The following is a 72,089-nucleotide window of genomic DNA, read 5'->3' as shown; positions in this document are numbered from 1 at the left end:
TGTAGCCAATGTGGTTAGTCAGTTGTGGAAGCCTCTTGTATAGTTTTCTGCAGAAAAGTCAGCAACACACAAACATACTTTATCTTTGACGAGGAAGCCTTTTGAGCATTTAGGGAGTCTCTTTTACTTCTTTTTCCCCTTATTTCACTTACTCAATTTACCACTTGAACAATGTGCTTGGATGTATTTTGATATTATTTTGAGATGTTTGTGATAAAATTCAATGTTCTTATAATGCAATGTCCAGCATAATAATGCAATAAATATGAACAAAATTTAGATAAAATGCTATAAATATTGTTAATTATTTTTAATTAAAATAAATTTTTATTTTCATAATATGCATAATAAATATTATTATTAAAAATAAATATGTTAATATATTATTAAAAATAAAATTTTAATTTCAATTGAAGACATTGCCAACAATACTTATAATCTTACACTATAAGTTTGATAAAATAAAAAATTAAACTTGATATAAAACAATTTATATATTTTTAAGTGTGATTTAATATTTTAGTTTTTTTCTTAAAGAATAATTTATGTCATTTTTATTTAATCTACTTTGAAAGTTAAATTACTTTATTTTGGTTTAATTATGAAAATATTTATTATCACCTAGAACTTTTTTTTTTACACTAATGTTTTTAGATTTTACCAGAATTAATGAATTATAATCATATTATAATTTAAGTTTCATAATTTTTTCTTCGTCTCATTTTGTTTTAGTTTGAAATTTTTTTTAAGAATAATAATAAAAATAATAATTATTAATTTACAAGAAATTCTAAAATGCATATAATTTATTGTTTTAATAAATAATTGTTACAAGATAATATAAAAATAATAAATAATTTTAAGAAATTTCTTTATTACTTATCATTATTAAACTAAATTCATATTATAAAGAGAAGATTTACAAACTTAATTTTAGTTAGCCAACCAATTACATATGTCAAACCGTAATGCCCCTCTTCAAAACTGTATATTTAAGTTTATACCTCACTTGGAGAAGATTTTGTTTACTCGAAAAGAGATTCAAGAAAACGAAGATATGGGTGAAAAAGGAAGCTCACTTAGGTTTTTTCTTTACTTTCTTCTTTGAGTTAGACTTCTTGGCTGAAACGTTTTTCTTTCAACTAAATATATTGATTTTCAAATAAGTTCTTGATTTATTTCAAAATTGCAACATTTTGACACATTATGATTGGCAAAAACCTTTTCTAAATTTAACTTTTACTACTCCAATATATTGATTTTTACCTTGTTCGATTCATAATCAGAAAATTTTTTATATTGGAAGAATTACTTCGTCTTTCATGATAACTAAATCCTAACATGCCTCGAGATATGAGCACAAGGATGCTTTTGTGCAGAAAAATCAGAAGACAGACATAAACACACTTTATCTTTGACTCACACATCAGTTGTGGAAGCCTCTTGAGCATTCAGGGAGTGTCTTTTGCTTCTGCACCTTCAAATTTGGTTAATGTCTTTCTAGGGCAGAGAGGTAAAAATAATAAGTTATTTTCTTCTTGGTTTCAGTCTTGTTGAACTGAAGTTCTATTGTCATATTGTGTTTCCCTCTTAATCTTGATAATAGCTTTATCCTGACAGGTAATTTTCATGTATGATAGATGCACTGACTGATACATGTAGGACTTAGATGATTCCTTGGTGTTCTACAATGGAGTCTTTGTTCACCAATCTCTAAGGTTTGTCTACCACCAGATTTGGTAGGTATGCACAATTTTGATACCACCTTCAATGTGTGCTTTTGATTATAGATCTATTGTTTTTAGTGGACTTATGATGTATTTTACTATTTATCATAAATCTGAATATTTTTTCCATTGTTTTGAAGCATTTGAGATTTTGTACTCATTTTCCCTTCTTGAGTACTTATTTGTATATATTTACTATTATAGATCTTTCTATAAGTAAATTATGATCCCAGGGAGAAAAAGATTTTAAAGAACCCCTGTAAATACTAGGAGTGATTGGCATCATTTATAGTCTTGTGGTTTCCAAGAAAAAATTGATGTGATTAGATACTAATGTTAATGATATGTTTGGATTATTAACTGCACAATTCTTGTTCTTGAAACTCTTTTAATCAGTTTGGGCTTAGGGTTTAGACTTATATGGCTATAATGTGGTAGGTCTATGTAAGTTATAATATCTACCTTCCACGAATGCTTATGATTATAGATCTATTGTATTTAGAGCACTTATGATGTGACGTGTTTTACTGTTTAGAATATACCTGAACATTTATGCCATTCTTTTGTCGTCATTTTGAAGCATTTAAGATTGTTGTACTAATTTTTCCTTCTTCAATACGTATTTGTATATATTTATGGTTATGGAACTTTGTATAAATAAATTATGATTGTGTATAATGATATAGAAATTTAAAATTGCATCAACTCTGAACAAGATTCCAATGATTTGTGTGAAGATTTGTGGTGTAAGCATGTGACTTTCAAGGGAAAATGTTTAGGCTATATTTGAGTATACAACCGTCTGTGAAAATAATGAAAATATGCAGAAATTTTTGGATTTTGTCATGTAGCTTTTAAAATTTTACGCATCAAATTTGGAGAAGGTTTAACTTTTCTTTAAGTACCTTTGTAATGCATAACATATAACATTCTTTTACTTAATCTAATTTGTTAAATTGGTTTGATTTAGGAGTTACTTCTATAATATATATATATATATATATATATATATATATATATATTACAATGGTCAATTTAAGAGCTCTTGACTATCAAAACCAAAACTACTGTTGCTCTGTCTTTCCTTTCTAAAATTTTGGATACAGACTTTTATTCTTCATTTGTACTTATTTATTCCTAAAATATAACGAAAGAATAAGACGTGCTTCCATGACATTTACCATACTAATGGATAAACATCATAGCTCCAGGGAACATCATGTCAACTTGCTGGTTTTTTTTTTTTTTACATACCTAATGATTGACAAAAAACATTTCTTAAATTTAACTTTTTTTTATTCTAATATATTGAGTTCACAATCACGTAAACTTTTTTATATTGAAAGAATTATTTTTTGTCTTTTTCTGATAATTAAATTCTAAATGTGGTTTTTTTTTTTAATTTTATTTAGTGTTGAATATTTTGTCTTTTACACATTATCATTTAATACAACCTTTCCTAAATTTAACTTCTGTTGCTCTAATATATTGATTTTACTATGTTCAATCAAAATCGCATAAAGTTGTTCCTATTGAAAAAATTACTGTTTTGTCTTTTCTTGATAATTAAATACTAAACATGGTGTTTTTACCCATTTAATAGAAAATAACACAATGCTGTTTCTTTTTATCCTGTAGGGAAATGAGAAAACACCATCAAATGCTGAAATATTTCAATAATCCAGAACATATCAGATTTGCATAAGATTATCAAAGAAATTAAGCAATGACTTTCTTTTCTTAAGACATCACAGGTCTTTGTTGATTTTCTTCTTTTATATGTTTCAATTTTACTATGTTATGCAAAAACAGCTATCAGTACCTTGATTCTGCACATGTTGTGATTTATTTCCCTTTTTATTATTGATGGAATGTTAAACATTGTCAAACTGTGGGTCAGATAGATAACTTCCTTTTATTTGATTCAATAAGTTGCAAAAATTTATCATGTGGAGGGAGGTTTAAAATAAAGTTAAATTTTTATGAATAATTAAGGATAAAATCAAATATTAATTAATGAAAAAATAAGGTAAAGAATGTCAGTCTGAGCTGAACAATTTTATTAAAAGTATATGATAAGTTAATGACAAATGTCTACCCAGGTGCAGTAAATTTGGGAAAACAATCCATCTCCTTCCCTGAAAAATTAGTATGAAATCAGTACAAATAGAAATGTTAAAAAGATAATTTGACACCTTTATAACAATAACATAATTTAAAGATATAACTAGTTGGTTCAAATTGCAATGTTATATTTTCTCTGTGGCTAGTAAGGAGAGCCAAATTGAATCACTCCTTAAGCAATTACTGTGCAATTGAAAATACATATTTCATTTTAATTTTATTACTTATTTGTTCTTTTCCTTTTGTTAACAGGTTCTTCAATTTGTAATAAAATTTTTATACACACTGCATTAGCCTTTCCAAATTAATAAGATTATATCATGAAATAATATAGGAGTTGCTTATGCAATGAAATTTCATGTTTCCAAATTTTTTCTGCAAAAGACCAGCTAGTACTGGATCCACAAAGTTTGTGTCACACAAATCACACATTGACAGTGATTTCTTGAATCCAAGTTGAATCATTAACAAAAATGCAATGTGCAGTAGCTTCAAATGGAGAAACATAAACTCAAATCACATTCCTTTCCAGAATTAGTGTTTCACTCTCACTCTTGAGTGTTTAAGGACAGTGTTTGCTCTCAATTGCCAGCTCATGTTAAGATCCACTACCATATGCTTGATAATATTCTAAGATCTTCACCGCCTATACACATGCAAACACATGTCATGAGGACTTTTGTTAGGGTTATAATGTAATGGGATTAGGATCAAGGTGGATAATGTGGATGAATGTAGCTAAATCAAAGGAGATCAACGGATGTAGGATGATGAGTTAAGTTCATCAAGATAAAAGTCTAAGTACATTCAACCTTTCACACAGTCTGCATCATCTTTACTGCTGCTATTGTTTTTTCTTTGTACTGCACCCTTTGTTGGACTTTTTTTTTTTCTGTCTTTTTCTTTTTGTTGCCCCTTGCTTCATCATTTTTTCTTCATTTTTTGATTTTTTTTCCCTTTTTTTCTTTTTCCTTTCAATCTTTTTTTTTAATTTTTGAGGCAAGTAATCCTTATATCCCACAAGTATTGTTTGTTCCCCAACCCCAACCTGAAGAGATTTGCTTGTTCTCAAGCTGTGAATTTACAACCACAAACTTAATTCAAAAGCTCATAACCTATATCCATCAATCCTCAATGATAAGGAACACATGGGTTTTTCACTTGAGGCTTGTATTGATTTCAAGAAGAAAGGAATGGTAAGAGGCTCAAAAGGGCTAGCAAATGATTATCATGTAAGGTTGGTCATTATGGTCAAGTAGTTTAAAAGAAAAAAAAAGCCTCAGTCATACATGTGCCAACATGTTAATTGCAGTCTCAATTAAGAAACATGTCAAGTTCTAGAGTGAATCCTTAAGTGAGGGCTATGCACACAAGAAATGAAAATTGTAGTGTTTGGGTCCAAATCCTCACGGCTTTGACTTGGGATAAGAATTTATGCAAATCCAAAATTCACAATCAGCATAGTCATCATTGAATAATGAACAAATCTTTTTCAATCAACCAAAGTTCTCAGCAATGCCAAGATGCATGCTTGTGTTAACTGAGATTATAGAATTTCAGAGAATCCAATACTATGCTAGACGGTGCATTGCAACAACACATGAACATGGAAATTCATTGAAAGCATCTCAGAATATACGAAGCCCATTATTCAAAAATAATTTCATAGAAAAAGCAATCAATACCATATCCTTTAAGTTTTATAGAATAAGGTACCAGCAAATCTGAATTAGGAAATTGGAAGAGAATCGTGATAGAAAAAATGACACAAAATATCCATATTTACGGGGAGGACGCTCAGTAGTGTACTTGGTGGAATCTTGTCTACCTCCTTGTAATCAGTTCAAAACGAGAGGATGTATCAAGATTCTGCAACTGGTTAATTTCTTTTGCAAATAACAGACACTGTGCACCGTTGAAGAACTCCTCCGTAGCCTCCCCTTCTCGCCTTCCTTCCCCTGCACACGGTTACAAATCAAACAAGGTCAAATAAAAAGAAAAAGACTATCTTTTGGTTACACTGTGCGCAACAAATTAATTTAACAAATAAAAAGAAAAAGTAAATGTAAGTTACATTCTGGCACCCATCACAAGGCAAGGCACGTTGTGTCGAGGAACGTAACGATGCTACGAATTTTTGAATTCAAAACGTGAAAACGAAACATTAAAGACTCCGCGTCAGCTTCTTGCATGCGTTGAAGCCTTGTGATGGGTGCCAAACAAGAGGAAAAGATGCTTCCAGCTTTAAGTTCTGTTGAAGCCTTGTGATGGATGCCAAACGAGAGGAAAAATGCTTCCAACGGGCTTGTGATGGAAGCCAAACCAGAGGGAAAATGCTTCCAACCGCTTTAAGTTTGCAAGAACTTTGGGAGGTGAGACAAATGAGAGAGAAAGATGCTTTCAAAGGTTAGCTTTAAATAACAAATCAAATACACCGTACTTAATTTTATTATTGTAGACCTTAACACAAAAAACTTTTTAAAAATAAAAGATAGAAATACATGCATATCTTTACATTCATCATGTGCATCTTGTAAAATTAAAATGTATTTACAATGTCTTGATATTTTAAATTTATTTCATATTTTTTTAAATTATATTATAAAATTATTCACATAAATTTATTTTTATAGGTCTCATTATAAATTATTTATTTTAATTTTATAATTTTTATTAATAAAATGAAAAATTTATTTGAATAATACATATATATATATATATATTAGTAATTAGTAATTACTTTGACTTTATGAAAAAAATATTTAGTTTTATAACAATCAGTAAATTAAAGAAAATTCAGTATGAATAAATATTTTTTAATTAAAATTTTAATATCTATGAGTAGGATAGAATAGAATGAAAAAAGCTTACTTTTAAATGATATTTAAATTTTCATTAATTAAATTATTTAAATAATATATATATAATTTAAAAAAATAAAAAAAATATTTAGTAATTAGTACTTACATGACAATCAAATACTTTTTTTATTTTTTATATAAGATTAAAATTATAAAATAAATAAAATTTAACTTAAATACACTTGTGAAAATTTACATGTCAACACTAATCATTAATTTTTATAACAAGTATTATTTAATTCATATTCACAATTTAATTCAATCAATTGATAATATAAAATTTTTACATTAACTATGCATTAAAATTAAATTTGAATAATTATTAGAATTGATATATTTTTTATTTAGACATCAAAAATGATTTATCAACATAGAGCAAGTATTAAATATTATCAAGTAAAAGTAGATAACTGTAAATGTAAAAATCTTTATAACAATGTACATAAAAATTAAACATAAGTAGATTTTAATATTTTAAATATTTTTATATTATTTCAAAGTATATAATAAAAAAATTTATTTCTTAAATACTCTAGTTAAAAGAATATTATAAATTTATTCTTAAATATGCATTCAAATAGTACTTATTTAGTAATATTTTTACTTTGATATAAATTTAGCCTTATATTCTCATTAAAAAATTATTAATTTTATATATTTTTATTAATAAAATAATAATTTCATTGAATTAAATATATATATATATATATATATATATATATATGAGTTTAAAAATTTAAATACTTCAACTTTCTAACAAAAAAACCTTATTTTGATAGTAATTAGTAAATCAATAAAAAAAATATTATAAATAAATGAGTTTCTCGGGACGCAAGCAAGGAACATGAATAATCCAAGTATACAAACAGTTCCTACATCCTTCTGACAAGTTTTAAGGCCAGATTGAGGCAAATACTCATCCAAAAAGCAGTTTGAGAAATTTTATGAGCATTGGCAAGGTGAATAAATGCTCTTTGACATAATAATACATTTCCACATTTATCAACCATGATTTAGGGCTGTATCCGGGCGGTCATGGTCCAATAAGAGCATAATGTAGAAAATTTTTAATTTCAAACAATCGTACAAGCATAACTCAACTCCTTAAAAATATTACAACATTATGCATTCACATCACTCGTACATAGAGCTAGCAAAATGGGCTAGCCCGATGGATTGGACCAAAAAAAACTCGTTAAATAAGCGAGTTTGAGCTCTAGAAAATAAGGCCCGAAATTATCTTAGACCATTTTGGCCCAGTCCGAATAAGCCTGGTACCCAATAAAATTTTAACCGGGTTGGCCCATGCGGGTTCGGGCAGCCCATATATATATATATATATATTGAGATTAAACCCTGAGTTTTAAGGAGTTTGGAAAGAAATATATTTTAGTTTCAAAACTCTAAAATTACAAGTCTAAATTATATACTTTTGCACTGCTACAAAAACAATAAAAAAAAAAAGAAACCAGTGACTTTTTACAATTTAAAAAATAAATAAATAAATAGTATAATACAAAAATTGGACATAAAAAATGAGTGATCTATTAAGTTCTTGCAAAAATAGCTTAACATGGTATGTTTCAAACACTAAAAATAGTAATAAAAACAATGATTTGTTGTTATAAAAACAGTAAAAAAAAATGTCATGGTACAAAAATAAGAAAAAAAATTAGTTAAGTTGTCGGGCCAACCCGCAGAAGCCCGTAGCCCGCATAGCGTAAAACTTGGGAAGCCCATTTTTACCTTAGGCTAATTAAGCCCGACCTGTTTGAACCCGCTACCCGTATCAGGTCAAGCCAGGCTGGGTCGGGTCGGGCTGCCCGTTTTGACAGCTCTACTCGTACATATCTAAATATGTATAGTAGCACATTTATTTTTAAAAACAATTTATATGGTCTTCACATTAGCCAACCACTCAATGGTGTCTCATGTTGCCCTTTTTACATACACTCTCATTTTTATTGAATTTGTTGTGGTACTCCTATATTGCATCTAGTTAGTACATTATTAATCTCACTTAGCTTAGAGATTTTAGGTTACTTGTTGAGGGTATTTCCTGCAAGCTTAGTTATAGTGATAATCCTTTTTTGAGTAAGCTAATGAAAATTCTGTGGATTGAATATCAACAGACCCTTGACTAGGAGGAATCTTATTAGTTCCATCAATATAAGGTTAGATGGCTTAATCTAGGGGGATAAGAATTCTAAATTCTTTCATTCTACAACTGTAATTAGAAGATAAAAGAATATAATTTAAGCCTTGAAGGATGATTTAGGGAATTGGAAATATGATCCCTATAAGCTCAAGCTTTTGGCTCTGAATTATTCCCAAAAGATCTATTCTAACCCAAGCTGCACTGCATCTAATTTGATAACCCTAAATTCATTTCCTCCTGTTAGGGATTCTGATAGGGAAAGGCTCTCTACCAATATTTTTTTAGAGAAGGTCAACACTTTCCTGTTTAGCATTGTGAACTTCAAGTCCCCTATGCATGCTTTATTTTTTAAAAGTTAGTGAGATTTTCTAGCTCCTTTTATCCTTAATTTTGTTTTAGAAGTGATCCCACTAAAATCTCAACGGTTAATGAAACAACAATTACCCTCATTCCTAAAACTAACATCCATGAATCTACTAAGTATTTTAGACCTATTTCTCTTTGTAATATTAGTTATAAAATCATTACTAAATTATTGCTAACAGACTACCTAATCTTATATCTACTAATCAATCTAGTTTTATCTGTAGTAGACAAGGCATTGACAATGCCCTAATGCTATTGAATTAGTTCATTTGTTACATAATACTAAGGAGAGGACTAGCTTTATGATTATTAAGTTAGATTTGAAAAAAAATCCTATAATAGGCTAAAATGAAATTTTTTCAATGATACTCTTTAGGTTATTAGTTTAGATACGTCCCTAGTTGATTTCATTTCTCATTACATTTTCTCTTCTTCTATGTATATCAACTAGAATAATAGTTATACAAATTCTTTTAGCCTTTTAGAGGCATTAGGCAAAGGGACCCTTTATCCTATTATATCTTTGTTATCTGTATTGAAAGATTAGCTCACATGATCTAGGATAAAATTATGTGTGAAAATTGGGTCCCTTTTAGGTTTGGTACCCAGGGTCCCAAGGTTTCTCACTTATTTTATGTTCATGACATTATCCTTATTGCTAAGGCTTATTTTAATTAGGCTATCATTATTAGGAATGTTCTAGATGAGTTTTATCTTGCTTTAGGATTAACAATTAACACTAATAGATCTTATTTATTCTTTTCTAAAAATTCTAACCCCTCCCTTGTGACTGACTACTTGATCAAATGTGGAGGAAAGTGGGATAAATGGCTGATACTACTAGAAGGATTCTTCTTTGGATAATAGGTACTGTAACTGATATTCCTGTGATTGGTTTAATTGGTATTTTCTTTTATGGTTCATATTCTGGATTGGGCTCATACCTGTAGTAATTGTATTATTTGAGTCTTTGAAATGAAAGAATAAGAACTCAATAGGACCCCTCCAATTTTGTCAAAGGAAAAGTGGATCCTTGTTGAGTTTTTAATAATTATAATATTTGTCAATTAGTGAGTACTTAAATGTTGACACTACTAACCAAATTGGTAGTTATTAGGGTGTTCCCATTCTTCATACCAAACTCTCTTAAAGCAACTTTCTCTTTGAAAAATGAACTTTCTCTAGTTGGCAGGGTAACCTTGGCTTAATCCAGCCTTATGAGTATCCCTTCATATATTATGTAATCTACTTTAATTCCTATATCCGTCTGTAATGAAATTAATAGTGTCTGTAGGAAGTTTATATGGAGTTCTTTGAGTGGAAAAAAAATGTAATTTGATTAGTTGGCAAAAAATATGTAAACCAAAAGTTGAAGAGGGTTTGGCCTTCAAAGATCTTGCAACCCTTCATAAGGCCTTTTGATGAAATTATGTTGGAAATTAGCCACTTCTCCATATCCCAAATTCTCTATCATAAATACTGATTCACCCTAGGCCAATCCCCTAGTTTTAGGACAAGACAATCCACTTCCCACCTTTGGAAAAGTCTACCTCTGTTTGAACTAATTTCCCTCAAGGACTGGGATGGCTTGTTAAAGATGGCATGTCCATTAAATTCTAGACAGATAATCGCTTGCCTAATTTTAAGAACTTAGCTAATTACTCTAATCACCCTATATCTGAGATAGATCTAAATACCCTTATGGCTTCCTCTTCTTTTTTTTTTTTTTTTTTTTTTTTTCTGTTAATGCAAATTGAGATTGGGCTAAGATTCAAGATGTCCTCCCTGATAGTATTTGTAACTCTATTGCTCTAGTTAATCCTCCTTATATGACCAATGGCTTAGATAACGTGTTCCAATTTCTCACAAGTAATGGTTTATTTTCCATTAAGTTAATATATCATTTACTTACTGCATCCTTGAGTAATCTTGCTCCTTGTAATAACATTTTTAACTTAATTTGGAAGCTCTTCCTCCTAAAATTGTACTTTTGCTCTGGTAAAATTGCTCATGGGAGGCTACTTACTAACGAGAAAAGGTTTAAGAGGAATATGTCTCCTTCTTCAACCTATCCTAGGTGTGGTGATTATGATGAAACTATCATGCATGTGTTGAGGAATTGTGTTTTTGCCATGGATGTGTGGGATCACTTAATTTTCCCGAATCAATGGTTTTTTTTTTCATCCTGGGTCTTTCTGATTGGCTAATGTTGAACCTTTCTTATTCATCTTTAAGCATTTTTCAAGACTAGAAAAGTTTATTTGGTTATGTTATTTGGTTCTTATGGAAAAATAAAAATGATTTCATATTCTCAAATTATTATGTCTAGACTAAGGATATTGTCCATAAAGCACTATCTGAGACTAATCATTTTCTATATGGTTGCAAGCATACTTCTAAAACTCTCCCGGTAATGGCCTCTGATCCCAGATGTTTTGGATGGTTTCCTCCTTCTTCGGGTCAATTCAAGCTAAATATAGATAGGATTGTCTGTAACTCTAGATATGTTGTCTCTACCTGTGGGGGTCTCATCCATGATGATCAAGGAAAGTTGGTTGTTGAATTCTATAGCAAAATAGAGCCTTGCTCACCTCTTGCTAAACTTTGAAGGCTTTTCTTAGGCGTTCAATTGGTGGTCAATCATCATATCAACAATGTTTGGATTGAAAGCGACTCCAGGGAGGTTGTTGGTCTTATACTCAGTGGGCATGAGTCTTCTCATCCTCTGTGGTTCCTTATTGGTAGAATTAGGCATCTGCTAAAATATGTTAGGTTCATTAGAATTTTGCAGGTTTATAGAGAGACTGATAAGTGTGTCGATCTATTAACTAAGATTGGCCTTGAGTAGCTATATCCCTATACAATTTTATGGTTTCCTCTTCTACAATTATGTCTTGAGTTGTTTTGTTAGTCTTTTGCAGGGTGGGTGCTTAGATACCCATACCCATTAAAATTTTCTAGTATTTTTCCATACTCATACCCGTGTAGTGGGTAAATACTTTATCTATTGTGGGTAAATTTTGCGGGTGCTCATCGAGTACATTATCCATTGTCATTCCTATCTGTGAGGATAAATGGGCTAAATGAAAGGGTTAAAAAAAAGAAAAGAAAAGAAAAGGAAGAGGGAGGGAAAATTTGAGTTAATAATATAAAAGAAAAATTAGAAACGTGAAATTTTGAAGGATTAAAAGCTCATATTCTTCGTCTAAAAATTGTTAAACAAAAGTTGTCATTAAGTCTTATTCTTCTCTTTTTCTTAAAAAAAAAAACTAATTTCCAAATAAAATTTAAATAAAATCTATCACTTAAAATTTAATATCCAGATAAAGTTTAAATACAGTCCATTACTTTTACAAGAAACTATAAAAAAATTGGAAAGAAAAATAAAATTGTAAGTCATTTCACCTCTTCTGATAATAAGCACAAAATTCATGTACATTAATTAATTTTGTTCACTCTTATGTTAAAATAACTTCAAATAACTGCATTATTCTTTAGTTAAGTTGCATCTGGTTTGTTATAAGCATAGTCTTAGAGATAGAGATGGATATATGTTATATTGGGTTAGAGGTATGTTATATTTTGGAGTTTTTTATTAGGCATTCAGTTGGTGGTCAATCATCATATCAACAATGTTTGGATTGAAAGTGACTTCAAGGAGGTTGTTGGTCTTATACTCAGTGGCCATGAGTCTTCTCATCCTCAGCAGTTCCTTATTGGTAGAATTAAGAGTTCGCTAAAATATGTTAGGTTCATTAGAATTTTGCATGTTCATAAAGAGGCTAATAAGTATGTTGATCTATTGACTAAGAATGGCCTTAAGAAGCTATCTCCTTATATTGATTTTAAGGTTCTCCTTCTACAATTGTGTTTTGATTTGTTGTTTTGTTGGTCTTTTGACCTCGTTTAATATATATACACACACATATATATATATATATATATATATATATATATATATAAAGAAATGTTATACATGGAAGAGTTAATACTAATATATTAGTTAAAACAAAATGTATTTATTATATTAAAATATAAATATTGTATGAATTCTTTTAAAATAATTGAAATAGTTAGTGAGATAAAATAAATTATCATTTAATTATTTTTGTTTCAATAAAAGTAGCATTTTTTATAATTAATTCTTAAAATAATTATTAAGTTTTAGTCGCTGACTTCTTTAAAATAATAACAATTAGTCTTTAAATATGGTGTAATTTGTACTAAAATGTTTTATATTACTTAATTATCTTGTCTAGAGTAAATCATGATTAATCTTTATATGGAATGTTTTAAAAATTCAAATAAAAGATTAGATTAGCAAGATATATGGATCATGGCTCGATTCTATCAGTTGAACCAAACTCAGCACATAGTTTACAGACTAAGCAGATGAATCAGTACGTATTGTTTAGTTTTGAAAACATCAGAGTTGGAGAATATTCATTTTCTCAAATATTTTTTGTTTTTCAATGGAACTCAAAGTTTAGAAGAAATACTAGATTTTGACTAACGTAGTAAATGCGATTAAGGTTTAAATTCTTCATTTACAAAATTTAAATTTTTTATTTTATTTGTAACACAATTTGAATATAAAATTTTAATTAGTACCTATTTAGTTCAAATTGAGTAAAATTTAATTTGATGAATTTGGTTTTAAATTGTTAAATATTTTTTAAAATAAATGCATTAATTAATATCAAGCACGCGATTTTATCATGTATCTTATGTTGTGAATTGCGAGAAATTGATTTTTCAAGCATACAATAAAAAACAAGCGAATTTAAACTTTGTATCTCTTAATAGATGTCGGTAGTTATCTCCAACGTTATAGCTTTTCCTTACCATTCGGGATATGAATAACTAAGGTTTCTATGAGTACGAATGGCAATGGGTAGGTATGGGTAAGGTACTATAGTACCTATCCCTATACCTATGTTTTAAAAAATATCCGTACCTAGCCCTATACCCATGTGGGTAATAACATTAATTCTCATAACTCGTGCTTATTTGAGAAAAAAAATACTTATAAAGAAAAATATGTTTATATAACTTCACATAAATAGTATAATAATACAAAAATTCAATACGTAGTTGTCAAATAAGGTACAAGCATATATAGAAAAAAAATATTCAAAGATCAAGGGTTAAATGTATCGTAATACAATAGCTTCGTAAAGTAAAATTCTTAAAAACGTTAAGCAAAATTGAAAACACAAGTTATTTGTCGGTTGATGACCCTGTCTTGTGTAAGATCCGATCGAACAACAATGCTAAATTGGGTGACGACGAGATGGATCTGCACAATAAATGGCCTCTCATGTGGGATCACTTGGTGACCTCCTAAGTTGTATTTGGATACGACTCTCTTTGTAATCTTGCAGGCTTCTTTCTTGTACCAATGGTCCTCCAGTTCTATCATCTACTAGTTTCCCTTTTAAACTATCTTCCAAAATTATACACTTGCTCATCAATGTCGATAGGTCTGTTAGTTGAAAAATGCTAACTACAGTGCAAAGATCGCTCCTCAGTCCATTCCAAAATCGGGTACACCAGTCTCTGTCATCATCCTCTTCCTAAAAATAAGTCCAGTATTCTTTTACCGACATCTCCCCCTGGTTTATTCTAAGGATTGTTCTATGCCTACAATCCACTTCCAAGCTTCTTTGGGTCAAACTCTTCTTCAAACTTTGGAGGATGATGTTCTATGAATGACGGTAACCCATTACTTCTAGCTATTTTTGCATCCTGATCATACACTAAGGGCTCTAACACTTGGTCCATACTTGTTGGAATCTTAGCAGTTGCTTTAACTGATTTATCTCTGCTGGTCATTCCTAATCTAGATAAGCACATCATAGGTATGTTAGCTATAACACCTTAAAATTTTAAATTCGTACTATGTATATCTTATTCTTAATAACTTGAAATAAAACATCAATTCCTGTATGTGATGAACTTATTATAGCAAATTAGTGAAGTTTTCTTTAAAATAGATTTGTTTATACAAAAATTTCATATTTTGCAACACTAATAGAAGAACAATAATAAAATAAGAGAAAAATAAATAAATATCACATCCCAAAATTTTGTATTCTCAATTGGAAACCTGAATATGCATTACATATATCAAATATAAAAATTTACAAACTATTTGTTAAAATATATAGGACTTAAAATAATATTTACATAACTAAAATAATAACATCATACATGCAAATTTAAGTTCCAGAGTAGTCTCTCACATAACTAAACACTGAAGACCGATCTTATTCATCAACTTCATATCAACTCTCTATCTCGACCCAATCTTCAGAATCTAGATCATCGTCTGATCCAAGGTAATGATCGCCTGAATCAGCTATGACCTCTGTGCCAGTCACTTGCTCAAAGGTCTATCTAGACGGTCTTCCAAGATAATCGTGATCATGATAGGTAAATAGAGAGGTGAAGGCTACTTGAGTACCACTATATATATAAATACATAAGGTCTGGTGTATTCTACTTCTAGGAAAATCAAAAGGGATAATATAAAAGAAATCAATCTCTAACATAACAAAGGTCCTAGATTCATTTTCAACAAGAACAACAAATTTAAAATAACATACTCTTTGATATTTATTAAATACATAATTAAGCTTATTATGTACTGAACTATCAATTAGCCTAACTCTTTCCTAAGGCTCCATCATCCTGTTTTCCTGAATATATTAGTAAGGATAAACGTCTATTCTATCATTTACAATTCATTCATCACAAAATCATGGTATATAATACAAAGAAAATATATTCATATTCTTAATTATTCATGTTACAAACATATTCACACATACACAATTCAAAAATTTTATTATGCATTATCCATTCTCTCATTCCAATATGCACTCCCAGTGCACTGTGATCACAGATATTGATGCCTCCAGCATTTCTTTGAGGTCTTATTCAACTAGGTAAATAGTTGTAGGTTATTCCATGCACACGGATACAACGTATACAATAATCGGGCCCCCTTAACAAAGGTATAGTCAGGAGTCTAGTCAAGAAATGAGTGTGAGGCCATGTGACGCATTCGCTCTAAAAAAAAGTGTGTACACATACGCGAATATCGCTCACCACCCTACATTTCTCCTAAATTTTCCATCGTCTCCAGACTCTATACCCCAGCGTATCTCTGTAACTATTCACACTAGGTCCAATCTATATTCAACACTTAAGGTCATTCTCAGAGTTATCCTTTTTCCCATTCATAAGATCGTGCTTAGTAAAGAACTTCTAGACTAAAGTCATTCCAATTCATTCCACTCATATCCTTGTTAATGTAATTACAATTATTAAATCCTTCAAATCAGTATCACATTTTACCATATCATTTCATTCAAACATATTCTATAAAATCACATCATAATCACTTAGCAAGTTTAATAATATTTCACATTAAGTACTCATCTATAATGCATATAAGCATGTACCAACCATTTGGTCCAAACAACTAATTAGTCCAAACAATCAAACAAGTATCTTTTCATCCATTATTCACACAATAGATATTTCAACCACATATTCTTATAAAATGTTCATGTAACAGTGCTCTAATGAGCACAAAATAAATAATGTAATATAACAATAAAATAGAGTCATCCTTACTTTAAAGATGAGTTTACAAAGAGATATTGAAAAAGATCAGAGATCAACTGTGAATGTTCTACTGAATACCAAGAGATATCAATAAGGAACGAAAAATACAATAAATGATTAGAGAAGAAAAAATTTAATCCTGAGAAACTTACTTGGAATTGTTTAGATGCAACGTCCAAGCTTAAATTTGAAGAGTAATTAGAGTTTCTGAGGCTTATCTCTGGAGAGGAGAGAAGAGAGTTTAGAGAAAACAATAGAGGGACGTGAGTTTTGAATGAAATAAAATTTTCATGCTTAAAATCTCTTAAATACCCCTCAGCCTCATGCGCTATTACTTGAGCGAGGAACAGCTCGTTTAAGTGACGGGTATCTCGCTTGAGCGACGGGTATCTCGCCTAAGCAAGATATGCAGACAGTGGTCTCACCCAACATTTTTTGATGTTCTCGCTTGAGCAAGCTCCATCTCCCCTGAGCGAGATGGTGTCCAGAGAGCAAGACGTTTTTCTTGTGAGTACTCGCTTGGGCGAGATTTACCTTACTTGAGCGAGACCTCTTGCACCATAATCCTTTCAAAAATCCTCTATACTCTCTTCTAAATGCACTCTAATGTTACTTAATATTAAACAAAACATAATTTATCAAATAATGAAAAAAAGGGTGTTACATTAGCAAGCCTATTGTTCACATACATATACATACACATTAAATCAAACAAATCCTTATTTGGGGTACCAAACAGGTCATACTTAATAAACAATAATCTTATGATCTTATCCTACAAAAATACTAACACACACACAACACTTGGTACAACGAACTAGTCCCATACCCCAGGCTTGTTAGGACGAACTGCTCTGATACCAAATTATAGCATCCTTATTTTCTTATTTAAAAATAAATTTTTATAAGCAAAAGAGAAAATAGAATAATTTTTTTATTCTATTTTATAGATTTAAGAATTGAATAAAAACAAAACTTACATTCCACTTATGAAAATTTTATAAGATTCTAAAGTATTTAAAGCTTTCAAAGGAATAAATTCAAGACTTTAAAGTAATAAATAAACTTACCAATAATTTATTTGGTAAGTTATTTGGTTCACATTGTATACATATAAGTTCAAAACATCATTAAGAACATCTCCAAATTATTTATTACAACCAAAATTTACCAAAACATTATAAATTCTAAAATTTGACATTAACAAAATATTTACATAAATTGGTCAACAACTCAACATGAAATATAATTAGGATAGAATATTATAATTTCTCAAACTATTTTAGTCCCAACAGAGCAATCTTCCTTCAAATACCACTGGATTATGATCCTAGAACGGACCAACCATCTTTATCTCTTCACTTTCATTACCTGAAAATATTAGTAAGGGTGAGTATCTCTCGCTCCACTAAAAATATTGGCTAACACATTTCTAACACACACCAATTAAACATAACATTCAAAATACACAAGTTGTTTCTGTTTGGGAAACACTAATCTTCTGACCTCTGTCTGGGTAGGATGACGTCCTTCTATACGTTGCTGACGTGGGGAGGGTACCTGCAAAAGGCACTCTGATGCTGAAGTTAGGTCTCGGCCCCTTTTAGCAAAGGTGTAGTCAGGGGTTTAGGTCAGGAAATGAGTGTGAGGCCCGTGGTGTCTTTTTTGCAGATTTTTTCATTCTAGACATGAAAGTGGATGCAAACATACCATTAGTCCTGGGCAGACCATTCCTTGCAACTGGAAGAGCTCTTATTGATGTACAAAAAGGAGAACTAATGCTTAGGGTGCAGGATGAAAAGGTAATATTTAATGTATTTGAAGCACTCAAGTATCCAAGTGATGATAATATGTGTATGAGAGTGGATGTACTGGATTCTATGTTGAGAGAAACCATAACTGCAGGAAATTCCCAATCTGTTTTGCATAAGGAAGAACACCTCATGGAAATTATACAGCAATTGGAAACTCTACCGGTTCTGACCCCTGCAGAAAAATCAATCAAAGAAGAGCTGAAAAAGGAAGTAAAAGAAGAACATACTTAGAAATTGGAACTCAAGCAGCTACCTTCTCACTTAAGATATGTATTCTTGAACCAAAATCACAAAAATCCAGTCATAATCAGCAATGAACTCAAGGAAGAAGAGCAAGAAAAGTTGTTGAGAATTCTGAGAGCACACAAATCAACAATAGGATGGAGTATATCAGATCTGAAAGGTATAAATCCAACTTTTTGCAAGCATAGAATTTTATTTGAAGAGAATTTTAAACCTATTGTGCAGCCTCAAAAAAGGTTGAACCCTTCTATGAAGGAGGTAGTAAGAAAGAAGGTTATGAAACTCTTGGATGCTGGAATTATGTATCCCATTTCAGACAGCAGCTGGGTAAGTCCTGTGCAAGTGGTACCTAAAAAGGGAGGAGTGACTATGTTACCAAATGAAAAGAACGAATTGATACCTACAAGGACAGTTATAGGCTGGAGGATGTGTATAGACTGTAGAAGATTAAATGAAGTGACCAGAAAAGACCATTTTTCATTACCTTTTGCAGATCAAATGTTAGAAAGGTTAGCTGGTCATGCGTTTTACTGCTTTTTAGATGGATATTCTGGCTATAACCAAATTGCTCTAGATCCAATGGACTAAGAAAAAACTACATTTACTTGTTCATTTGGGATATTTGCATATAGAAAGATGCCTTTTGAGCTTTGCAATGCTCCAGCCACATTTCAAAGGTGTATACTTGTTATTTTTTTGATCTAGTTGAGAAAATCATTGAGGTATTCATGGATAAATTTTCTGTATTTGGAGATTCATTTGATGATTGCTTATCTAATTTGTCCATTGTTTTGCAGAGGTGTCAAGATACTAATTTGGTGTTGAATTGGGACAAATGCCACTTCATGATTTAAGAAGGCATAGTGCTTGACCATAATTTCTGTTAGAGGGATGGAGGTTGATCAAGCTAGAATAGAAGTAATTAGTAAATTACCTCCACCTGTGAATGTAAAAGAAATTAGAAGTTTCTTAGGCCATGCAGGGTTTTATAGGAGGTTCATTAAGGATTTTTCTAAAATAGCTAAACCTCTTAGTGACTTGCTTGTGAAAGATGCAGAATTTGTATTTGATGAATCATGTTTGCATGCTTTTGCTACTTTAAAAGAAAAATTGATTTCTGCTCCAATACTTGTCAAACCTGATTGGACTCTACCATTTGAGCTAATGTGTGATTCAAGTGACAATGCAGTAGGTGTTGTATTAGGACAAAAGAAAGATAAAAGACTGCATGTGATTTACTATGCTAGTTGAGTTCTAAATTTTGTACAAATTAATTACACAACCACTGAAAAAGAGCTGCTAGCTATAGTATTTGCTTTTGATAAGTTCTGATCTTATTTGGTAGGATCTAAGGTTGTGGTGTATACTGACCATGCTGCTTTGAAATACTTGCTTTCTAAATAGGATGCTAAACCAAGACTGCTGAGATGGATTCTTTTACTCCAAGAATTTGAATTAGAAATTAGTTTGCTGATATAGCAAACTTTAAGGCCACTCAGCATATTCCAAAGGGAATAAGTTGCCAGCAGAGAAAGAAGTTCCTTCATGACAGCAAGTTTTATATTTAGGAGGATCCTCATCTATTCAAAATTGGAGTAAATGGTCTATTGAGAAGATGCATTCCACAAAAAGAGTAAGCTAATATCTTGTGGCACTGTCATAATTTAGATTATGAAGGTCATCATGAAGGTTCTAGGATAGCTGCTAAGATCTTACAAACAAGTTTCCTTTGGCCTACATTGTTCAAAGATGCAAAGACTTATGTGGAGAGATGTGACAAGTGTTAAAGAGTAGGTAACATTTCCAAAAGACATGAAATGCCTTTGAACAACATTTTAGAGGTGGAACTGTTTGATGTTTGGGGAATAAACTTTATGTGACCTTTTCCAACCTCTTTTGCTCATGAGTACATATTAGTAGCAGTGAATTACGTGTCTAAATGGATAGAAGCTATACCAACTAGGACAAGTGAAGCTAAAGTGATGATCTCATTTATAAGGAAGAACATATTTGCAAGATTGGAGTACCAAGAATCCTAATAAGTGATGAAGGATCTCACTTTTGTAACAAATATCTTGAAGTTGTTCTGGAAAAGTATGGAGTTAGACACAGAATAATAACTCCATACCATCCTCAAACCAGTGGACAAGTTGAAATTTTCAATAGAGAGATTGTGGGCATATCAAACTGCATTCAAAATACCAATTGGTATGTCACCATATCAACTAGTGTTTAGAAAGGCATATCATCTCCCTGCGGAACTTGAGCATAAGGCATATTGGGCCACTAAATGGTTGAATTTTGATTTAAGCAATGCTGGAGAAAAGAAGATACTACAGTTACATGAGATTAAGGAGTTCAGACAATCTGCATATGAGAATGCAAAGTTATATAAAGAAAGGACTAAAAAAATTCATGACAAATTCATTATGCAGAGAGAATTTAGACCAGGGCAGCTGGTTATGTTATTCAATTCAAGATTAATGTTATTTCCTGGAAAGCTCAAGTCAAGATGGTCAAGACCTTTCATGGTAAAGGAAGTTTCTCCCTTTGGTGCAGTTTTACTTTAAGACCAGAAGGAAGGGAGAGAATTTAAAGTTAATGGCCAAAGATTAAAAATCTATCATAGAGGAGAGGTCAACAGGGATAACTCCTGCATTAACTTGGTTTCTCAGCAGTAAGGAACATTTAATGTCAAGCTAGTGACATTAAAAGAGCGCTCTGTGAGAGGCAACTCATAGTTCTGAACCATTCTCATTACTTTTGCTTGTATTTGAATTTTGATAATTGATTCCATTTCACTTTGAAATTTTATCTTCTTTAATTCTGTTTTTAACTTGTATTGTGGTGTAAATTTGTTGAATAAAGTGAGTGTTGTGTTATGAGTGTATGGTAGAAAGATTAGAATGGAATAAGTGAGCCATCTAAATTCTAAAGTGTGCTAAGTAATGAAAGTGATTACTATTTTTCAAAAAAGGAAACATGCAGAGACCTAGAAAAGAAGATGTTGTCTGGAGTGATCACTCTTCCTTATAAAAGTGATCACGCAGAGGCTCATAAAGGAAGCTATTCTCTAGAAGAATCACTTTTCTTTGCAAAAGTGATCACATAGAGGCTCAAGAATGATACACCTCTCTGGAATGATCACTTTTGCAAGCAAAAGTGATCACGCAGAAGTCTAAGGAGGAAGCTACTCTCTGGAACAACCACTTTTCTTGAGTAAAGTGGCTACGCACAGGTAAAGCTAAGGTAAAAGTTTACGCATTATTCCTTTATCTAGAAAAAGTAGTCACGCGCATGAGTAATAGAGTATTAAGGTTGTGCGTGAACACTTTCCTTTGAAATAGTAGTCACGCACAAAGAAGTGAGCATAAGCATTATCACTTTACCTTAAAATAGTGAACACACTTACAGTGTTAATTCTGAAAATGTTCACTTTTATTTTAAAAAAGGGTCACGTGCATTCGCGTGGCTATAAACTCAGAAAGAATAATCACGCACACACACTCTCAAACCTAAACTCACATTTTTCTCTAATATCTCTCTAATTTTCGTTCTCTGCGCATCGAGCAAGCACTCTTTCCTCTCTAACACATTTGAATCTACACTTCTACACTTCCATTCCAGGTAAACTCTTCTTCATTTTTGCAATTTGTGGTTAGGGTTCTTCATGGTTAAAAATTTTAGGAAAAATTTTGAATAAGGAAACTGAGAGATTTTCTGACATTGATTGTTTCAAAAATGAAATTAAAGGATAATGTGGCTAGGTTCTCACTTTATTTGACAATTTCATTGGAAGTTCGTAGCTACATTGTGATATCTACATGAACAATCTTTCTAGTTGTGATTCATCTGCATCATTTTGATATTTTGTGCTAGAACTGAAGGCTAAAAAATTTTCAATCGAATTTCTAAAGTTGATTGTACATTGTGAATGCAAGTTGAAATTTCCCTAACTCTGATTAATAATACCTTGCACCTGCATTCTGTATTTCATTGTGATTATGTGTATTTACATTTTTCATGCTTTAGCAGATTGTATTATAGCCATTTTAAACGAATATTTCTAGCAGGAATCTGAGAAATGTTCAGAACATCTGCAAACACTCCAGTAGGATCCACTTCAAGGGGAACCAGAAGGACAAAGAGGGGTAGACTAGTAGCAGCATCTTCCTCAAGACCAATCCTTCAACATGACCCCAGATTCAGGAGTATAGCTCATAAAAACTATTTTAGAGCTAATATTCTAAGGCGAAAGGTGGTCCAAGACAGAGCCTTTGAAATTGCTGAAGATAATTACCCATAATATAAAGAAGAGATTCAGAAAAGAGATTGAGAATCTTTCTGTTCATTGGCTGGCATAGGATGGAGGGAAATTACGCAGGAGTTTTATGCAAATGCCATGAGGTTTAAGGGAGATCAGATACCAAAATATCATACAATGGTCAAGGGAATGAGGGTTGATTTTTCTGCTGCTAACATCAATAGAGTTCTTAACATTAACATTCAAAAACAACCTGGATAGCAAAACTTCAGTGCTTTCAGGGACCCTCAAGACAAGGATTATATTGAGATCCTGCAGAGAATTGGAAGACCAGGGACCACATAGGAGCTGAACACAGCAAAGAAACCCAAGTGCATTACCACAAAGAATCTCCTACCATTTGCCAAAGTCTGGAGTGCCTTCATACTCAGCTCATTCATGCCAGTAAAATCCATTTGCCGTGTCAATTTTTACATCTCATGCTAATAGTGTAGAAAAAAGTTTTTTCTTTAAATGAATTATTCCATGTCTTTCAGTCTCTTCCCTTATATTTGGCAAAAAACAACAACCTTCATATTCAAAACTTACTTTGTTAAATACTTCTTCTGCAATGGTTGTTTTACCAATACCTCCCAAGCCCCAAATTCCAATAACACAAACATCTTTTGACTCTTGACATAACAATGATTCTAAATCTAAAATAGTTTTGTCAATTCCTATAAGTCCTTTTGAAATAACTTGGTGCTTACTCAGCCTTATCAGCTGAACATCAATGGTTTTGACAATTTCTTCAAGGAGCTCAGCATCATTCCTATACAACAAAGAGAGAACAACATATAAAATTGTTGTTTAAGATACTTTCTAAAAACACAAGTTTAAAAATGAGGATCCAAATTTAATTTATAGAAATAGATTCAGTGGCAATACTGTAAACTCACTTGGTTGAAAGTTTGATGTGAGAGGTTCAACACTCATAATAAATAAAACCCTTTCCTTTCCCTTCTTCTTTTTCGAGAATAGCCTAATAAGGTCAATAATAAACTTTTTGACAAGTGCAACAAATCGTTGAAGTAACAAATTAGATTATTGTCCACAGGAATTAATGCTAAGTACCAACTCACAAGAATAACATTAGTTGGGTCACCAAAAAATAGGATATAAACAGAACAAAATTTAATTGCGTGCGAATCGTAAACAAAATAAAATTAAAAGTGTAACGCTCCAAATTTTGGTAATATAAATTATCGATATTTATATGTGTGAGAATAAGTATTGGAGCATGCAATCAAGTGCGTAATAATGATGTTTATGTGTATTAAGTATATGGATGTGTGTATTTATGTGTATGCATGATTGGATAGGTTGAAAATGAGCTAAGTACCTAAGTGCAGGGTGTTCTCGTTGTAGCGAGCGACCCCTGGAGGTAAGGGGTGAAACTGTCACTTTCTCGTTGCAGTGAGACTGTCTAGCTATGGCGAGAGAGTGACAGAGGAGAGTGTATTTATGGGTGCAGTCTCGCTGTAGCAAGATTTCGCAGAAATCAGGGTGCAGTTTCGTCTGAGATTTTCATTGTGGCAACAGAGGGCGTCGCTGCAGCGAGAGACGCCTCGCTGCAGTGAAAATTTCTCATTGTAGCGAGAGTGTCGCGATCAAAGGGGTTTTAAAAGGGGGTTTAGGGATTTGAGATTCATTTCTCAAATTCTCTCCCAAATATTTTCAATCCTATTGGCCTAAAGCCCTATTCCACCGATTAATTGCCTCCAGAGCCGTCCGAGAGCTTGATTGAAGGTTGAATCCATGTGGGGAACGCTTGAAGGTGAGTTTTAATGGTTAGGATTCCATTTCTCAATCCCTTTTCTCTGTTTCTGGGTTTCCTTGGGTTCTCATGGAGTTCTTCCATGTGTTTTAGGCCGAAATCTATGCAGGGAGCACGTCCGTGGTCGAATCCGAGTGTGGGTCTTCAATCCAAGGGAAGGGGGAACTCTACCCTACTCTATTGTGTGTGTTTGCTGTTGTTTTGCTGAATATTGTGTTGTGGCTGAATTAGAGGGTAGGAAATTTGCTGAGAAATGTAATGTGGGTCATGTGCCGTGATATGTGAACATTATGTGTATTTACCCAAATTTGATGAATGTGAATTGTATATTAAATGTTGTGTGATAGAATGGGGGCTTATATGCCGAGTATTGTTAATGGGTATGGACACTTGTACCGTATATTTAAATAAATATTGTGAAAATGTGGGCCTAAGGGCCGTGTAATATGAATGGATAATTGTAGGCTATGTGCCGTGATTTGTGAAATGAAATGTGGGCCTAGTGTCGTATAGTATGAATGAAATGTAGGCTATGTGTCGTGTGAAGCATGAATATTACATGTGTGACTAACGCGTATTAGCGCCGTTGTAATGTGTTGTGAATGGTTCAGCGATACACTGGGGGTGTGAAAGATGAGGATGGTAGAAATACCTTGGGGAAGAAGGAGTGGTGGTGACACCGACTGTGGAATGGGTGCATCACGGGCCACACACTCTCTTTCTGACTAGACTTCTGATCGCTATCTTTGCTAAGCGACCCGTGATTGTCCACGTGGTATCCATGAGGCGAGGGTAACCGACGGCTATTCATGGTGTAAATCTGTGATCACAGTGCCACATTGAGTGTGGCTGGCGTGCGTGTGCACGAAATTGTTATTAATTGTAATTTTGAATGTGAAGTGTTGTTGGTGTCGTGAGTGCATTGATGTTAAATTGAAATGTACTGGATAATGATGTTGTTTGTGTTATGTCTGTATAAATGTATTGGAAATGAGTTAGAGGTGAGACTCTATGTTTGATTGTGTTTTGGTAATGTAGAGTACTCACTCTTACTTTCATTTTTCAGGTAATCAAGATGATCAGCACCAGACTCAGTGAAAAGACGGATGAACTGCTATAGGGCTTAAAAAATTAATTTGAAAAATGTTGTAAATGAACTAGTCCTGTAGCAGTGATTTGATGTGAAACTTGTAACCCTTCTCTTATTTTGAAATGCTTTATGAAACTTTTATTATTTCAAATTTGTGAAATTACTACTTATTGAAATTAAAATTAAGTTATCACAAAAAGTGCTGGAATTGAATTTTATAAATATAAAAATAAAAAAATTACAGAATTTAAATATCTTAATTACTAGAAGTGGGGTCTAAAAACAATTAAAAAGCAGGTTGAGTTCGAAATCCCTTATCCCTTTCCCTTTGCATACAAATATATTTATAACTCAAAATACAATTTCATCTAATGGTCAGATTTTTTAAAATACCCAACTCCAATTCATTGGTAATTGGTTCTAAAATGAAATTAGTGTCCTAATTTCTTAGATACAACTAAAAACATTCAACATTAAGAATTAAACCCATTGACCACATCATCACAAATTTCTATTCCTGGATAATTTATAATGAGCAAATTAATCCCAATCTAAGAAAGCTTACTACTTCTTAGTAATAAACTCCTTTTCATCAACCTCATTCATATATAACAAAAAAGCATTAAGTTCACAATCAAGATGTTAGATTAAAGCTTGTATCTTGAGCTATATTTAGTGTTAGTTCATTGCAAAGGGTAAAGGCATAGGTTCATCCTCACTCAACCTAAAGATATTTAGCTAGACATAATGAAAGTAAATAATATAAAACTGAAATATATTGCAAAAACAGAATTCATGTTCACAGAAACACTTACAACAAATAGATGAAATGAGAGAGTTACTGTTCCATTACATAAACCAGAGAAAATAGAAAGGAAATGCAAGTTTCCATAAGAATCTTTTAGAAAACATGTAAGATAACTACCCTAGCTGCCATTTCTATATAAACTGTACGAAAACCTAAATTTCTGCGCTTTGGAATCGTAAAGACAGAAAAGTAAAAGATGCTCCTTTTCAGAGTTTTTTCGCTTTTATATGCTCAGTCAACATCGTGTCTTCACAATCAGAAATCCGTGTTCCCACAAAAGTGTCTTCAACACTCATCTTCAACTCTTTAAGTCCAACTGCCAATTTCTTTCTAATCCCTTCAAAATTAAACTACCAGTCATTAGAATATGAATAATTCATAAATTTTCCAGCAATTACAACATTCCATTGAATTTTTCAATTAATTGCATTAACTTATAATTTAAATTCAATGAAATATGTCCAAAAACTTTTAATTTTCTAGATGAGTTAGTGACTCATAAATCAAATACCGAGGTAAATTGGCATTGTTGAATGTTTCTAAAAGTATTTGATGTTAGAGCCGTAATTAAAGTTTAGTTTGTGACTTGAAAGAGTTGATAGCAATAAATAAAAATAATAGAAAATCAGTTAAGTATGTTTTCTTATTTTCTTGCTACCATTTAAGGTGAGATGAAGTCTCCTACAATTTGGGTGGAAGAATATGACGATGGAATGCTAAGGCTTAACATATAAATACAAGCCTTTTGCATTGGAGTGATTTATCCCATTTTAGAGTGTTACATACAGAGAGGGAAAAAAAATCAAAGAAAAAATTAGAGTTTCTTCTGTAAGATTTTTCTAGTGTTGTTTTCTCCTATTATTAAGAAAGTGTGTTATTGTTTCTTCTTGTAATTAAAGAGAAGTTGTACTATTCTTCTACAAATAGAAGTTCCAATTTTAGTGCTTCTAGACTCTATTTGAGTTGCAAATATTTAATACTCTTGTACTTAACAGTTGTATTAGAGTCAAATATTATTGGCTCACGCTGTAGATATTATTTACCATTGTGCATTTTGATCAAGTTAAAAAATGACACCAAAATTTGAGATTGAGATATAGAATTTGAAGATAAAAACAATTTTGAGGAAGGACAATTGCTTAGTAACAATTGAAGGAAGACCTGTAAATATAACATATGATAAGTGGAAGCAAATCAATAATAATGCTATTGTAAATATGCATTTGGGGGTTGAGTCTGTCTTATCAAGTATTGTAGAGAAGAAAAATGTAAAGGAGATTTGAGATGCTCTCATTAAATAGTACGAGGTCAAGTCTCTTAACAATAGAATTTATTTAAAGAGGGGACTTTATACTCTTCAGATGAGTGAAACTCATCTGTGACTACCACATCAACAATCTAAATACTTGATATAATCAACTCACTACATCGAATTTCAAAATGGTTAAAAATGAGCATGCAAAGCTTCTTCTTCAAAGTATACTAGATTTATATGATCAACTTGTCATTAATATTACAAAGAATAATATTGCTGACTCTCTATTCTTCAATGATATGCCAACAACATTCTTGAAGAAGAATTTGGGTATAAAAATAAAGATAATAAAGTGAAAAGTTTAAAGCAAACAAATACTACTTTAGTAGTGATGAGGGGAGATGGATAAAGCATGACTTTAGTGAGAGTCAAAATCATGGTAGATTAAAGTCACAAAAAGGGAAGAATGTCAAGTGTTACCATTGTGTTATGAGAGGGCACTTGAAAAAAGATTGTTGGTATAATAAGGAAGGTATAAAAAGAAGCTTTGAGGTAATGACTTCTCAAGGGTGTATTGTGAGTACCTTTAATGATGGAGAATCCTATATAGCAAAGTAACAACAGGTTCTAAAGGAAGAAAACATTTCACTTATGTATAAATAATGGATTCAGGGGCAACATGACACATGGCTCCTTGCCAAGATTGATTTTGCACATAAAAGCCTATTTTAGAGGGATCTGTGTTAATGGAAAATGATCCTACCTTAAAAATTATTGAAATTGATACTGTCAAATTAAAAATGTATAATGATAATATGTTTGCATGATTCAAGGGGTACAAGGGTCTAATGAAAAATTTATTATCTATTAAACAATTGGATGACCTTGGGTGCAAGATCCATATTGAAGGAGGAATTTTAAAGGTGGTTAAAGACATCTTGTAGTGATGAAGGCAAAAAGATCATGACTAATCTATACATGCTTATGGAAGATATGTTGCAAAAGGCAAATGCGTCAATTGTAGCTACTAGTCAAGAGAAAACAATGATGATGTGGATTGCAAACTAGGCCATATGTTGGAACGAGGCTTGAAGGTCCTTACAAAACATAATCTCTTACTCAGGCTAAAAAATCAGTAAGTTTACCTTTTTGTGAGCAATGTGTGATAAGTAAGCAACATAGATTAACATTTAGTAGATTGATTGCTAGAAGTAACAACACACTAGATCTAATTCATTCTAATGTGTGGGAGTCACTAGACTCCCTAAGAGGAGCAAAGTATTTTGTGTCTTTCATTGATGATTATTCCAAGAGATTGTGGGTATACCCAATCAAGAAGATATCAAATGTGTTTCAAGTATTTAGAGAGTTCAAAGTATAGGTGAAGCTTGAAACTAGAAAGAAATTAAGTACTTGAAAACAAATAATGGAGTTGAATATGTAAATGGTGAGTTTATAGTATTTTGTAAGAAAAAGGGTATCAAGAGGCAAGTCACAATTCCTCAAACACCTCAATAAAATGGTGTAGTAAAGTGGGTGAATATAACTCTCTTAGAAAGGACAAGAGTTATACTGAAAACAACAGGTTTGACCAAGTCTTTTTGGTAAAAAGGGTGAAAAATGTCAGTATAATTCCCAAGAAAGAACAAAACTGAATCCAAAAACTAGGAAGTGTATATTCTTGGAGTATGGTGATTGAGTCAAGGGGTGTTGCCTGTGGGATCCCATTGTCTATAAGGTTGTTATTAAAAGAGCTGTGATATTTGCAAACAATAAACTGCAAAGTGAACAAGGAAGTAATGACACTACTAAGAAAACTGTTATTGTACATACAGATGAAAAATCTAGATGGGATGATTCTTTTGAAGTAGAACTTGAACACGAAGAACAAGAACCAGATGAAGTTGATGGTGTAAATGTTTAACCAAGTACACGACAGACATAGATACCATCACGATTCTCAGACTCTGTTATGGTAAGCCACAATGCATATTGTCTTCTTATAGAGGGTCACCTTCCAGGAGGCTATAAACGGTTTAGATGTTTCTCTATAGATGACAACAATGCATGAAGAAATGAAGGTCTTATATAGAAATGAGGCATGAGAACTTATAGAAGGTCAAAAAGCCATTAGAAACAAATGTGTCTACAAGATCAAAAGATACGACAATGATCAAGTGAAACGATATTGTGAAGATTTATGGTTAAAGGATATGCTAAGAAATAATGTATTGATTTCAATGAGATATTCTCTTTAGTTGTCAGACTTACTATTATTAGAGTAGTCTTGACTATGTATGTTGCATTTAAATTATATTTTGAACAATTAGATGTAAAGACCATTTTTCTTCATAGAGAACTTGAAGAAGAAATATATATGCTCCAACTAGAAGATTTTGAAAAAGAAGGAAAAGAAAACTTAGTTTGTAGGTTGACTAAATCTTTGTACAAATTGAAGCAAGCACCAATATGTTGGTACAAGATATTTGATTTTTCAATATTAGCCTTAGATGCAACAAACTAAGTTTAGAGCATTGTACATACTACAAGAGGTTTTGTGATGATGATTTCATCATTTTGCTATTGTATGTGGTTGACATATTGGTTGTAGGTGTAACATCCTCGTTTTTCTAAACAGTTAATTTGTTAATATAATTATAATTTAGATTATAATTCTTCAATTTTTTTGGAAAAAAAAAATTATAATAAAAAAAAATAAAAAAAAAAATAATTGCTCATTTATACCGGTTAAAATTGTTCTATGAGGATAAAAATAGCATTTTTAATTACGAAGAATTATTTTAAATAATAAAATTTATATTTTTAATTAGAAATAATATTTGGAGTGTAAAAATAATTATTTTGGTAATTATTGCTTATTTTTAGATTTTGGTTGATACTGTTTTATGTGTTAACAGGAACTGTGTGATTAGTTTTTTTTTTTTCCTTTTTCTTTTTCTTTTTAAGTGATAACCAAGGAGATATTGATGTCAAAAATTATGTTATAATTATTTTAATTGTTTGGCATCAATTATTTTTATTTTTGAGTTTTATTCATAATTATTTTATTTAATTACATTAAAATAGCAAAATAATTGATTATTATATTATTATTTCTTTACCTATTTGACTAAATTTACCACTTTCTTACGTGAACCTTCTTCTTCTCCAAGTCCATAACCCCTTCTTCTCCCTTTCACCATTTTCATTTTCTTCCACTCATTTAAGCTTGTTTTAAGGTATGTTTTTAATATATATCCTTAATTAAGCTTAATTATTTGTTAATTATCATTTCATCCGATTAAAATTTTAATTTTTCCATGTTTTTTGGCTGTCATGAACAGTAAAAAATGGGTCTTACTTTGCTTCAAAATTATTGGTTTTAAACTTGCTTTCTTTTGTACTATATGTAGGCTATGCATGGCTTATATTGTTTACATAATTAGTTTTTCAAAAATGTGATTAAAAAGCACTAAACCCTCACAAGGGTTGGCTGCCATGTGGTTTTAGAGAAGGTGAAGTGAGTGTTTTTCACTTCCATTTTATTCCTTTTATATTAGTTAGATGATAGAAACTAATTTTGTGTTAATCGGACTTTTATAGCAAAAGTTAGAAAATTTCAATTTTTACATATACATATAAGAGTATAAAATTAACATCTCCTTAGTATTAATTATGTTTAGGCATGATTAATTGATTAGGTTGATCGTTTCGAAGATTGGATTATTTGAGTTTTTCTAAAGAATCAGAAAAGAAAAAATTCATCCATACCTTCATCAAAGAACATCCGTAAGGTAAGGGGTGGGATGATTTTATTTCAATAGGTGGCATTAAGAACCATAAGGGAATAATTCTCTATTGTTCTAATCAAATAAAATGAATTTGGGTTGTTTTAGAGCTAACCCATAATTTTTAGAAGATTTTGTTATAGTACTGGACATGTATGAAAGGTTGCCTTAGACCAGGAAATTGATTGAACAAGGACTCTCCCTTATATGTAAGGTCCTTTGTGTATTTAAATTAATGTATTGGAATGATTTATGGTTGAAGTGCTGTATTGAATTATTTCTTTATAATTGGTTGAATTCTCATTATGTGTTTGTGTAGATATTCTTGTTGGTATGAATGCCATATAATGGTAAAGATTGGAAGTAATTTAGTTTTATGTGATGTGAGCATATAGATTGACATAATCCAAATGTCCATTCAGACTTGTTGGAGAGAAGAAAATATGTTTTTAAGGTATATATATATATATATATATATATATATAATTATGTATTTTATATATAGTACAAGTATCTTTTGGCTTCTTTGGAAAATGGATTTAATAAAAATAAATAAATAAATTATATTACTGAGAAAGTAGTATTAGATATTTTGAAGGCTTGAATCATTTTTTTTTAAAATGATTAAGTCCTCAATTTTTTAAGCATGAAAACATATTTAAAGAAAGAGGGGAAGATACGATTTTCTTGGATTTTGAGGTGATGGAGGTGGAATTTAATGAATTAGAAGTATTCTGGATTTTTTTCTGGTTGTTTTACAGGAAGAAGAAAATTTTGGAATATCTGATTTACAGAGGAGACTCTGTCGAATTTCATTGAAAAAAGAAAAAGTTAAGGATTGTACTTAACAAAAAAGAAAAATTAAATTTTTTCTCTAATTAAATTAATTAGGAATGAAGACATGCATCATGAACATGTGATAGTGTGATGAGTGGACAGGGAAGTATAAGAAATCTAGGGGCGGCTCCAGGGTAGTCTTGGGGATAGTGACGTGTGATTGAATCTGACAGTGGCTAAGGCTCGCCACCTTGTGCTGTGGACTCTCACTGCAAAACTTTACTATCCTGACTGGTCCTGAGAGATTCTTGTATTAGTAGAGCTGTTACTGTATTATGAGATTAACAAAGTTGGCAGTTAAGTAACAGTGAAACTCCTGATCCTTCCCTGAGTAAAAGAAACAGATTGATGGTTCTGGGCCCACATGCATGTGTCAAAATATACTAAGTTATAATAATAGACTTGCATCATTTCTCATTCATGGCATATGCATTTGCTTGGTAGATTATGGGTGTTGATAATTAATTGTGTGATTGAAACCCTTATATGTCTTTTGCTGCTGGAGATTGAATCGAATTGTCTCACCCTTTTATTGCTATGTGTGTTGTGTGTGAATATGTTTATTAGGTAAGAACATTGATGGCTCGACCACCGTACCAATTCAGCGTCTCGATCAGATATAATCCCGAGGGAAGATGGGTGCACGACTGGGAGCAACAACGATTCACCCACACTGGATCTATTACCTTTTTGTTAGATAGAAATGGGCCAGGCCCACGAGCTTACCCTATCCCCATCCGAGTACCCATGAGACTTACTTTTCCATTTCCTCCAGATGTACAGTTTGTGCGACCCCCTACCCCACCTCCTGTCCCTGTATTATCACCCCCGGTATTACCCCCAGGTTTTCTTAGACCTTTACGTCCTTCTATACCATATTTACCACCTGTTGAACGGACTAGTTTAGTTGACACACTTTTAGCAAGACCTATCTCTATCTCATCCACTTCCTCTTTGTCTTCCTCTAGTTCTTCAGACTCTCCTGATTCTTCTCACTGTTCAAACACTTCTACTGCTATCGGAAGGAAGAGGACTGCTTCTCAAGCAGGACTCTTTCCTAATTTTACCTCCTCTGAGTAGGAATCTAGTGGAAAGGAGAGTAGGATAGAGTTGAGTAAGGAATAATCTATACATATACGTAGGTGTAAGTACTTTTGACTGAAAAGAAAAATGGGTATATAGGAAGCCTAACCTTACCGTTGTTGAATTTTGGGAGGAAATGGGCACTTTGGTGATCATGGATCCAGGGGAAAGCTCGTGAGGTCTTCGTTTTGGGTTGTCATCTCTGATATTGTGACCCTACTTTATTTCGTATGTAATTCAGTTATGTATATATTTAGATAACTGGATGATTGTATAAATTAACAGATGACGTGTATGTATGAAATGAAGACTTCTAGTAATGGTAATGTATTTAATTTCACTATATCTGAATAAATATATATATACCCATGCATGTGATGTTCTTACTGCTTAGTTATTTTATAATTGTATTTATATTTATTGCTTAGTAAGTAGTAAGGGTGTCACAGTAGGCCCTAACAAAGATTAACTCCAAGAATTGAAGGCACAATTGACTAGAGAGTTTCATTGAGAAGTGAAAGAAAGGAAAATTTGACTTACTCAAAAGAACTATTTAAGGAAAGTCTTATGACACTTAACATTCAAGACTATAACCAAATATCTGCCTCATTTCTTATCAATTATAAATTATCCTCAAGTATGTTTCCTAGCGATGAAGTGGAGAGGATGAAAATGTATTGAGTACTGTACACATTAGTAATAGGAAGCCTAATGTATGCAATGATCTATACTAGGCCAGATATTGTACAAGCAGTCAGGAATGTTAGTCATTTTGTGATAGATCTTGACAATGAGAATTGAAATGTTGTTAAGAGGATTTTGAGATACATTGAAGGAACTTCAGATGCTGCATTATGTTTTGGAGGATCAGAGTTCATTTTTAGAGGATATGTTGATTCAAAATTTATAGGTGATCTTGATCAAAGAAAATCTACTATAAGTTATATGTTCATAGTTGTAGGAGGAGCAATTAATTGGTTATCTAAATTACAAACTATTGTAGCTTTGTCTACTGCAAAAGATAAATACATAGTAGCTATGCAAGCATGTAATGAGGCAATTTAGATTTAAAAATTGTTGGAAGAACTCAGGCACAAACAAAAGAAGGTTCTTATTTATTGTGATAGTCAAAGTACCTTGTACATAATTGTCAAGTATCATTTTGTTCGAGAACTAGTAGAAGAAGAAAGTGTAGACATGTAGAAGATCATGGAATTAGAAAGCAGAGAAGGTTTTGAAAGACACACAAAAGTGTCTTTAAGTAGGAGATTGTTACAGCCATAAGTAAAGTCACTTTTGTGGCTTGATAAATGCTTTTTATGCTTGATCCTCGAATGCAGTTCATGAATAATGATTGAGATTTTGAACTAATCATAGAGGGAATTTGTTGTTAATTTGATTGCTATTTATGTTTCAAGAAGAATGAACAAGAAATGAGAGTTTTTAAAAGGATAATAGATAAAAAGGAAAGCAATGTCAACTTCCTTTGAAGATTTACAAAATCAACAAGATACATTGCTAGATTCATGACCATGTATCTGCATGTGTACTTTTCAGGCTGAATGAATTGTTATGAGCGTGAAAGCAGAGATCTACATAGGCAAATACATGCTCATAAATCTACTCATTTACTTCTCGAATCACGTAATATAAGCAAAATTTTTGAAGCAAAGATATACGCGTTCATATTCATGACTGTGCTTCCAAGTGTGTAGTCTAATGGGAAGTTTAAAGGGCTGAATTATTAAGGAACCAGATGGGATACATGGTCAAGTACATGATCCTGTATTTGTGAGCGTAAAATGATGCGCGTCAGATTTAAGCATCTGTGAGATAGTGAACAATTGGGCTACTTTATGAGTTTGATTGGGTGCCTAATGTACCTTACAACAACAAGACCAGACATCTTGACTGCTGTAAGTATTTTATCTCGGTTCATGCAATGTGCAAGTAAAACACACTTGAAAAATCATTTAATCTCCGCATATCTGTGTTTGCTCTCTTGCTTTGCACAAACCTGTTAAAACAGAGTTTTACTCTCCTTTATATTATCTCTGACCTTCTAGTAAAAAACTTCCCATAACCAACACGTTTGAGCTTGTACATGCTTTATGTCCTCTGATCTCCTTGAAAAGGACTTTCTACCTAACTTACACACACAAAAAAGAAAAGAAAAGAAAAGAAAAACAGAGAAAGTGAAACTTTTAAATGGATGAGTTAAAATACGTCATGTAAGTCTTCTGTCCATCTTTATAGCAGACCATAGGGCATGGTCCAATTTTTCTGCTCAAACTTGAAAATAAGAAAATAAACTAGATTAACAACTCAATCAAAATCCTCGCAAGAAATATTACTTTTATTGTCTGAAGTGTAATATATACCATTCATTCTTTTATCTGCCAGCAAGAGAGGGAAAGTAAAGAGAATAAAATAAAATAGTGACTGCAATATCTAGGCCAAATCTGCTCTGAATGTTTCAATATATTTGTGAATATATAAAGTTGAAAATTATATAAGGAAAAATTCTTGAAAACAGCAAGGCGAAAACTAGCGCAACCAGAGATGTTAGGTTGTACATATATAGAATTGTGAACGTGTTTTAATGTTATCCTAGCAAAATACATAGCTAAATTTAAGAGTGCAGAAAGTGTGGAGTAGAAAGTTATAAATGAAAGCATTTTAGTATATATGGACGTTGTCTATCATCATAATTTTTGTGATACATTTTCTAATTGACTAGAGAGGAAAAACATATACTACTCTAAAAAGCTGTTTTTCGGATCAAAAGGATATATTGATCTTAAATTTTGTCTAGATCAAATTATTTATCTTTAACTTCATAAAGGAAATACATAGGATGATAATAAGCACCACCCGGTTCCATTTGTTCATATAATCAATGAATTCCACTTGCTGAACAAAACTGTGATATGTTGAGGTGTTTATTGGGCTGACTCCAAACCCTTTTAACACCACCTCGGGCTCATGTCTTAAATCATTGGGTTCTGCCCTTGCTGCAACCTTGATTTTAAGCCTTGTCATGGTTTTGGCCTTGCTATTTAGGTAGTGAGAACATCGTTGGTCATACATCACACACACATGATCTGATGCAATTCTGAAAAATGACCTTGTCATGTACATACTAACGCTGTCCTTTTTACCGTCACTCTCAGCATCACTTATAGTAATGTCAAATTCCAATTTCTCACCATATTCCGAGTCTTCAGAAACAATGAAACAGAAGATGAAACCCAACTGAGGCAGAAGTTGAGCAGAAGAGAGATCAATTAATATATAATCCTTTGTTGTCTTATATTCCAACCACTCTGGAACCCTGCTTCCTGGATACACGTACTTTGCTTGATAAGAATCATACTTATCTTTGTAATCATCATAATTTTCTGCATAATCAAGTTCTGGTGAGGGTAAATGTTGATATGCAAATTTCATCACATTGATTTGCACATTCAACCCAATAGCCAGGAGAGAATGTTTATCCAAGTACAAGCAATTCCAGAACTCTATCTTTCTTCTGTTTTCTTTCAATTGATCAACTGCTGTTGAAGGGAACAATACTGTCTTCAGTGATCTGCACCTTTCAGCAAGCAGAGTTTCAAGGGATGGGGGAAGCTCTGGTAGAGTCTGAAGCATTGAGCAATACCTTAGGTCTAGATATCGCAGTCTAGTAAAATTTTTTATACATGAAGGCAAGCTCTCAATCTCACTAGCTCCTAAAACTAGGACTTCTAGCTTGCTTTGACGTTCAAAAGATGAAGGCAATGCATTGATGTGAATGCCAACAAAACGTAGTTCTATCATATTCTCTGATGTTACTGAGAATTCTTGTAGTTTTTCACAGTATTCAAGATTAAGATAACGGAGGGAGGTTAAATGGGTATCACTTGTAAGTTTGGTAAGGGAAAAACAAAGACTTAAGTCCAATTTCTGAAGCTTGTTGAGAGAGAAAATAGAGGGATTCACACTAGTCAACTCACCACAACAACTGAGATCCAGTATTTCAAGATTAGCGGCCTCTGTAAAGTTTGGTAGCTCCTTCAGGAATTTGCAATTATTGAGTTTAACTTCTTTTAAGTTCACCAGATTCTATACAAAATAAAACAAATGAAGTCATCACACACAAACACAAAAAGATTATGATGTATATTCCTTGAATTAAGAGAAAATTATAACAGAAAAACGTGTATACATATATAATATATTTAATTTACCTGCACTCCATCCCAAAGCTTTTCCACTTGGCTATATGACATATCCAATACAACGAGATTTTTTGCAGAAAATTTATCTGGCAGGGATTTCAGAGGGTAATGCATCCAATGAAGATATCTTATATCACTTGACAAATATTGAAACCCTTGAGGAAGAAGATCCAAGCAGTCTTGATCATATTCGCTGCTGTGCAAATCCAAAAATTGCAGTTGGCTCATCTTAGCAAATATGTGAGGGCTTAATGTCAGCTTTTTAATTGTTGACAAGTGTGTCTTTATGCTTCTAATGGCCCTTGTTCCCTACCACAAAAGTAGAAGAACAATTTAAACAATAAAAGTGGCATTTTCCATGAACCAAAAGTCAAATATTATCTAAATGGTGTCATATTATATAGTTACCTTGTCATTTTTCAGAACTTCATAAATGTCATCAGGATCCCATAATCGGCTACAGCTTCCAAGATCTTCACTAGACTCTTGACGAACAATCTCCCAACCCATTTCTTGGACAATATCATGCATGGATACAATATTATCCTTAGAAATAGTTATAAGAGCTTTATCTTTCAGTCTTTCTAACCCAATAACTACTGAATTATCACTTTCATAATCTTTTAACAAAATGTGCAGGTAGTCCTCTCTTACATTCAATCCACTGAAGAAACATGCAAGATCTAAGAAAATCTTTTGCTCTTTGCGATCTAGATCATCATAACTTAGTTTCATTATATCATGAACTTTTTTACTTGGCATCTTTTTAAGTTTGTCTAGCTGACTTTCCCATACTTCCTTATCCTTTCCACGAAGAAGATTGCCTAAAACTTTAAGAACTAAGGGAATGCCTTTGGCGTAATTGATAACTCTCTTTGAGAGCTCATAATACTCCATTTCAAGATGATTTTGGCTAAAGGCATTTAAATTGAAAAGTTCAAGTGCTTCACTAGAACTCAAGATGCCAACCTCGTATATATCATCAACTTTGTTGAGCACTTGCTTATCTCTAGTTGTTATTATTATTCTACTCCCTGATCCAAACCAATCAAGACTTCCAAATAATTTTTCTATTTGATCAGAATCGTTCACGTCATCAAGAACAATAAGAACCTTCATGCGACTTATCCTTCTCTTGATATAGTTGAACGACTCAATTTTCACTTCTTCTGCTAACAGTGTAGAGAAAAGTTTTTTTTGTAAATAAATTAAGCTATACCTTTCTGATTCTTCCCTTACCTTTGCTAAAAAACAACATCCTTCAAATTCAAAACACATTTTGTTAAACAATTCTTCTGCAATAGTTGTCTTGCCGATACCGCCCATACCCCAAATTCCAATAACACGAACATCTTTCGAATCTTGACATAACAAAGATTCTAAATGTGCAATTGGTTTGCCAGTTCCAATAAGACCCTTTGAGTTATATGGTTGGTTACTCAACCTTTTCAACACATGATTGATAATATCTTCGAGCAGCTCAGCATCATTCCTACATAACAAAAATAAAGGACCCTTGTTTGATGTATATGTAAGTCTTTTAAAAAATGTATTACTTATACACACACATATATTATAATATATTTAATTGTATTATTTGAGTCTAATTTAACAACTAAATTCGATGGGCCAACAAAGCATGACTTTTCTAATGTAAATCCTAACACAAACTAGTGGCACTGACTAATATATGTGAAAGTAACGAAAAACAAGCATACATTTTGGTAGAAACAATCTAGAAAATAAGCTGATTTGAATTCAAATATTTTATAAATCTAACTAACTTCAAATCAACAGTCAATAGGTTTTCATTTTCTCACTTCACACATTTTCTCACTTTAGATAAGCCAAATCAATTTCTTTTAATTATTTAAGCGAACGAAAGATTGTGATAATATGCGCATATCCATCTAACAAATAAACAGGTGGAAAATCTAAACATTTTTGTGAAGAAAAAAATAGCTTACCGAAAAGTTGTTGAATTAATTCCTGATAAATTAGCAGAATTGGTTAGAGCATGTCTCCACATTTGCACCTTGGACAAACCGTACTTTTTTTCATGTTCAGCCAGTGCATTTTCATAACTCCCCTTTTGATGCCGAACATTTGTGGGATCTATATTGTAGAACACTGGTATAATAATCTGTCCATACTTTTCCCTGCACTCAACTATTTTCACAAGTTCTTCCAAACACCAGCGTGAAGAAGCATAGTCTTCAGAGAATATGATCAATGAAATGAATGATCCTTCAATTGCTTCCAGAAGTGATAGTGATATTTCATCTCCTCTCTCAAGTTTATCATCAACAAAGGCATATATTTGCTTCCGAGGGAAAGCCTCAATCAAATGGCTAAGAAAATTGTCGCGGATGTCCTTTCCTCTAAAGCTAACAAAAACATCGTACTTTATCCTAGGAGCATTGTTTGATGTTTCCTTTACTGCTACACCCTTCAGTTTGTTAAAAAGATATTAAATTTTGCATAAAAACTAAGCTGTAGTCACAGTAAGATAATTGAAATATAGCAACATGTAAAAAATATTCCTAAATTATGAAAATTTGTTATTATTGTTAATTCACATTTTTAATATTTAAAAATATTACTAATTTAGATATCCAACTCAAATTATATTCTATCCAAAAACATATAAGTAGGATCAACCAAAATCATACCTTTAAAAATAAATAAATAAACATTATCTGTGTCAATTAAGAAATTTAAGTCAATAAAAAATTATTTTGACAACCTTCTATTAAGATCATGGAATACCTAAAAGATAAAACAATTCTAAAAAGTAAATTTTTATTTCTTCAAGAAAAGAAAACATAAAAGGTATGAAGCAGGAGCATGATATAAAAGCGGGGACATGATAGCAATTACAGAGAAGAACAATTGTGTAATTTGAGGGTATTACCTACAGGTTCAAAGAAAATAAAATAATCCTAAATTAAGAGTGATAGGCTGATAGCTACTATTTGTGGCTCGTAGTTGGGCTAATTTATGTTGATAAAAGTGTCACCTGCACAAAACTTTCCTGTTTAACTAATACGTATATAGTCTCAAAGTTGATATGTTTAGAAAGTACTATGTTCCTTTGATGATATGGTGGTACTTGTGTTCTTACAGACGAGAACAGTTTCTAAGATCAACATTTATAGTTTTTAAAGCACTAATAAGTAACTAATTATTCTGTAACGTAGAAAGCTAAATGTCACACTCCAAACTTATCTGCATTATTTGCTATAGTAAAATATACAAATTTTTAGAATAGTGTAAAAATATATTTGAAACAATTTAGGAAAAATTATTCCTATTTTCTAGTTAAAAGATAATTTTAGAGATAGTACTGAAATTGTAAATATTATAATTTAACCACTCAAATATAAGTAAATATTATAATTTAACCACTCAAATATAATAGTAGAGAATGTCTATAAATAGACATGCTATCACATTATAAAAATTAAGAAGTAAGTAAATAATCAATTCTCTATCTCTTGAATGCTTTATTCAAATTTATTTAACTATTATTTTAATTATTCTAACTAAAATATTTCAATAATCTTCTCGTTACTGATGACAAAAACCATCATCTGCCAATTTATAGAATCCAATTTAGAAGATTAATGTTCACGTGTGCACGTACAAGAGATTAGTTCTTTTAGTGAGGTCATCTTTGTGGGTTCCCACTCTCTCAGTACAGAAATAAGTAACTATTCCAAAATACTTTAAAAAGAAATGAAAAAAGAAAAAAGTGTTCAATGTTAATAGTAACAGTTATTATGATAAACAAGAACTGACAAGTGCTTATGTTAACAAAGTGCAAATAAGAAGAATGAGGAGGTATGAAGCAGTTGCATGATCAAAAGCATGGACATGATATTTATCACAGCAAAGAACCATTGTATGATTTGCTAATAGGGGACTACCTCTAGATTCATAGAAAATAAATAATCCTAAACTAAGAGCAATGGCTATTAGGTGTGGTTCATATATTGGTAAATTTTTGCTGGGACAAATGTGCCCTGCACAAAACTTCCTGATTTATTTAGCCATGAATCTTGGGTGCCTTTTTAAAGAGATTTTAAGAATGACCAGTCCAGGTTCTCCCAAGTCAACTTCACACATAATAAAATGTAAGGGTCTTGCTAAGAACACTAGTTAAGAAATTAGTATATATTTTTTTAATTAAAAATCACAATGAACTGCATTAGAAATCAAAGGAAAAGATGCATTACTAATATTTTCTGACAAATATATTCTACTTTTGATTCTTTAATGTAATAACTTCTCTTCAAAATTATACATATACCCAACACAGACAAAAAACATAACAACGAAGTGACAAGATTAATAATAGGAAAAAAAAAGTTAAACCCATAAATTCTTCCATGCATAGCACATTGATATCATTCATGTAACTACTGCATGTTAAATTCTCCATCCGTCCATTAAAGCATCATAATGGAAAAACATCACAACAAAATCACTTTAAGGGAACTGCCATCAGCAATATGAGTCAGCATATGTTATTTGTACATCAAAGTCAAAATGTATAAGTGGAAAAAAAATCACCTTGGCAAAAATTTTATTGACAAGTTTTTTCTTCTTGACCAGTACTCCAAACAAGTTCAACGGCTGCACTGAAATTCTCTGAAGCAAAAAGTATCAGTGTCACTAATAACTAACTTATAATCAATAGTTGTTAGTTAGTTAAGTTAGTTATTCCAATTATTTCTTTAAACTGTAATCCCAATACTTGTATATCTACATTTCTCTGTACATTGCTTTTATCATCAATAAAATCAAACTTTCCCAATATGTCTCTCTCCGATCTAGGTTCGTTGTGTAATAGGGTATCACTGTATCAGAGCTCCAAGATTGTGCCAATATCTCTTTTATTCTATATTGAGTACAGAATTAGATAAATGGCCAAAACGTTTGTGCCACAAATATACATTATTGTTAGATGAATGACTAAAATTCAACTCACATTTCACTATGAACGCTAAATGAATGACTAAAATTCAGCACATATTTCACATACCTTATTTATACCAGAGCTCCGTAAGGACTGCATTTCCCAGTTTGATGTTGTAACAATTCCTTTACGCGCCACATCTCCAGAAGGCCAACATCGTCTCTAGGGAAAACGGATACAGGAATAGAATTAGGTAATTCGTAAGTCATATGAAAGGATTTTCCCCCCTCAATATACAAACCTTGTCTGCATTGGATTTGTATCTGGCATTGTGTATAGTACCAGTTAATGCCCAAAAGTAGTTTCAAGTAATCAAAGTTAAATATCAAATTAACTGTTTTATAGAATATTGTGCAAAAATATAAATCAATTAAAATTCAACACATAAATAAGGTAAAGGATATCAAATTATGAAATAAAACTAGGAACTATTTGTTCCTACAACAATTGAAAGCAATCAAATTTATGTGGGAGGGGACTTGGGATTTGTTAAGTCCATTTCTTGACCTTGAATTCCAAATCCAAGCCAACATAGAGGCCAATATTTACATATAATTCTTTAGTTTTATACAACAATTTCTGCATAAAAACTTGTGTGACAGTGACAAGAGGATCTCAGTAGAAAAAAGAGATAAAAAAAAACATGCTATTTTCCTTTTGGTCTTTATCCCTGATTTAGCACCTTATAAAATATTTTCAAAAGTATTCAAGAGTTGTGACAAGCTTTGAGCCATAAATATTACATAGTACCTTACTTCATGGAAGCATTTCCTAAGATGTTGTTTAGGAGTTGATTTTTGGGGAGAAGGGAAGAGAAGGGGAAGGATTATGTGATGTTTATCCATTTCTGGGGAGTTTTGTATTAAACATCCTTCATTCTCCCTTCTCTATTCCTCCTTTACCTTTCAAACTATTTCCTTCCTTCTCCCTCCAAACTTCCAAATAAAGCTTAAGAGTTATTACTTAAATTTACAAAATATAAGCATGAACAGTTAGTTTTAAATATTTCAGAAATAAATTGTAACAGGATTTGGAAAAAGGCAAAGAGACGAAGAAATACAGAATATTTTATTTGGAAAGCTCCGGAAGAAGAATATGCCATTGGATTGGAACAAGAGCACTCTGGATCTTTCTTTGTTTCTACAACCTTCAAATATCACAATAATGGTGTCACAAGGTAAGTGAAAAAAAAAAAATAGAAAAAAAAAAGGTTACAATTGTTTCTAGCAGTTAGCCAACAGTTGAGAAAGTAGAATATAATATAAGCAAGCAATTTCTCTACTTGATCTTATGCCATTCATATTTCTTCTTTGTTTTCCACCTTATGATCTTTGGTCAAACATGAATGATTGGTGGAGATCATTGTAAAGCAGTTACTAACCTTCAATGATTTGGCTGAGGATCACATTCAACTCTTGGACTGCAAATAGAAGGAAGAAGCAATTTCATTGGACTTCACTGTCTACAGACCTCTCACATTCACACTGCCACAAGGCATTGATTGGTCCATGAATTTACATTTTTTTTCTAATTCGTGCTCAGAACATATAACACATAGTAAGTTTTCATTGAAAATTATAATATTTAATATTTATTTTATTATGTGTCTTGAGGCTACTTGAAAAAAACAATAGATTTATATATTAAAAAAATATTAAAATAACCGCTGTATAAATATAAAATAATTAAACCAGTGCCTAACCAGGGGAAACGCTTACGGCCAAACACTACAGACTGGCATCCTCTATTTAAAATTTTAAACAATTAAGAGTTGGCAAATTGGCAACAAGCGGACTCTAAAAGAAGGATTTGATTGGGTATTAGAGAACACTAATTCAGAATAAATTACAATTTCTTCTCGTTTAGCAACTTCTCAGTACATGCATAGCCTTTAATTTTTCTGTTCCTTTGCTAGATTTTAATCTATCTCTTAATTTTTTTTCTTTTTAATTTTTTGTATTAAACCAGGTATCCTATCACCATACTTTCAAGATTAACTCTCGTAACAAAATCAAACAAAAGTAATATATCTCTGTGTATATATAAAATGTTAATCCTTAATCTTAAACGAAATTACTTTTAAGAATATCTTAAATGAGAGAATTTAAAAAATGTACTCTCTTCCTCATTGTGCCATGTAGTTTTTCTTGAATTCAACGTTTATTTTTCTTCATTTTCATTTTTATATAAATTATTTCTTAATTTTAAAAATATATTTCTTTAATTTAGTCCTGTTTAGTATAACAATATATAAAATATTTGTTATAATTAATACTATAAGTATGTTTCTTTTAAAATTTATAAAATTAAACAAAATTTAAAAATAATATATTTCTTTTATGCTTCTTGATTAGTACATTGCAATTGGAACTTTTAATCATTCTAAAACAACCCCATCAATTATCAAGTATTTGTCATTAGCATACTCATTAACCTTTTGACTCATTCCAATATTTGATATGGATTGAACGTCAAATTTAGAAAGGTAAATTAACTTTATAAATGTATTATTAAAAAATAATAATTAATATTATATTTAAACTATGAAAAATGCTATCTACTCCCTTGAGGACATTTATTAAGGAAGGAATAAAAAATAGAAATGTTCTGTTAGAAAATGTAAAAATGCACTTATTTTCATGTATTTTAATGCGTTCTATTATGATTTTTAATAAAGGTGTACTATTTACTGATTTATTAATCAGGGAGATTAGCAACACCCTTAATTAATAAATAGAAATACTTTTTTATAAATCAAACAAATGGTATTCTCAGTCTCAGTTTGTATATATAGAAAAATATTTGCAAAGTTTAACAACAACAACAACCTATATTTTTATTTATTTATTTTTCATTAGTTTAACTTAATAATGTTGTAGCATGATTAAATAATGTCTAAATATGCAATAATAAAGGTATATTAATTACTTGATTGTTTAAATATACAAATTATAATAAATTAAAATTATAACACAATTACTTTCAGAAAATGTATAACAATTGATTTTTGGAGAAATAGAGAATGATTAGAGAGAGCGGGTGATACATATATATTGCATGGGACCAAGCTTGCCAAAAATCTTGTTCTATATAACAATAGTAGCTTGTTGGTGATTCAAATATTTTTGAATAACTTCATCATCTGAAATGGATCCTTCCAGACTTTTCATTTTGAATAATAATATTAACAATAATAATTAGGGTAAGTTGCATTTAATTAAATTTGTAGAGCGAGTCTTACATTTAAATTTGAAAATTTTAACGAATATTGTTAATATAAAAACAAGTTCTATATAACTGTATGCTTTTATCAAATAATATATAATTAACATTAAAGCTTAATTGGGTATTTTGTTCCAATATTAGTTTGGCTTACGTTAGATTTTGGTTTCCTTATTTTTTTCGAGTTAATTAAGTTTGATCTACTTTTAAAATTGTGCAAATTTAATTCCTTGTTGATTTTATTAATTTTTGTCTAAATTTTGAGGAGTTTATGGTAAATTTATTATATAATGTCAATTTTAGTGATATTTTGACTTGAAAAAACTTTTAAAATGTGAGAATTTTGACTTGAAACTACTCAGCTAAGTCATCTACTAGTAGCTGAAATGATCTGGTGGAGGGCTGTTCCAACCTCTATAGCCTTGAGTAGTAGCTGCACGGTTTGTGTTTCAAGTCCACTTTCCAGCTTTGAGCCATCAGCTGTTGATGCTTCGAATAGTGTCTTTACACCAATGTGTATCAGCTACCATGGTGGTTTGCAAAATCTCAACAACATCCATAGAGTGTTTGACAAATAAGTTCCCAGAATGCGTGGGTTGAGGGTATTTAAGAGATTTCTCGCATGAGAAATTCATTTGTTTTCTGAACTCACATCCTTCCTTTAAGTTTTCTCTAAATTCTATCCTTTTTTTACTCAGATAAAAGCCTCAGAAACTTTATTTTTTTTTTTCATAATCAAGCTTGGACTTTGATTCTGAATGATTTCACGTAAGTTTTCTCGGGTTAAATTTGATTTTCTCTTATCATTTTCCCTCTTTTTGTTCTTATGGACATCTCTTGATATTCAGGAGAACTTTTATTCGTGAACGTTGATCCTTTTCAGCATCTCTCCCTAAACTCATCTTCAAGGTAATGAGAGCTCTATTTTATATTTCTATTATAGTATTTATGTTGTGCTCATAAAGCACTATTATGTGGATATTGTATAAGAATATGTGATTGAGATAGCTATTTTGTGAATATTGAAGGAAAAAGATGTTTGTTTGGTTGTTAGGATTGATTGATTGTTTGGGTCAAACGACTGATATATGCGTTGTGATGTTATGAAATATATTGGAGTAAAATAATATGCTAAAATGATATTGGTATGAAAGATTTACTGTAGAAATTGTATAAATGGATATATGCGTGAAATGGATTGGAATGGACCTAGTATGGAAGTGCTTTACTAAGCACGATCTTATAAGTGAGAAAGAGAATGATGCTGCGAATGACTCTAAGAGTCAGATAATGGATTGAATCTAGTGTGAATAGTTACAAAGATACACTAGGGTATAGAGTTTGGAGACGATGAGAATCTTGAAAAAACATAGGGTGGTAAGCGATATTCACCTATGTGTACACACTCTTTATGAGAACAAATACGTCATAGTCCTGACACTTGTTTCTTGACTAGACTCTTGACTATGTCTTTGCTAAGGGGCTCGTTTATTGTACATGTTGTATCCTTGTGCATGGGTTAGCTGGCGAATATTTACCTAATTGAGTAAGACCTCAAGAAGTGCTGGAGGCATCGATATCTAAGATCACAGTGCACTGGGAGTGCGCGTTGGAATAAGATAGATGAAAGTGGATAATAAATTATTGAATGTTATGTATGATGTGAATGTATTGTGTTATGGATATGTGATGTGAATGTATTGTATTCATACTATAGAGTATAATCGTATGATAAATGTTTGTAAATGATAGAATAGATGCTCATCCTTATTGATATTTTCAGGAAACCAGGATGATGGAGCCTTAGGGAAGAGTTAGACTTGTAGATAGTTTAGTAGGCTTTAGGTTAAATTATGTATTTAACGAATACCAAAGAGTATGTTATTTTAAATTTGCTGTGCTTGTAGAAGATGAAACTAAGCTTTTTGTTATGATAGAGATGGATTACTCTTATAGTATTCCTTTTGACTTTCCTAGGAGAAGAATACACCAGACTTTGTGTATATACCTGTATAGAAGTACTGTTAGAACCACAACAGTCGTCACTTACCTTTTCACTTATCATGATCACGACCATCTCGGAAGATCGACCCTATGGAACTTTGAGTAAGTGACTGGCACTGAGATTAGAGCTGATTTGGGTGATGACTATCTGGGTTCAGATAATGATTTAAACTCAGAGGATCTGGTTGAGATAGAGAGTTGGCACAGAGTTGATGAATAGGACCAGTCTTCAGTACTGGATTTTGAGTTGAGGCTGCTTTGGGACTTATCGTAGTTTTGGTGATGTAAATATTATTTTTTTAAGTTTCGTATATTCTGACAAACAGTTTGTTAATTATTGTATTTTATCTATGGAATGTATATACAGTCTTTTAATTGATAGATCTTAATTATATTTAATACAACATTTAGAATTTTGTTGTACTAGTTATATTCATATGAATGAGAATATTTGTATAAGTACTACAAAACAAAGAAATTTTCAATACTTAGTTACAATCATGCCTATTATATTCGAATTTTCTATTTTACATCAAGTAATGAAGTATGGAATATACATTGTATAGATTTTAAGATAAAGATGTTACAATTTGGTATCGAAGCAGTTCATCCAAACCAGTCTGGGGTATGGGACTAGTTCATCGAGATTAGATGTTTTGTGTTATTGATTAGAAATTGTTTGCTGTTGCGACCTAGTGGTTGTGAATTGTTTGATTTGGATGAGATGTTTGAAATGTTTGTATGATTTGAAATTGATTTTAAATGTTTGGAATGAAAGCTGATGTGTAAATTTTGATTCTTATAGAATTAGAACTATGGCTGGTAGAGGTAGACCTGCTGGTGCTACTAATGAGATTTTGGCCCGCGTGACACAAGTATTAGAAAACTTGGTGCAAAACCAAGGTGCGGAGCCAGCAGAGTATCGTGGACTCTCTTCGTTCATGAAACATGACCTCCGAAGTTCAAAGGAAAATTTGATCCAGAAGGTGCGCAGAGGTGGAGAGCGGACATAGAGAAGATTTTTAATGCGATGGGATGTCACCAGGAGCACAAGGTGGTTTATGCCACCTATATCTAAGGCAGAGAAGCAGAGGATTAGTGGAGGTTCGCCAATCCAACTTTGCCCCAAGAAGAAGGATACATCCATTGGGAAGCTTTCAAAGCGTGTTTCCTAGGAAACTACTTTCCTAGAGATTGGAAGAAACAAAAGGCCTGGGAATTCCTTGAGCTAAAGTAAAGAAATATGTCTGTGGGAGAATATGCTGCTAGATTTCATGAGCTTATGAAGTACTGGCCTCATTTCCAGCATGAGAATGAAGATGAAGACTTATGTGCCCAATTTGAGAATGGGCTGAGGCCTAAGATACAGGTTGCGGTCAGTGTTTTCTAGCTGACTAATCTGCCAACTTTGATCAGTAAATGTCGAATCCTTGAGGCAAATTCAAAAGGCAAGAGGGTGGATAGCTGGATTGGAGGACCGGTGAGACAAGATCGCAGACCTCCAAGGTTCCCTAAAGGACCTTACTCTGGTGCTAGTTAGTCTCAGTCCCGGGAGACTGCATCGCAAGGAGGTAGTAGTGGCGGTTCCAACTTTTCAAGGGGACCAATGAGATGTTTTCGATGCGAAGGACCTCACATTGTGAGGAATTGCCCACAACCATCATCAGTGTGTAGTATTTGAGGGAAGATGGGTCATTCTGCAAATACTTGCTGGTCTGCTCCTCAGAGAAGTGGAAGTGTGAGTGGGAGCAATAGGCCTGCATCCAGAGAAGTAGTGGGACAAAGCCGAATGTACAAGGCAAGGTGTTTGCCATGAGTGGGTCAAAGGCATCCAAGTCAGACGATCTTATTAGAGGTAAATGCATCATTAATGATAGACTCTGTGATGTCTTGTTTGATTTCGGTGCCACACATTCTTTTGTTTCTATGAATTGTGTGAATTGTCTTGGACTGCCAGTATCTTCTCTGGCATGTGATGTTCTTGTGTCTACTCCTACAGCTAAGCCTGTTGTAACCTCTTCTGTGTGCTTAGGCTGTTCTGTGATAATTCATGGTAGAAATTTATGTGTGGACTTAATCTATCTATCACTTTCTCAACTTAATGTTGTGTTGGGCATGGATTGGTTGTCATTCAATCTATTTTGTTAGATTGTCAGGAGAAAGCTTTAATCTTTGGTGATAATACACCGAAAGGTTCTAGACTCCTAAATGTGGGTGAAGCTAAGACTTTCATGCTGTTGTTTTCTACTGAGATTGATAAGGCCGTGAGAGTTGAGCATATTCCAGTGGTACAAGATTTTTTGGAAGTTTGTCCAGAGGATGTAATAGAACTGCCACCAAAAAGAGATATTGAATTCGCTATCAATTTGATTCTGGGAGCAAGCCCAGTATCTATCGCGCCATATCGAATGTCACTGATGGAGTTGGCAGAGGTGAAAAAGCAAATGGAAGATTTGTTGAAAAGGTAATTTGTAAGGCCAAGCGTGTCTCCATGGGGAGCTCTAGTGCTTTTGGTGAAAAAGAAGGATCGAAGCATGAGAATGTGCGTGGATTATCGTCAGCTGAATAAAGTAACGATCAAGAATAAGTATCCTATTCCTCGGATTGATGATCTGATGGATCAGCTACGGGGAGCTTCCATGTTTTCAAAGATCGATTTGTGATCAGGTTATCATCAAATCCGAGTGAAGAAGGAAGATATCTCCAAAATTGCTTTTAGGACCCGGTACGGTCATTACAAATATCTGGTGATCCCATTTGGAGTAACAAATGCCTCGGCGGTGTTCATGGACTATATGAACCGAATTTTTCATGAATTCTTAGATCGATTTGTTGTCATGTTTATTGACGATATTCTGATTTATTCCAAGAATCACGAGGAGCACGCTAAACACCTAAGAATCATTTTGCGAATACTGAACAAAAGGTAGCTTTATTAAAAGTTGGCAAAGTACGAATTCTGGCTTCCACAGATCCAATTTTTGGGACATGTTGTCTCAAAGGAAGGAATCATGGTCGACCCAGCAAAAGTAGAAGCAGTGGCTCAATGGTCGAGGCCTACAACTCCGATAGAGATAAGAAGTTTCCTTGGATTGGCTGGCTATTATAGAAAATTCATTGAGAAATTTTTTAAAATAGCGTTACCTCTAACGAAACTAACGAGGAAAGGAAGGGATTTCAAGTGGAATGAAGAATGCGAAGTTAGCTTCCAAAATTTGAAGGAAAGGTTAACTTCTACTCCAGTATTGATTTTGCCAGATCTGGAGCAAAAGTTCAAAGTGTACTATGATGCTTCAGGACAAGAACTTGGGTGTGTCCTAATGCAATCTGGGAGAATAGTCGCGTTTACTTTAAGACAACTTCGACCTCATGAAGTCAATTACCCTACCAATGATTTGGAATTAGAAGCAGTGGTATTCGCATTGAAAATTTAGAGACATTACCTATTTGGATCGAGATTTGAATTATTTAGCGATCACAAGAGTCTGAAATATCTGTTTGACTAGAAAGAGCTGAATATGAGGTAAAGAAGGTGGATAGAGTTTCTCAAAGATTATGACTTCACCCTGTCTTACCACCCAGGAAGGCAAATGTTGTAGCAGACACACTAAGCAGGAAATCCCTACACATTTCTGCCATGATGATAAAGGAATGAGATTTGATTGAAGAATTTAGAGATTTGAATTTGATGGTAGAAGTGAGACCCAAAAGTTTGTATTTAGGCACTTTGAAGATCAATAACGATTTCCTGATGCAAATCCAGAATGCTTAAATGAAAGATCAGTATCTGCAAGATAGGGTGCAACCAAATGATGATAGCAAAAGCTTAGACTTTTATCGTGATTCAAATGAACTTATCAGATTTAAGGGCAGAGTATGCATTCTCCAAAATGAAGAATTGAAACAGATGATATTGGAAGAGGTGCATAAGAGTAAGTTGAGCTTCCATCCTGGAGCATTGAAGATGTATCACGATTTGCAAAGAAATTTCTGGTGGTACGGCATGAAGAAAGAAATTGTTGAGTATGTTGCAAAGTGTTTAACGTGCCAAAAATCGAAAGCAGAACATCAGAGGGTACCAGGAGAATTACAACCGTTGGAGATTCCAGAATGGAAATAAGAAAGTATCTCTATGGACTTCGTATCTAGATTACCAAAAATAAAGAGAAATCATGATGCTATGTGGGTGATTGTAGACCGTCTAACCAAGACTGCACATTTTATTCCAATTAATATGAAGTATAAATTGGAGAAGTTGGCGGAGCTGTACATTACTGAGATAATCAAACTGCATGGAGTACCCTTGAGCATCGTATCAGATCGAGATCTAAGATTCACATCAAAATTTTGGAAAAGTCTGCAAGTGGCTTTGGGGACTAAGTTAAAGCTTAGCTCCTCATATCATCATCAAACAGACGGGCAGACGGAGTGTACTATCCAAACATTGGAAGACTTAGTACAAGCTTGCGTGATGGAGCAACAAGGAGCGTGGGATGAATGTCTACCTTTAGTAGAATTCACATATAATAATAATTATCAAGCAAGCATTGGCATGGCACCGTATGAAGTATTGTATGGGAGGAGATGTCAAATGCTGGTATGAAGCTGGAGAGACAATTTTGTATGCTCCTGATGTGGTACAAAGACAGAACAACCAAGTGAAGATGATCAGAGAGAAAATAAAGGTTGCCCAAGATAGACAGAAGAGTTACCATGATCAGGAAAGAAAGCCATTGAAATTCTAAGTCGGTGATCATGTATTTTTGAGAGTCTCACCCATTACTAGACTTGGTAGGGCGTTGAAATCCCGAAAGATATCTCCTAAATTCATCGGATCATTCGAAGTTTTGAGTAGAGTTGGTCCTGTAGCTTATCATATTGCCTTACCTCCAAATATGTCCAATCTGCATCTTGTATTTCATATGTTTTAATTGAGGATATACATTTTGGATCCCTCTCATGTAATTGAGCTTGACCCTGTCTGAGTTCAAGAAAATTTGTCATATGAGGTTATCCTTGTGAAGATTGTTGATCGACGAGTCAAGCAGCTAAGGGGTAAAGATATCTCATTGGTAAAGGTAATCTGGAATGCGAATGATGAAGGAGATGCTACTTGGGAGCCTGAGGACAGAATGAAGGAAGCCTATCCTCATCTTTTCCTGAATCAGTGAATTTTGGGGGCGAAATTCCTAAAAGGGTAAGAGTAGTGTAACATCCTGATTTCATTTTTCGGTAAATTATATTGTGATTAATGTTAAGTAGTATTGGAATGCAATTAGATGTGAGCTTAGAGGATTTTTGAGGAGTTTGAGTGAAGGAGATCTCGCTCAAACAAGGTAAATCTCGCCCAAGCGAGATTGAGCACGCAGGAATATGTTGCTATAGGGCTATCTTGTGACACCCAGGCACTAGGTGAAGGCGGGAAGTGATCGCTGGTGCAATGTGGCATGAAGAAGGAGCGGCTACCTAGCAGGCTTCCGACGGTATGGGGCACATGAATGAATTGAACTTACATCGGAATGAGAGGGGGATCCAGAGACTGTGTATACAGTTAATGATAGCTTAAAGAAATTGATTAGGACTACCTATACCAACAAAATGCATTTACTTTTTGGTGGCCTATCACTTAAGAACTCCAAAGTTAAGCGAGCTTAACTTGGAGCAATTATGGGATGGGTGACCTTTTGAAAAGTTCCTGGAAAGTATGCGAGTGAGGACAAAGCACACTGAAAGTCTCGTGTTGGTTTGTGGGGACAGTCATCAGTCCCGAATAAGTTGTCGGGCTATTACATATCTCACTCAAGGGAGCTGAAGATAAATACTATCCAACTGTCACCTCGCCCAGACAAGAGTGATCTCGCTTAAGCGAGTTGAGGATCTCGCCTAAGCGAGATGGGAGGCTCAAGCGAGAACTCATAGGAGCAATATCATGCTCTCTGGACATCATCTCGCTCAAGCGAGATGGAGCTCGCTCAACCGAGCATATTAGAAAAGAGGGGGCAAGACCACTGTCTGCATATCTTGCTCAGGTGAGATGCCCATCGCTCAAGCGAGATGACGTCGCTTAAGCGAGTTGTATCTCGCTCAAGAGAGAATGCGCGGGGCAGAGGGTATTTAAGAGATTTCTCCCATGAGAAATTCATTTGTTTTCTGAACTCACGTCCTTCTTTTAAGTTTTCTCTGAACTTTCTCATTCTTTTACTTAGATAAAAGCCTCAGAAACTCCATTTTCTCTTCATAATCAAGCTTGGACTTTAATTCTGATCGATTCTACGTAAGTTTCCTCGGGTTAAATTTGATTTTCTCTTATTGTTTTTCCTCTGTTGTTCTTATGGATATCTCTTGATATTCAGGAGAGCTTCTATCTGTGAACGATGATCCTTTTCAACATCTCTCCCTAAACTCATCTTCGAGGTAAGGAGAGCTCTATTTTATCTTTCTATTACAATATTTATGTTGTGCTCATAGAGAATTATTATGTGGATATTGTATAAGAATATGTGATTGAGATAGCTATTTTGTGAACATTGAAGGAAAAAGATGTTTACTTGGTTGTTTGGATTGATTGATTGCTTAGGCCAAACGACTGATATATGCGTTGTGTAATGAGTACTTATTGTGGGATATGATGAAAATTGCTGAATGATTGTGTTGTGATGTTATGAAATATATTGGAGTAAAATGATATGCTGAAATGATATTGGTATGAAAGATTTACTGTTGAAATTGTATCAATGAATATATGCGTGAAATGGATTGGAATGGACCTAGTCTGGAAGTGCTTTACTAAGCACAATCTTATAAGTGAGAAAGAGAATGATGCTAAGAATGACTCTAAGAGTCAGATAATGGATTGAATCTAATGTGAATTGTAACATCCTCGTTTTTGCTAAACGATTAATTTATTAATATAATTCTAAGTTAATATATAGTACTTGATTTTTTGGAAAAAATTGAGATAGAATTAGCATGAGATGCTTTAGACAAAATTGTTAGGTATATTTTTAAGAAATTTTTGGTAATTTTTAATTTTAAAATTTTTAAGTTTCAAAAAGTGTTAATTTGTGTTGGTTAAAATTGTTGTATAAAGTTAAAAATAATATTTTATTTTGAAAATAATAATAATAATAGTAAAAATTATAAAAATTTATGTTTTATTTATAAATATTATTTGGAATATAAAAATAAATTTTTTTTGTATTTAATGAGCATTTTTAGATTTTCTAGTTAATTTTAAGTAAATTAGTTATATGCTCAAGCAGAAATTGCGTGTAAAAATTTTAGACATCAATTAAAGGATCAATAGTGTCAAAAATTATTTTATAATTATGTTTAATATATTTCATGATTATTTTTAAATTTTAGGATTTTTATCTAATTATTTCAATTAATTACTAAAGAATTAGTAAAAATTCTAATATTATATTATTATTTTTACTATTTAAGATAAGGATTAGTCTCTAAAGCTTCCCATTTCTTCCTTTCACTTCCGTAAGCCCCATTTTCTTTCTTCCAAGGAGCTTTGATCATCTTTGGTCTTAATCTCTTAAATTTCCAAGTAAGTTCATTAAATTTTTATTATATTTCATCTATTTTCATCATTTTGAACACTTTGAACCGATTAATTTTTTATTTTCTCCCTCTTTTTGGGTGCTGGAACAGTGGCATGAGGGTGAGATTTTATCCAAAAATTTTGTTTCTAAATTATGTTTTAATTAGCTTAATCTTTCTATATTTTATAATAAATAATTTTGGTGCTTTTTGTTTTGTTAAAAATACATTTGGGGGTTTAAAACCCTTGGTCTAGAGGTGCTGTCCCAAGAGTGTTATGAAGGAAAAATAATTATTTTTAATCACCTTTAGGCTTATAGTATTCCATTTAAATCATAGAAAACAATTGTAAGACCCGTAAGCCATTTTTGCGAAGATTAGAAAATGATAGTTTCAACTCACTAGTAGTGGGTTGGGTGATTAATGCCTCTTAACATTGATCATGATTATGTGTGATTATTTGGTTAGGATTGTGGTTTGAGAAGTGGTGGAAAGAAGTCATTGGTGAGAAAAAAATCGGTATACACTTCAAGGTAAGGGGGGACATATCTATTTTCACGGGTATAGTAGAAAAACGTTGAGAAATGGGTGTTTTATTCTTTGCTATGTATATATGAATTATTTGAAGAAATTTATAATTATTTCTATACTTAGTGTACAATTGTTTGATATTCCTTTTTGAAATTGATTTTATGTGTGATAATAATTCTATGATAATTGTTTGTTGAATTCAGTATAAATAATTGATTACCTAAAATACTTGAGGAATGAACTATCATTCATGTGGAGTGAGCATATAGAAGGTCTGTTGAAAGTTGAAAAGAATTGGAGAATTGCGAAATAAAGATAAAAAAAAAATCTTCTTTAATTTCAAGTGGTTTGATCAAAATTTATTTAATAGTTTTTATATATTTAAAATATACCTATATACATATTTAAATAATTTAAAGGATTTTAATTCATTTTAAAGTATTATTTTAAATGGGTATTTTGAAATGTGGTGATAATTGGAAAAAGGTATTTGAGAGCCATTGAAATGAAAGAAAAGTTGTGAAATGTGGTGGTGGTGAGACTCTGTTTAAAATTCGAAGTGTATTGGAATTTTCTGGCTGTTTTGCATAGAGAAGAAAATTTAGAAATATCTGAATTATAGAGGAAACTCTGCCAAATTGTCAATGGAATTTGAAACATATGTTGTTGATTAAAAAGAAATGTTTAATACCTAATTAAAAGACTGAAATTAGGTTCATGCATCATAAGCATGTAATGATGATGGTGTTGGATGGGAAGTATACGAAATCTAGGGGAGACTCCAGGTTAGTCTTGGGAATAGTTGGGTGTGATTGAGCCAGGCAAAGGCCAGGGCTCGCAACCCTGTGCTGTCGGTTCTCACTGCAAAACTGGACTATCCTGACAGAACCTGATGGATTATCAAAATCAATTGAGCTATATCTTTGAAACTATCTAATGAGATGGTTATGACCAAGAATGATTGGTGACAGTAAACTCCTGATCCTTCCCAGAAAGAAAGAAAGAGAAAAAAAGAAAAAAAATGGTTTGGGCCCACATGCATGTGTCAGTATAGCAATTAACTAGGTGATGCACAGAATCATACATGGCATGTACATTGTGTGTTGAGTTGTTGCTAATTGCTATAATGATTGTAAATATCTTGACGTGTTTTCTACTGTACTTTGGTTGAAATGGGTTTGTCTCACCCTTTTAGTTGCTATGTGTGTTGTATGTGAATATGTTTAGTAGGTGAGGACACAAATGGCCCGACCACCATACTAGTTCAGCGTCACGGTCAGATATGATCCTGAAAGAAGATAGGTGTACGATTGGGAACGACAACAGTTCACCCATACTGGCACTATTACCTTTTTATTAGATAGAAATGGGCTAGGCCCACGGGCATACCCCATCCCCATCAGGGTACCCATGAGACTCACTTTTCCATTTACTCCTAGAGTACTGTTAACTTTTGGAGGAAATGGTATTTTTGATAATCATGGGTCTAGGGGGAAAGCTTGTGAGGTCATTTTTGTTGTTGTTATCTCTGATATCGTGACCCCACTTTATTTTGTATATAACTCAGCTATGTGTATATGTTTATATGACTGAATGACTGTATATTTTGACAGATGATTGCTATATACGTATTTGGATAACTGATGCAGATGGTGTATTTAGTTTCTATTAATGTGAACAAATGTAAACTCATACATGTGGCTTTCTTACTGCTTGGATTATTTTAATATTATATTTATATTGATGGCATAATAAGTAGTAAGGGTGTCACATGAATAGTTACAGAGATACACCGGGGTATAGAGTTCGAAGACGATGAGAATTTTGGGGAAACGTAGGGTGGTGAGCGACATTCGCCTATGTGTACACACTCTTTCTGAGAGCAAATGCGTCACATAGCCTCACACTTATTTCCTGACTAGACTGCTGACTATGCCTTTATTAAGAAGTGCTAGAGGCATCGATATCTGTGATGACAGTGCACTGGGAGTGCATGTTGGAATAAGAGAGATGAAAGTGGACAATAAATTGTTGAATGTTATGTATGATGTGAATGTATTGTATTCATGCTATAGAGTATAATCGTATGATAAATGTTTGTAAAGAATAGAATAGATGCTCATCCTTATTAATGTTTTCAGGAAACCATGATGACAGAGCCTCAGGAAAGAGTTAGACTTGTAGATAGTTCAGTAGACTTTAGGTTAAATTATGTATTCAATGAATACCAAAGAGTATGTTATTTTAAACCTAGGCTTTTTGTTATGATAGAGATGGATTACTCTTATAGTATTTCTTTTGACTTTCCTAGGAGTAGAATACACCAGACTTTGTGTATATACCTGTATAAAAGTACTGTTAGAACCCTAGCAGCCTTCACTTACCTTTTCACTTATCATGACCATGACCATCTCGAAAGACTGACCTGATGGACCTTCAGCAAGTGACTGACATTGAGGTCAGAGTTGATTCGGGTGATGACTATCTGGGTTCAGATAATGATTTAAACTCAGAGGATCTGGTTGAGATAGAAAGTTGGCACGGAATTGATGAATAGGACCAGTCTTCAGTACGGGATTTTGAGTTGAGGCTGCTCTGGGACTTATCGTAATTTTGGTGATGTAAATATTATTTTTTTAAGTTTCGTATATTCTGACAAACAATTTGTAAATTATTGTATTTTATCTATAGAATGTATATACAGTCTTTTAATTTATGGATCTTAATTATATTTAATACAACATTTAGAATTTTGTTGTACCAGTAATATTCATATGAATGAGAATATTTGTATAAGTACTACAAAACAAAAAAATTTCAGTAATTAGCTATAATCATGCCTATTATATTCGAATTTCCTATTTTACATCAAGTAATGAAGTATGAAATATACATTGTACGGATTTTGAGATAAGAATGTTACATGAAAGAAGTAATTATATTAATTTTATTGGATAATATTTAAGTATGAGATGTTTACTTTGAGATTTTTATCATTGAAATCAATACATTTAGTTTGTGTATGAGAATGATTTTTTATAACATATTTTTTAAAAAAAAGTTGTTATAATCTCATAACTTTTAAAGAAAATAACAGTCTTAGTGATTTATTTATTAATTTTAGATAATCAAATAATAAAGTTACATGCTACTAAGAATATAAATTCATCTTAGTAGAAAATCTATTGGTGGGTGTCATTTTCTTTTTCACTTTTGTTATATTTTGGACTTTTTGCATTTGTTAATGAGATAGGAAGATGCTAAGCATGAGGGAATCCCAGTTTTTTCAATATAAATCAATGCTTTTATTCGAAGGAAATTCAAATATGTATTTCTGAGTAAAAAAGAGTAGCCTCCTACAACTGAGGAAAAAGTAAATTCTAAACTGACATGTCTCTTGACATTGGCAAAGAAGGTTATATAGGGTTCATTAAAACATTAATTAAGTCTAGAGGATAATTTCAATCATTTAAATCATGTCAATAAATAACTTGAATGTTAATCAAACAGAGAGTACTTACATCATATATAAATTTTGTCTAAATCAAATTTTTCATCTTCAATTGAAGGACAGAAATACATAAGAAGATGCTAAGCATAAGGGAATCCCAGTTGTTTTCAATATAAATCAATTCTCTTATTCGAATGAAATTCAAATATGTGGAGCCGTTTATTTTGCTTACTCCAATCCCTTTTATTGCCACCTCTGGTCTATATCTGGATTCACTGGATTTCATCCTTGTTGTAACCTTTATTTGAAACCTTTTCTGATATTCGGCTCTGCTCAATAGGTAGTCAGAAAATTGTTGATTGTACATCACACACACATGATCTAATGCAATTTTGGCACATGGCCTTGTCATGTGCATTTCAAAATTTTCCTTTTTACCTTCACCATCACCATCACTAACTGTGACATCTATTATCAATATCTCACCATATTCTGAGTCCTTGCCAATGATGAAGCAGAAAATGAAGCCCAACATAGATGGAATTTGAGCAGCAGGGAGATCAATAACTATATAATCGTTTTTTGTCTTATACTCTAACCACTCTGGAACATTGCTTCCCGGATACACATACATTGATTGATTATAATCACTGTAATTATCGTGATCATGTTTTGATGGGAATATATGCAGGCAAGCAAATTTCCTTATGTTTCTAGATGCACTTAACCCAATAGCAATGAGAGAAGCTTCATCCAAGTTAAAGCAATTCCAAAACTCAGCCCTTTTCCTATTTTCGTTAAATCGTTCAGTAGGTGTTGAAGGGAACAATACAGTCTTCAATGATGTGCATTCTTCAACAAGTAGGATTTCAATGGATGGGGGAAGCTCTGGTAGAGTTTGAAGCTCGTAACAACGTCTTAGATCTAGATATCGCAGTCTTGTAAGATCCTTAATGCATGAAGGTAAGCTTTGAATGTCACTATAACCTACAACTAAGGTTTCCATCTTGCTTTGGAGTCCAAGAGATGAGGGCAATGCATTGATGCTTGTACCTGTTAAACGTAGTTCCATCATGTTCTCTGATGTCACTGAGAATTCCTTTAGATATTTGCAGAAATCAAGATTAAGACAATTGAGGGAGCTTAAATGGGTATTGCTTGTAAGTCTGGTAAGGAAAAAGCAAAAGCTTAGATCCAATGACACAAGCTTGTTGAGAGAGAAAATTGAGGGATGTACACTAGTCAATTGAACACACCAACTGCAATTCAGTACTTCAAGATTTGTTGCTTTTGAAAAATCTGGCAGCTCCTTGAGGAATTCACAATTGCAGAGTTTAACAATTTTCAAATTCTCTAGATTCTGTAACAAAATAACACAAATGGAGACCACACATGAGCTTCAGTTGTTAATTTGTATTTCTTAAGAGAATATTTATTTTAGGAAGACGTGTTTACCTGCACTCCATTCCAAAGCTTTTCCACTTTACTATAAGATAAGTCCAATATAACAAGATTTTTGGCAGAAAAATTCTCTGGCAGGGATTTCAGAGGATAATGCGTCCAATTTAGATATCGTAGATTATTTGACAAAGATTGAAGCCCTTGAGGAAAAATATCCAACCAATCTTGATCATATTCTCCATGAAAATCTAAAAATTGGAGATTAGTCATCTTCTCAAATACAGTTGGATTTAACTTCAACTTTCTAACTGCTGACAAGTCTATCCTCATGCTTTTAATGGCCTCATTTCCCTGCCATGAAAGAAGATGAAAAACTTATTAAAAGCCACATTTTCCACTATAAAGCCAAATGTTATTATCGATATAAAAGATGCTTATATTTGTGGTTATTATGGTTTTGATGCCTCTAAAATTTAAATTTTGGTTTGTGCCCTTTGTTTTTCAAAGGTTGAAAATTTTTGTCCCATTTATTATTATCATATATTGATCAAGTGCTACCATGTCAAAAGGATTGGCATCTCACTTTTGCCATCTGTCTCATGTAATTTATAAGGAAAATCAGAAAGAGCATGTTCTTGATCTTTTGGAGAGTAAAATGTATTCGTTAGTTACAATGAATGATCAGGCTATGACATATATAGGGTGATTCTGATAATAAACATGACTACTAACAGGCCATTACTAACTTAACTAACTCACCATAGAAAGTAATCTAATTGGCTATACTGATATACATGTAATTAACTGAGAGTTTAATTATTTTCCAGTATAATTTATTTGAATATGATAATTTTAATTTTAGTCTCTCCAAGCTTTGTGTTTTGGTTTGTGTCCCTTCTTTTGATCCTTATCCATACTCTCCTAGTCCCCTCCTTATCTTTCCTACAGATATTCACATTTCACCCGCCTCTTCATGAATCAAAAGATAGTGTTAGAGTTCACGATGGATCCACCATTGTCATTTGAATTGGGCTCCAGCTTATAATTAGTATGTCTGTTATTGGGGAATCTTATTAAGCCTTAAGCCTCACTCAACTCCAAAAATTATCTCATAAAGTAAGAATTATCTTAACCTTAATGAGTTCTATTTAAGTCATAGCTCTTGTTACCTGGGGAAATCTGAGGCCAAGTTAATTGCACTAGGAAGGACTTGAGTCTAACTTAACTCTGCTGTGTTTGGATTAGGTATTTTAAAATTATTACAATTTATGTATTTAGATAGTAAGAAAAAGTAATTTTAAAATATTACAAAATTTTAAATAGATAATTTTTATGTAAAAAACAAAAAATCAAATGACTTTTTTTTAGAGAATGTAAAAAGCTCTTTATTATGCACAACTTTTTGTATTTATCATTCATAACTTCTGTTATACTTAACTCTCACTCTAAGCATCTTTATTGTTTTCAAATTTTATATAATTTTAAAATTCTTCATCCAAACACAAAAGTAAAAATTAACTCGTACTTGCGTGAACCTTTGTAAGTTCAACCTAAGATATATTAGTAGTCAATATGATATTTCAACAGGAAATTTGAAAAGGCCTAGTTCCATTTACATTCACGAAAAGGCATAAAGAATTTTGGAAAGATATAGGGAAAATATGAAGATAAGGAGAGTAAGGATATGGTAGGGACCAAAAGTACTTACTTTAAAAAAATTAAGGGATACAATCCAAAACCTAAATGCTAGAGAAACAAATTAACACCAAAATTCGGTATCTTTAAGTGGATGAGATGTGTGGGAAATAATAAGACTACTGTCATTAATGGAGTTAAATGTAATTACAGAAAATAACAATTTATTGGATGTTTAAAGTTAAAAGGCTAAAATAAAATAGAAAATAAAAGGACCAAACCAAATAATAATAAAGTTAAATGTATTGACACAAACCTCAAAACTAAATATTTTGAACGAAAAAGAGAAAAAATTATATTTAGAAGAACTAAGAACATATTTAGCCTGATATTTAATTTAGACTTTTACCTTGTTATTATTCAAAACTTCATAAATGTCATCAGGATCCCACAATCGACTGCAGCTTCCAGGGTCTTCACTAGATTCTTGGCGAACAATTTCCCAACCCATTTCTTGTACAGAATCATGCATTGATATAACCTTATCTTCTGAAATAGTAATAAGAGCTTTATCTAGCAAACTTACTAACCCAACAGCTATTGAGTTATCATTGTCATGATCATTTGATAAAGTTATTATGGAAACCAAATCCAAATCCAGTCCAACAAAGAAACATGCAAGATCTAAAAATATCACTTGCTCTTCGTGATTTAGGTCATCATAGCATAGTCTCAATACATCATGAACTTTTTTACTTGGCATGTTTTCCAGTTTGTCTAGATAAATTTTCCATGCTTTCTTATCTTTCCCACGAAAGAGACTACCCAAAACCTTAAGAACTAATGGAATGCCTTTCACATAATTAACCACCTCCTTCAATAACTCATAATACTCCATTTCAAAATGACTTTGGTTAAAGGCATTAAAATTGAAAAGCTGAAGTGCTTCACTGTAGCTCAATAGCCCAACCTCATATATATCATCCACTTTGATAGTGGAAAGTACTTGCTGATCTCTAGTTGTTATAATTACTCTACTACCTGCTCCAAACCAATCAACTTTTCCAAATAATATTTTTAATAGATTTGTATCATTCACATCATCAAGAACAATAAGAACCTTCATACACCCAATCCTTTTCTTATAATTTAACAATTCATTTTGAGTGTTAATCTTCACATCTTCTGCCAATAATGCAGAAAAAAGTCTTTCCATAAGAGAAATTGTTCCATGTCTTCCCAATTCTTCCCGTACCTTTGCAAGGAAACAACAACCTTCATAATTAGAACATTGTTGGTTAAATACTTCTTCAACAATAGTTGTCTTGCCAATACCGCCCACTCCCCAAATTCCAATAATTCGAACATCTTTTGACTCTTGGCATAACAATGATTCTAAGTGTGCAATTGGTTTGCAAATTCCAACAAGTCCTTTTGAATTGATTGGGTGCTTATTCAACCTCAACAACAATAGATTAACGATTTCTTCAAGTAGCTCAGCGTCATTCCTATACAAAAGAAAAATAGTGCGTGAGAGAGAGAGAGAGAGAGAGAGAGAGAGATCATGAATGTGTTTAAATTTAAACTCAAAGTCTTAAAGCTTTAGGTTAACAAAACTCTTAAAACAATCTAGAAAATAAAAGTGATCTCATTTTATTATTTAAGCAACCAGATAAGAACATTTAAAGGGAGAAAAAATAGCTCACTGAAAATCTGATGACTTAATTCCAGATAAATCAGTAGATTCGTTCAAAGCATGTCTCCATATTTGAACCCTGGACATATTGTACATTTTTTCATGTTCAGCAAATGCATTTTCATAACTCTTTTTTTGATGCTCTACGTCTTTGGGGTCTACTTGGTAAAAAATAGGTACCACAGTTTGTCCATATTTCTCTTTGCACTCAATTATTTTCACAAGTTCTTCCAAACATGTGGACGAAGAAGCATAGTCTTCTGAGAATATGATCAATGAAATGGATGATCCTTCAATTGCTTCAAGAAGTGACGGTGATATATGTTCTCCCCTCTCAACTGTATCATCTACAAAGGCATTTATTTGCTTTTGACAAAAAGCGTCAATCAAAAGGCTAAGAAAGCCATGGTAGATTTCCTTGCCCCTAAAGCTAACGAAAACATCATACTTTATTTGAGGAGCATTGTTAGATGTTGACTTTGCTGCTACCCCCTATAATTTAAAAAAAATAAAATTAGAGTTTGCATAAAAACATCACAACAAAATCATTCAAAGGGAAGTGCTAGTCATCAGCAATATAAGTTGTAGATCCAAATAAAATCGTATATGTGACTCAACAATCACCTTTGCCACGATTTTATTTACAGTTTCTCTCTTTTTAATTCCTACAGTAGCGAACAAGTTCAATGGTGGCTTTGAAATTCTCTGAAAAAAAAAGGATTGTTAAAGTTAGAAAGGATTGAAGAAGAAAAGTAAATTACAGAAATTAAGAAAATTGATTAAGTAGATGTCACTCATATAATGGACAACAGCACAAGAACATTCCTAAGAACAAAACTTATGTAGTTCTATTTAAAGTTCTAACATGTAACAAACCATTCTTCTAGGAATTTAATTTTGAAATATTGTCATAATAAATATTTGTACACTGTGAGTTAATTACCAAATACCATGAATATATCTTATAGAATAACTATTACAAATTAAATAAATGTTTCTCAATGATTGCTTTAAAAAATTTCTCTATGTAGAAATTATTGAGAATTTAAAAGTATTTTTTTCTTGACGATAAACAAGACACAACAAGTAAGTGAATATGAAAACAACCGAACTTCCCAATTTTTGTTATTCTTTACTTGTGTAAACTGAGATTGATCATGTTCTGATATCTTTGAAAATCAATTCTTATAAAGGAGTGCTAGTAGTACAATTTTTAATACACATATTTTAACACCAATTTATGAATTAAAATTTATGAAATAATAATGCATGAAACTCGTTAATAAAGAGTAAGACCTATTTGGTTTTGTGATTCCTAAAAGCTTTCAATTAATAGTATTGCATTGAAAAGTGTATTACTAGCATTTCTCTAATTTTTATGCTCTATTTTTTACAATGGAAGTCAGTAGACAGTATGCAAAGTTGAAGTGTTTGTACACATTAGTTTTCTGATTCAAAATTAAAATCCAAATAACAAACTTCAGGTAGACAAAAAAAAAATCACGAGTGGATTGTACAGTTGACATGTTTTAACTTGAAGATTAAGACTAGAATTATAAGAGTCTTAGCTGAGTTTCTAAACTATAAATGAATAACTAGAATTTATCACACATCTCACACATACATTATTTATGCCAGAGTTCCATAAGGATCGCATTTCCAGTTTAGATGCTCTAGCAGCAATTCTTTCAGGCAATAACTGATGATCATTTGCAGAAGCCCAAAATTGTCTCTAGGGAAATGGAAACAGGAAGAGTGCTAATTCAGTAGTTGTAATTTACAAGTCATATAAAAACGGATTACTTTACCCAGAAAAGACAAACCTTGTGTGCAATGAATTTTGTATCCGGCATTGTGTAATGCCAGATGATGCTTAAAAGTGATTTCAAGTAATAAAAAATCTCAAATTTCAGATATAAAGGTAAGTGTTTAGGTGCTACCATGACCTAGAAGTGGAACTCCAATCCAACATATACGTCATCTAGTTTCTATCAGCTAATTACTTTTTAGTATTATACAGCAATTTCTACAGAAAAGAATGGTGTGGTAGGCATAAGATGTTAGGAACAAGAAGAGGAAAAAACATAATGTCTTTTTTTCTAAAGCTCAGTGCATGTTTGGAGAATGATTATTTCTTTACGAAATAATCACTAATTTTCTAAAAAATTTATATCTTATGAAACTAGTAAAATAAACAATTACGTTTTCAAATTAACCTGAACCAACCAGTCTATTCTTTCAGCAAAGTAATTCCTTATATGCCCTATTTTTAAGAATTAGTGTTTAGATTTATGGAGTAGTAACAATTATAAATACTCGAGCAATTTCACAATTACAACTCAATTGGGAAATAGCAAGACAGAAGGAAATACAGCATATTTTATTGGAGAAGCCCCAGCGTAAGAATATGCCATGGATTGGAGAGCACTATGGATCTTCATCTACAAATTTGAATACCCCAGTAACTGGAAACAAATAGAAAGAGAGAAAACTAAGGGGAAGATCAATTTTTTATTTTTAATAAACAGAACTCTAAATCTACAAAATTAAAAATAGTGTTGACCCAAAGGAGATAAATTGAGGAGGATATTATATAAACAACCAATTTTTCTACTTGATCAGATCTATTGCCATTTCATTCTTCTTGTCCTTGTTTTCCACCTTATGATCTTTGGCAAAAAATGAATGAATGACGAAGCACTGTAAAGCAATTACTTACCTTGATTGATTTTACCAAATTGATGTTTGTGATGGCTAGGAATCAGATTCAACTCCTGCTAATATATGTTAAAGAAATAATCTACTTGAACTACAGTTTAGTAGGAAGAGGAAGTAATTTCCTTGAGTATCACAAAACAGAAGGAAGAGACAATCTAATTTGGCTTTTTTAGGGGGGCTATTCGGCATGTATTTTTTTATAAAAGAGAATTTTATTTGAGTTGAAATCAAACATATAAATATTTCATATAAAAAACTCGACCTCAAAACCTGTTTAAAAGGAATCAAACACATATCACTCAGATCATAGTTATTTCACTAAGCAGTCAAAACGTGTGACCGCACACATTCACACACACCCACATAACACTGTATTTGTAATTTTGTACATAGGTTTCTGTCTCTATTAACTAAACAAATATTAAAGTTGCCTATATATAAACATAGAATAAGGAAACGCCAACTCATCAAACACTAACGGTTGGATTCATCTGTATCGAAGGTCAAACTTGGCAATTTGGCAACAACCGGACTTTGACTAACATTTCGATTGGTGTTATGCAACACTAATTCATTAAGAATTACAATAATAAATTATTGTTCTTGTATTTAGCTACTAAAATTTTAAGACCAAGACTTGAAACAAAATTAAAATAACTGTTGGTTAGACACACTGATATTGAAAGGATAACAAGAATATTGATCTTTCCGAAGTAAATGCACACCATAAAAGTTAGGCGGATCAAATTGCTAGATTTGTTTTATTTCCCTTTTTTTTTTATAAACACAAAAGTTTCATTAATTAAGCAGTAGAGGTGCTTAGTTCATATCTACAAGTATTAAGTACCATATAATAAGTCTCGCACATCAACCAAAAACAAATAATTTCTCCTATACCTAACTTTCTCCTATGTAATAAGAAAGAAAGTATGCTCTCAAGTAATAGTTGTTTGTCATCGTGCAAACAAGAGCAACTCCATGGTAAGAAAAATAAAATAATTACAAAATATTTAAATGTTTTTGCTTCATTAATTTTTTATTTTAAATTAATAAATAAATGTAAAATTAACTACACTATAACATTAATGTAATATAGAAAAATATTATTGATATAATAAATTAAAACATATACTTATATATTACATATAAATTGATAAATTAACTAATAATTTAATTTTTTATTTATATATTTTTTATTTATGTAAAAAATTACAAATTATTGAATTTCAAATGTATGTTAATAACTATATTTTTTAATAAAAAATTCATTTACATCTATGTCAAATTCGTTAAAAATAATTATTTAAAATTCTATGTATCTATATTTAGATGTGTGTTGTGGTATCCTAAAATTTTTTATGAGTACCATACCCAAAAAATTTATAAAAAAAAAAAATGAAACATGTGACAAGTTACAAAATATATATTGTTATATATAATTTATTTAAAATTATATTATTTATATTATTTGTTACATGGTCCTATTATATATATATATATATATATTGAATTTTTTATTTTATTTCCTTATCATTTTTCTATAATTTTTTACTTTTGAATAAAATATAATTCATATTTAAGCACTTTCTATTTATTATAAATAAAAAAGATTATAACATAAGAAATTAATATAATAATTAAATATTAACAATAATAGAATTAAGAATATAAAAATTAAATTAATATTATTATTTTATTTTTAAATTTTAGTATTTTTAGTTTTGATTGTGTTTTAATCTTGTTTAAAGATTTTGCTACTCTTCAGCTTGTTCAAACAAATATAATAATTTATCTTATATTTATATTCAAAGTAATCATAGATAATAATAAAATAAAAGTTCAACGATATAGCAAAGTTTTACAATCAATAACAACAATCTAATAACATTACATCACCAAACTAAATCAAATTGCAATATCCAATGAATTAGCATCAAATCTTCAAAATGGTCTCGTCTTCTTCTTGAAACTCAAGTACCTTGAAAAAAATAAAAGATGATACAACGATGGAGGAGAAAATACAAATGAAAGCGACAAATGGAGGAAGAAGATGAACAACAAATAGAGGTAGACAACAACGAGATCTAAGAAAAAAGATGAAGATGAACAGCGAATGGAGGTGGACAACGATAGCAAGATCCGATGAAGAAGACGAATAGTGACAACAGCTTTAGCTCAGAGGTATATGGTTGTGCTAGATTTGTGATGTAGTGAGTACAATCAATGAAATTTTTTATTATAAATTTGTAGACCAATAAAATTGCTTAAGAAAATATAAAGAAAAATAAAATTTGTATAATAATAAAAATTAATAATGATTGTTGTTATTGAATAATATTAATGAAAATATAATTATTTTATTATCAAATTAGTTTACATATTTTCAAAATTTTATCTGTGTTATTGATAATTATTTAATAATTGTAACAATTTTTATATAATTTTATAAATAATTTTTAAAATATTATTTGAGCATTAACTATAAATATTTTCATATTCTAAAATTTTTATATTTTTATTTTTATTAATTTATTTTTATAAAATTGTTAAAGTATTGAAGGTTTTAATTATTTTTTATGATAATTATATTTTGTTTATGTAAAAACAACTTATATTTAATAAATAAAATCACAGTAAATATTTATATTTAAAAAACACGATAAACATTTATAACATTTACAAAATTTGTTGAATTAGTTAAAAGAAATTATTATATTTAAAAAAGTAAAAAAATATCATCATTGTAAAAATTGTAAATAAAAAATATTTATATTATAAAATTCATAGATGCAAAAAAATAACATATGAGTATAGTAAGAATTAATAGATTTTATATTTAAATTAAAATAACTTATATTTCTAAACTTTTATCTTAATAAAAAATATATGACAAAACTTAATATAAAAATTTAAACTCAATGCTATATATATATATATATATATATATATATATAATGACAATAGTAATAACGATTAAATTAAAAAATATATGTAAAATTAACTACACTATAATATTAATATAATATAGAAATTATTATTGATAAAATATATTAAAACATATATTTATATGTTATATATAAATTGATAAATTAATTAATAATTTAATTTTTTATTTATACTTTTTTTTGTTTACGTAAATATTTATTAATTATTGAATTTCAAATTTATATTAACAACTATATTTTTTAAGAAAAATCTATCTACATCTATGTCAAATTTATTAAAAGTAATTATCCAAAATTTTACATATTTATATTTAGGTGTGTGTTGTGAACTTGATACCTAATTTTTTTTTTATAGGTACCTTAATAAAAAAATTTATACCAATAAAAGTAAAACATGTAACAAGTTACAAAAAGTATATATTATTATATATAATTTACTATATGGTCCTATTATATATATATTGTATATTAAATTTTTTATTTTTTTATTTTTTATTTTGTTATAAAAATTTTAGTTTCGAATAAAATATAATTCATATTTAAGCAATTTCTATTTATTATAAATAAAAAAATTAAACATAATATATTAATATAATAATTAAATAATTAAATATTAACAATAATAAAATTAAGAATATAAAAAATATATTAACATAATATTATTATTTTATTTTTAAATTTTATTTCGTTTAGTTTTGATTGCGTCTTGTTTCTATTGAAAGACTTAACTACTCTTTAACTTGTTTAGATGTAACAAATATGATAATTTATTATAAAATAAATTTATTTTTTAAAATGTGTAATTATGTATAAGTATTTTTAATTTTGAATAGAATATAATTTCTATTTATTATAATTATAAATAAAAAGAATTAAAATGTGTAATTGTGTTTTTGTTTAAATTATCTCTCTTTTTATGCAGAATTTGATGGAGTTTGAAGTCCAGGGCTACAGCCCCAAATCCATAGCTGCAGCCACGAATTTCTGCAACAAAACAAGAATTCCAGAGAGTTACAGTCATGGCTATGAATCTATAGTTGCAAACATGAGTAAACAAAGTAATTAGGTCGATCCATATCTATTCATAGCTGCAGCGGCGGAATTAAAAATCTCAAATTTCTCTTATTTTGAAGACAGGTATAAAAGGGGATTTTGGGGAAAAACATAATGAAGACGAACACAGACGAATAGAGATCGAAAGAAAAAGAGACCCAAGAGAAAACGGAGCACACGGAAGACATGGGGAACAGATCGCTTGGGAACAAGGAGCCTTCTTCATTTCTTCCTCTTCTTGTAATTTCATTTTGTATCTTTCTATGGCCCTCACCATGAGTGGCTGATTTCTCTTGGATTGGATTCGATATAACTACTAATTACTCTATTTCTTATTGAGTTTATATGGTATTTAGTTACCTTACTTGTGTGTGATTCTAATCTTAATACTTATTCCGGCTTGATCACCCGTTTTATGAACTAGGATTTAGAATTTTGTTGGGAAACATTTTCTTAATCTGAACTAAATCATCACACCTAATAAACTCTTATACAAGGAATAGACTTGGGTTTGTTAGTCACTTATGTTCAAGTTGTTGTTCTTAATGCAAGATGTTATTCTTAATCATAGAAGAATCATGTTTTAAGATTACCTTAGGACTTAATTTTGAGGGATTTGGTTAAGTTACTCAATGAATGTGGAAGTAAGATAGTTGAAATCATATTTACTCATTAAAAATAAAGTGTTAGCAAGTGCATTTGAATCCAATCTCTTTCTTGCATCGGGTTTTCTACTAAATTTTACTCTATTTACATTTACTTATTTTTATGCAAACCATTACTATAACCATGCCTTCCATTTCTGTATATAA

The 72,089-nt window shown here is 31.6% G+C and overlaps 3 protein-coding genes across 3 annotated transcripts; 1 reads left to right on the top strand and 2 right to left on the bottom strand.

Moving 5' to 3' along the window:
* Positions 1-33,365: 33,365 nt before the first annotated feature.
* LOC113850950 lies at positions 33,366-33,866 on the top strand. Its single transcript, XM_027481457.1, has one exon. The coding sequence runs from the start codon at positions 33,366-33,368 to the stop codon at positions 33,864-33,866; it is 501 nt and encodes a 166-aa protein (XP_027337258.1).
* A 2,814-nt stretch (positions 33,867-36,680) lies between these two features.
* On the bottom strand, positions 36,681-48,369 carry LOC113850949 (disease resistance protein RML1A-like). Its single transcript, XM_027481456.1, has 8 exons — positions 48,343-48,369; positions 43,137-43,232; positions 42,665-42,742; positions 40,057-40,538; positions 38,764-39,581; positions 38,498-38,709; positions 38,099-38,398; positions 36,681-37,973 (listed from the first exon to the last, which is right to left on the bottom strand). The coding sequence occupies exons 1-8, from the start codon at positions 48,367-48,369 to the stop codon at positions 36,681-36,683; spliced, it is 3,306 nt and encodes a 1,101-aa protein (XP_027337257.1).
* An 11,548-nt stretch (positions 48,370-59,917) lies between these two features.
* LOC113850948 (disease resistance protein RML1A-like) lies at positions 59,918-66,414 on the bottom strand. Its single transcript, XM_027481455.1, has 8 exons — positions 66,385-66,414; positions 66,171-66,293; positions 65,180-65,266; positions 64,572-65,053; positions 63,275-64,373; positions 61,285-61,581; positions 61,034-61,189; positions 59,918-60,928 (listed from the first exon to the last, which is right to left on the bottom strand). Exons 1-8 carry the CDS (start codon positions 66,412-66,414, stop codon positions 59,918-59,920), a joined length of 3,285 nt encoding a protein of 1,094 aa, XP_027337256.1.
* Between the last annotated feature and the right edge of the window lie 5,675 nt (positions 66,415-72,089).

Source organism: Abrus precatorius, unplaced genomic scaffold (assembly GCF_003935025.1).
Source record: "Abrus precatorius isolate BTA unplaced genomic scaffold, Abrus_2018 Scaffold9, whole genome shotgun sequence".
Taxonomy (NCBI): domain Eukaryota; kingdom Viridiplantae; phylum Streptophyta; class Magnoliopsida; order Fabales; family Fabaceae; genus Abrus; species Abrus precatorius.
This window is presented reverse-complemented; position numbering and strand designations above follow the sequence as displayed.

What these genes read in the sequence shown, in the direction of transcription:
- LOC113850949 (XM_027481456.1), bottom strand. Translation starts at nt 48,369, where the DNA reads ATGGTCGTGATCATGATAAGTGAAAAG. An exon ending in TGATCATGATAAGTGAAAAG is followed by an intron (nt 43,233 to 48,342) that starts GTAAGTGACGAC and finishes CGTTTTCCCTAG; the next exon opens with AGACGATGTTGGCCTTCTGG. An exon ending in AGCTTTGGGATGGAGTGCAG is followed by an intron (nt 37,974 to 38,098) that starts GTAAATTAAATA and finishes TATTTTGTATAG; the next exon opens with AATCTGGTGAACTTAAAAGA.
- LOC113850950 (XM_027481457.1), top strand. Translation starts at nt 33,366, where the DNA reads ATGGCTCGACCACCGTACCAATTCAGCGTCTCGATCAGATATAATCCC.
- LOC113850948 (XM_027481455.1), bottom strand. Translation starts at nt 66,414, where the DNA reads ATGCCGGATACAAAATTCATTGCACACAAG. An exon ending in AAATCGTGGCAAAGGTGATT is followed by an intron (nt 65,054 to 65,179) that starts GTTGAGTCACAT and finishes TTTAAATTATAG; the next exon opens with GGGGTAGCAGCAAAGTCAAC. An exon ending in TTTTCTCTCTCAACAAGCTT is followed by an intron (nt 60,929 to 61,033) that starts GTGTCATTGGAT and finishes AAATATCTAAAG; the next exon opens with GAATTCTCAGTGACATCAGA.